At 37.0% G+C, this 72,089-nt stretch overlaps 5 protein-coding genes across 8 annotated transcripts; 3 read left to right on the top strand and 2 right to left on the bottom strand.

The window, feature by feature from the left end:
- Window positions 1-9,866: 9,866 nt before the first annotated feature.
- Window positions 9,867-12,613, top strand: LOC137742565 (protein RICE SALT SENSITIVE 3-like). Of its 2 annotated transcripts, XM_068482470.1 has the most exons (7): window positions 9,867-10,376; window positions 10,493-10,543; window positions 10,712-10,843; window positions 11,100-11,205; window positions 11,354-11,395; window positions 11,522-11,578; window positions 11,673-12,613. In XM_068482470.1, the coding sequence occupies exons 1-7, from the start codon at window positions 10,246-10,248 to the stop codon at window positions 12,402-12,404; spliced, it is 1,251 nt and encodes a 416-aa protein (XP_068338571.1). In that variant the 5' UTR covers window positions 9,867-10,245; the 3' UTR covers window positions 12,405-12,613. The 2 variants fall into 2 exon arrangements, with proteins under 2 accessions (XP_068338571.1, XP_068338572.1); XM_068482471.1 differs by lacking the exon at window positions 9,867-10,376 and having other exon boundaries at window positions 10,527-10,543; window positions 10,712-10,854.
- Window positions 12,614-22,431: 9,818 nt separating this feature from the next.
- On the top strand, window positions 22,432-24,957 carry LOC137741796 (probable protein phosphatase 2C 39). 2 transcript variants are annotated; one of them, XM_068481514.1, is made up of 6 exons: window positions 22,432-22,607; window positions 22,706-22,761; window positions 23,419-23,664; window positions 23,820-24,096; window positions 24,357-24,511; window positions 24,613-24,957. In XM_068481514.1, the coding sequence occupies exons 1-6, from the start codon at window positions 22,463-22,465 to the stop codon at window positions 24,748-24,750; spliced, it is 1,017 nt and encodes a 338-aa protein (XP_068337615.1). In that variant the 5' UTR covers window positions 22,432-22,462; the 3' UTR covers window positions 24,751-24,957. The 2 variants fall into 2 exon arrangements, with proteins under 2 accessions (XP_068337615.1, XP_068337616.1); XM_068481515.1 differs by having other exon boundaries at window positions 22,471-22,617.
- Window positions 24,958-26,438: 1,481 nt separating this feature from the next.
- Window positions 26,439-28,554, bottom strand: LOC137741797 (squamosa promoter-binding protein 1-like). The gene is made up of 2 exons (XM_068481517.1): window positions 28,116-28,554; window positions 26,439-26,955 (listed from the first exon to the last, which is right to left on the bottom strand). Exons 1-2 carry the CDS (start codon window positions 28,472-28,474, stop codon window positions 26,745-26,747), a joined length of 570 nt encoding a protein of 189 aa, XP_068337618.1. The 5' UTR covers window positions 28,475-28,554; the 3' UTR covers window positions 26,439-26,744.
- Window positions 28,555-59,044: 30,490 nt separating this feature from the next.
- On the bottom strand, window positions 59,045-63,335 carry LOC137742389 (phytosulfokine receptor 2). Of its 2 annotated transcripts, none has more exons than XM_068482244.1 (3): window positions 63,005-63,335; window positions 62,773-62,879; window positions 59,045-62,671 (listed from the first exon to the last, which is right to left on the bottom strand). In XM_068482244.1, the coding sequence occupies exon 3, from the start codon at window positions 62,428-62,430 to the stop codon at window positions 59,269-59,271; it is 3,162 nt and encodes a 1,053-aa protein (XP_068338345.1). In that variant the 5' UTR covers window positions 62,431-62,671; window positions 62,773-62,879; window positions 63,005-63,335; the 3' UTR covers window positions 59,045-59,268. The 2 variants fall into 2 exon arrangements, with proteins under 2 accessions (XP_068338345.1, XP_068338344.1); XM_068482243.1 differs by having other exon boundaries at window positions 62,773-62,908.
- A 4,924-nt stretch (window positions 63,336-68,259) lies between these two features.
- Window positions 68,260-71,668, top strand: LOC137742555 (uncharacterized). Its single transcript, XM_068482456.1, has 4 exons — window positions 68,260-68,544; window positions 70,236-70,457; window positions 70,651-70,763; window positions 70,920-71,668. The coding sequence occupies exons 1-4, from the start codon at window positions 68,350-68,352 to the stop codon at window positions 71,287-71,289; spliced, it is 900 nt and encodes a 299-aa protein (XP_068338557.1). The 5' UTR covers window positions 68,260-68,349; the 3' UTR covers window positions 71,290-71,668.
- The last annotated feature ends 421 nt before the right edge of the window (window positions 71,669-72,089 follow it).

Consider the following 72,089-nt stretch of genomic DNA (forward strand, 5'->3'; position numbering starts at 1 on the left):
TTGTCAGATACTGTGTATATTTAATTTTAAATAAAAATATTTAAAATAATTTATGGCCGCACGATGTACGATAAATGAACACGATTTAAGGATCCCAATGATCCTTAGAAAGAGGATCCGGAGAGGATCTTCATTCAACATACACATACAAAAAGAACATTGTCCATAAAAGATAAAATGTTAACGGCAATAATCAAAAGGCTAATTAATTTCAAATTTGAGTGAATTTTGTGGAGGATGATCTTTGATTGATGACCTAAAAATAACGGATCAAATCATGAAATTAAATTATGAAACATTTTAAACGAGTTATTATCATCGTATTAACTTTCTAACTAGTTACCATTTAATTACAACTGCAAGTCTGTAAATTTCAGCATCTTTGTTATATAGTAGAATTAAAATTAAGAGTCAATTGGACCTAAATGTGACAAATACACCAACGACCAACCAGCCATTCATAAGTTTACCCCTTACTTGGAACCAATTGCGTGATATTTTAGTGTGATTAAAACTTGGAACTAATGACCTTAGGAAATGCAGTGTATATGTTCTCCATCAGTCAGTTTCATAGCATTGTTTAAATACAAGGCATGGAAATATTTACAATTTCTGGATTAGGTTAATAGGGAGTAGGGTCCCACAATAGATACGGTCAAATGGGTTTGGAGCGAGGCTTGGGCCGGTCAACGCGGCGCAGAGCGAAGCCCAACGATTCAGATTGACGTATCATTTTGTTGTTTTCGGCAGAGACCAAGACCACGCGCCCAGTCTCCCACGCTCCGTGGTGACCCACCATCCTTCAGTTTGCCAGTGTCCGTGTCTTATAGAGCGCGTGGTTTATGGGAGGAGGTTGTCGCAGGTACAGGAAGCACATCCCGCAATTCGTGTGCTTCTCTTTTTTGTTTTTCCAACCTCCCTTATTTTATTTTTATTTTTTTGTTTTGGGTTTCTCACGGTCTTCCACTGAAATTTAAGTTAGTTTATGTTTTTGTTTTGTTTTTTTTTTTTTGAATAAATGACATTTTACATAAAGAGAGTGGAAGAGGGGTTACATTAAGAGCTGGTTTGGTATTACTGTGTTTTGAAAAAAACTGCTTCTGTTGTACTGCAAAAATAAGCAACTGTAAAATAAAATAGTTAAGTGTTTGGTAAACTTTTTTGTAAAAAAAAAAAATAGTGTTAAAGTGTTTGGTAAATTTTTATGTAAAACCGCTGCGATCGTGTAAAATAACTAAAAAATATATGATGTTGAATATTATATAATAATTTTTTTTATCTTTTCTTTTATTATGACATTTATAAGATTTATATAAATTATTTACAAATAGTTGTGAGCTTCGAAGAATATACTTTTACCTTTTTTTTTTATTAAGATATTTATAATTTTTGTATTCTATTATTTTCTTTAAGAGTCGTTTCTTCTTTGTCCCTATTTTATTTTTGCAGAACCTTTGTATATTCTATCTTCCGCCACTCACTCCCTCTACCCCATTCTCCCTCTGCCTGATCCTAAGGAAGCCTAGGTCATTGGGAAAGGAAGGCTGGGTCGCATCAACCGATTCGCGGAAGATGGATGAACTTCTATTTCAGGACTTATCGTATGTGTTAGCGGCGAAGGCGTCGAGGATTTCCGTTGAGATTTTGGGTGTCAAGCAGAAGGGTGCAAATCTAGCATTCTTTGTGCAACCTAGATTTTGACAAAGCCCAGAAATCCGACGAAGAGGCCCAAAACCCAGAAATCCGACGAACCTCCCACTACTCCTGTCCCAGAAATCCGAAGAAGCTTAGAGTTAGAGAGGACGTAAGAGAGATGTGGCGAGGTCGACAACGAAGTCGACGAGTATAATGTGTAATACCCTGAAAATTTAAATATATGAATATGTGAAGAAAAATAAAAAATAAATCGATTTATGGTTATGAAATTTGAATTGAGAACTTTTAAATTTTTGTTTTCGGAAATTATTATAAATTACATCATAAAATTTATCGTTAAGTGGAAAAACACGAAAATGCCCCTAGCTGGCTTAATGTAATTATACAAGGGTGTATTTTTATCCTCCATATTTCTGGATATATTTGAATAGAGGACGATTCCACAAGCGTGTAGGTGAAAATTATCATATTTCTGTAAATCGAAGTTATAACGAATGAGAAATTAATAAACAAGTTTACAGGTATTTTTGTAAATTTAGTTTAGTCCAAGATACTTTGGATGTTTGGGTTTGCGGGGGCCCACGCCCTTTCTTTTTCTTGTTGCTTTTCTCTCCGAGGAGGGGGGAGAACTCTAGAGAACTCTGGAGAACTCTTTCTTCCCTATCTATCTCATTTTAGGTGGGGGGTTGCAGAGGGGAAGGAGGTCGGCACTTCCCACCATCTCTCCCAAATTCATCTCGCCATTGATCACCATCACATCTTGCTTCCCTCCATTTTTCAACCCCATCTCCCTATGGTATAGATCGACTCTACACCTCAGCTTAAATCCAGTTTTATAAGTGGAGACACAGGACAACTAGAACTGAAGGAGGGAGAGAGGGTGACAGAGAAGGCAAGGATGAGAAAAGGAAGGAGAGGGTCGAAGAAATATATGAATATACTTATATGCTGCAAAAGCTAGTTTTATGTGCCAATACCTAAACCCCAGTTTGATATAATACCTGAAAGTGATGTTTTGTATTACATCAATTATTGGGTGGAGTCAATTACCTGTCATATATTAGCCCTGTTTTTCAAGACTAGTATTATGCAGATGCTTGTTTTTATTTGTTATTGTTGAGAGTTATCCCACATCGGTGAGGGACAAGGTTTGCTATGTGCTTATATGGTCTTGGGCTACTCCCCATATTGCCAATTGGTTTTATGGTGGAACCTCAATTTCATCATGGTATCAGAGCGGGTTGTCCTCGTGTGAAGCCAAACGGCCACACGCGCTCCACGTCGCTCAGTTGTTGTCCACGTGTAGGCTTGAAAATCCGCCACACGTGCGGGGGCGTGTTGAGAGTTGTCCCACATCGGTGAGGGACAAGGTTTGCTATGTGCTTATATGGTCTTGGGCTACTCCCCATATTGCCAATTGATTTTATGGTGAACCTCAATTTCATCAGTTATATATACAAAAACTGAATGGACTGCTTTGGTATAAAGTTGAAAAGACTATTGGTTCAATTTATTTGATACCCATGTATAGTTCCGTCTGGATCAAAGTGATAATCTGTTCATGACATACACTTGATCAAATGGTTTGAGAAAGATGTAGCAGAGGTAGTTTCCTCCGAGATTGAGATGATTGGCTTTAGGGTATGGCACTGTGCTCAAGTATAATTACCCAGAAGCATTCCATTAGAAGTATATATGGCCTCTCTTTCTATATGTAAATATATAACATATGAAACCTTCGGATAAGATTGCACAATGTAGTCAGTGCTCTTTCTAATGGTCCATTTTCCATTATATTTGTACAATCACTTATTAATTTATCTAGCATCTTGGTTTAGTCATTTAGTTTTCAAGATGCGATGTTTAAGAAGCAGCTATGTGGTGGCACATTCGGTGAAGTGTACAAAAGGTGAGTGCTTCATGGGATTTCATGCTAAATTATGATTATTTATAGATTAATTTGATTTTAGTTTTTGAATTTATGCTGTTTGGGGGTTGTTTGGTGATTTGCTGTAGTTTAGAAGGAAATGTAACATATGATGAAGGTATGTGTTTGATGGCTTAATTAATGTTGTTTTTGTTTGTTTTACTCAACATGTTTAAGCGGTGAACTACGAAGGGATTGATCCCGCTCAAGGGTACGTAGACAGTCTAACAGGGGTTAGATGTAGCCCCAAATAATTGAGAATTAATCTTTTGTTGAGAAGTTATTTTACTAGAAGAAATTTGGGGATTAAATTGATAATTTAATCGTATGTTTTGATAATTAAAATATGGATATAATTTTGTGAGGAATTAAGGAATTGAAGTAAAGAATCGTGATTAATGGTAGTAAATTAAAGAGTTTAAATTGGGCCTATCCTATCATCGGAATTATTTCCAGAAAATAAGTATTTCGAGACGGGGCGATACATAATGTATAATTTGTTTAATTGTTAAAGGCCATTTTGGTATTGGAAAATTTCATTAAAAGCCTCAGTGCCTCTTGCAAAATCGGTTTGTGCAGAAGTTGGGCAAGCAAAAAAAGTCGGTTTTGCAGCTTTGTGTTTTTGGCTTTTTTCACCCAAAACTGTGAAAAAAAAATAAATTTGAATGTTTACCAAACATAAAAAAGCTCCAAGCTTTTTTTTATACCCATTTTTTTCAGAAGCACCTTAGTACCAAACGAGGGCTAAGCTAAGAGAGTGGAAGAGTGGGGCAAGTTTCACAACGGGTTAATAATAATATGGTTAAAATTTGTCTTTAGCGAGAATTGAATTTAAGATCTCTCACTTACAAGTGAAGACGAATACCGGTGGACTATAGTATCAAGGTTAATTAGGGTCTTAAATTAGAGATCTTATCATTTGAAAAGAAAAAAAAAGGCAAAATTTAATTTGTGCAATACTACATTACTGGTCATCATTTTATTTTGTGATACAAGAATAAACTGTTTTTTCACTTTCTTTTTGTCAACAAATAGAATTTGTTAATAAATAATTAGAAATATAGAAATAATCGCTCTGAATTTAATTTTAATACAATATTTTAATAATGGTGTGTGTCACATCCCGGCCCGGGGCGGATCACTTCCCGGGCCTGCTCCACCACCGTAGCACGATATTGTCCGCTTTGGGCTTACCATTCCCTCACGGTTTTGTTTTTGGGAACTCACGAGCAACTTCCCAGTGGGTCACCCATCATGGGATTGCTCTAGCCCCCTTCTCGCTTAACTTCGGAGTTCCTACGGAACCCGAAGCTAGTGAGCTCCCAAAAGGCCTCATGCTAGGTAGGGATGAGAATATACATTTAATGATCACTCCCCTGGACGATGTGGGATGTCACAGTGTGAATTTAACATAAGTGAAATTTTATATATTAATTGTAGACTCAGTTAGTTTTTATTATTTTCTTAATTTTAGTTCTTATTTATTCTATAAAAATCACAACATTGCAATCAGATTTTGATCCAATGTAGAAGGTCTAAGCTACACAAAAATTCTTTGTTGCGAAGATAATTTATGTGATTGTTGTGTGGCCTAGGTTATTGTACTTGGTTACTCAGAGCCAAGTTCGATCTCTTCCTCAAATTAGAGAGTTTTGTCAAAAAAAAAAAAAAAAAAAAAACAAAGACATGGTCAAATATTAGTATTTGGGACAAAAGTTGAAAATTGCTGAATGTCAAAACATCGGAATGCAATATAAAAAAATTTAGAACCTCACGATCCATTTTCAGTCATTAATGTCAAAACATTTTCTTATTTGTTACATCTCTAAGCTAAGCTTGTCCTATAATTTGAATTAGAGAAATGATAAGAGAACTTTCTTAAAACTAAAACTCTTTGTCATCTTACGGTTTAATGTCGATTCTAATATTAATAAATAAAATTTTACGCAAAAAACATGAACCAACAGAGTCTGTAAAAAGTTCGATTTTTGAGAAAAGCTCGTTAGTATTTCTCTCTGAGGTAATAACTTGGGAAACAAGGGTATGGTTAGTCGCAGTAGAGAAAAACTTTCCGAGTATAGAAAAATCTTGGAAATATTTTGTTAATTATAAAACTGGGTGCCCTCCTTCCCCGCTATTCGTGCGTTTTGCTTTCTTTATGAGAAACGACGCACCGACTCACTGCCATCGCACGTGCGCACGTGACACCTTAATCTCTCTCTCAAGCTTGTTTAATTATTTTATCATAGTTACGTGTAAGCAGATGAGCACCTTTTTCCTACAAGAGCACCATCCTGTTTGATAAGACAGTATTACCCCCAATGTGCTCTAAGACCTATTCCAACATTTGAAGTAAAACTCAAATCTTAAGTTCTAAATTTACTCCAACAATCCAACTTACTTCAACTATTGAGACAAATATGAGTTAAAACTCAAAACTCATTTCTGGGTCAAATTTAGCTCAGGATTCCCCTTAGGTTAGTTGGGTTAGTCCATCGTATATGTATATATTTTTTTAGTTTTATATTTATAAATTCATTGAATCCAACAGTTAAGATCTAATTTGATGAAATGCAATGGTAAAAAAAAAAAAAAAAAAATCTAACAATACAAATTTAAATCCAACGGCTAAAGTAATTTAAAAAAAGAAAAGAATTCTTTCATGTGTTTCATATTCTTTCATAGTGTTTCACAAGTTTCATGGTGTTGGTTAATGATTTTTCAATATTTGTCGGAATCTAAATATTTTTAAGTTAAAATATTCATAAAAATAAATTTGGATACTCTACATAATTTTTTTCTTTTTAAAAAGTTACTTTAAGAAAAAAATTAGCCTAAATTTATTCTTTAATGATCTAGGGTTAAAATTTTAACCTAGAAGGGTTGGAGTAAAAAAACTGTTTATAGGTTAAAACCTAAATTTTCTAGGCTAAAAATGTTAGGTTTTAACCCAAGGGTTGGAGATGGTATAATATTATTATCTTGGATAAATTATTTTAGAATTTAAGTATTTAAACTTGGATTTTATTTGAGTTTTAGCAAGTAAAACATAATAAATTTAAGGAATTATAAATTAGCACTTCAAACAAATCATCATGTAATATTGAATTTTATAAAAATACAAAGTTAAATTTATAAGAAAACAGTTTAAGCTGACATTTTTAAAGTGTTAGTAACAGTTAATAGTTGTATTCACCATAATTTATTTCTTGTTAATAATGTAATCGTATAAATTTCATAATCTGAATTGTTCAATTATTTAAACCAATTAAGGATCATAACTGTAAAAAGAAACTTTTGAATTAGACATTGTTTGGTTATTTAATTATATTAAATAAATAAACGATTCATCATAAATATGTTACTTGGTCTTTATGCCATCGATTTGTTCCATGTATTTAGATGACTAATCGGATCTCAAATTTAAATGATTATGTAAAAATGATCTTTAAATGAAGATTAGAAAATTGAACAATTGTGATTAAAAATGTTATTTTATTCTCAAAGTAAGATGAATTTGGGGTGAATGCAAGTATTATCCGCTAATAACAAACATCATCTGCCACTTAGTACTACGGTTTAGTAGTATTCATTTTCACTTGTAAGTGTGAGGTCTTTGGTTCGATTCTCGTCAAAGATAAATTTGAATTACATTATTGCCATCCCATTGTAAGGCTAAACCCGTCCCCTTCCTCATAATATTGTTTGCTAAAATAATAATAATAATACCAAACATCCTCTACTTATTGGAGTTTTGTTTTTATAAAATTAAAGGGCAAATTAGAAGTTTTGATCACCTTGGTTATGAAGCAAGGTAAGGCAATAACAAGAGGAAGAGTGCTCAAATGATAAAAGCCAACTTTATACTTCGAACCCTACAATATTATTATGATTAGACTACGTTTATGTCCTTGAAACTGACATAACAACAATATTATATTGTCTTAAAATATTATTCCAAATCTAACGATCAGTATCCACCTTACGCCTTTGACTGGTAAAGATTCTGTGCCATCCCAATTGTTTTACTTATCTTTCATTTTTTGATATTCGAGATTTAGTAAGGTTAAGTAGGTAACATTCCAAAGAAAAAGGATTTTTTTTTTCAAGAAATGCTAAGAAGAGTTTTTTAAAGTGTGACTTTTTATGAATTTTCTATCACTTCCTAATTAAATTAAATTTTCATGCTTACATTATAAAACATTGTGTAAAAAACATGAACCGGTAGATAGTCTTATTTTTTTTAGAGAATTATCTTAGAATTTCTCCTTTTTTATATATATATATTTTATTTTGTATTTATATGAACGTTGTTGCCTTACTCCTTAACGCTTAAGATTTTGGTGTGGAATTGTCTAATATGGTATCACAATGTTAGTTTTAAGAAGATCATAAGTTTAACTCTCCATTTTGTACCACTACTTATTTATTAACATGCACAACAAAACTGAATCCATATTGACTCAACCCTCCTTGTACGCGGGATGAAAGTAGATGATGATATTAACTTGATATACATGTTATCAATACAATCGTGAATGATACACAATGATTTAGGTGATTGTGATACCTATACTAAGAATCAGACACCCTGAATTTAATTCGTATTACATTGTTGTCACAGTGGTGTGAGTTTGATGCAGATGAGTTGTATATATTAAATGTGAGACCCATCGACTTTTTATTTTTCTCTACTTTATGATTGCTACCTACTTTCTTTCTCTTGTTATTTATTGTATAAGTATCACACTCATAAGTTCAATATATTGACCTAAAAAATAAGAAGCACTCTCATAGCACTCAGAATTTCCAGCTTGCCGTAGGATTTTGATTCTTATATTATTAGAATCACACTCTTTTTTCTGGTCTACTTTGGAATGCCTAATGTCTATGCAACTAATTGTGCAATGTATACTTATTCAACAAGCAAGAGATAAGAAGAAAACTTTGGTGACTTGTCCTATTTATGTCCAAATGCATTTGCCAATCGCTAATTGGCAAAGTCCAGCTTTAAAGCACGTTTATATAGGTGCCAAATTTCTGTTACTATTAATCACTATTAGTGACTTGAACATGAAACTTTTCCCAAACACAAAGTTCAATTATACTACTAATCATTCAAATTCACCGATATCTAATGCTTAATCAGTGGCTTAAAGTGAAAAATTGCATCGTACCACAACCAATTTATGATGTTTTTTACTTTTACCACTCAAAAATTAACCTTTTTCTTCCTTCCTTTTTGCCTTTTTCTTTGTTGTCTTAATTTCTACCGCACAATTAATCATATGTCTATAATTTTCATTTAATACAAAAAGTTTGATATGATGCATGCTGAAATATAGTTGGCTAATGCCACGTCATCTAAATAGTAAAAATAGTTGGAAAAATGGGTTTGGTGGGAAAAGCCTAGCTATTTGACTGACTCGTTCTAAAAAGAATCTGTCACGTAACTAGGCCAAATTTAAGAGCTTTTCAATGTAAAATATGTCTATGTGATTTTATTAATTTGTTCAACATTATAATATATAATTTTTTATTAATATATTTTAAAAATAAAAAATATCAATTTTGTCGTACAAAAGCTTCAGTCGTGCAACTTATGAACATGCTCAATGGTGTTAATTGTTCTTTACATGATTGTTACGTGTTAAAAAGTTATCTTTCAATAAATATTTATCATATGACATCAATGGTTACAAAAGAATCTTTAAATTTGTTGATAAAATGTAAAATGATACAAAATGTGATTTGCGTTTCTCATACCTTTATTAATCATCAAACAGAAAGGAATCCAAGTGTAATGATATAAAACGTGATTTGTATTTCCGGTACCCAAATTTGTCGCCAAAATCAAGAGGAATCCAACACCTAAACTAAGACAATCCTACGAAAAGGGTAGAATGGTAATTCGCTATGAAAATCACAGTCACACAACCCTTCTTTTACTTTTCCCACGCGCACTACCCGCTCGCTCTGGATCAGGATCTTCTCCCAAGGAAAGGGTGAGGATCCTTCTGAGTAGGTCTATCGAGCCGTTTAAATTTTATCTAACGATTAAAATTATTATAATTTGTAAAGGAACCTTCTGTTTTTAATAATTAAATAAAATTTGAACGGTCCGATGAATTTACTTAGAAGGATCTTCACTCTTAACTCAGGAGAGGACGCTGATCCCCTCGCTCTCTCTCTCACTTTGCAAGAGAGGAGAGAGGATAAAAGCTGATCGCCGCAGTGGAACGCAGTGTTTTTCCAGTGCCTAAATACTTGCAACTCCCAACCCCCCCCCCCCCCACTTTTTACTCCCTCCCCTGCTTTTTTAACCTAACTCTGTCAGGAAAACCCAAACCCGACTACTTGGGACAAACAAAGCAGGAATAGTAAACAAAGACAAAGTTGCTGAGCGAAATATCGAAAATCAGAGAGAGAGAGAGAGAGAGAGAGAGAGATAGAGATGGACAAAGGGTGTGCGTTTGTGCCTTGTGGTGGGTAAGCAGTATGCAGGTGCCAAAGAAGATAGAAAATTTGAGTTGAGTTTAGCAGAGAAGTAGGCTGAGGTAGCTAGTGGCAGTGTTTTCAGGCTGAAGTGGATAGATATAGAGAGAGAAGGGAGAAGAAAAAGGAAAAGTGGTAGAAGGAGAGAGAGATAGAGAGAGAAGATTATGGTGGGCTCAGGTGCAACAGATAGGAGCAAAGAGGCTGTTGGGATGATGGCCCTTCATGAGGCCCTCAGAACCGTCTGTCTCAACACTGACTGGACTTACTCTGTCTTCTGGACTATCCGTCCCCGCCCGTATGCACCGCTCTCTCTCTATCTACCCTTGATCTGTGTTGAACTTTGGATACTTTGATTTTTAGATGGTATCCTTTTCTGGGTTGAATTCATTTTTTGTTATTATTTTGTTGCAGGAGAGTTAGAGGTGGTAATGGCTGCAAGGTTGGGGATGACAATGGCAGCTTGTAAGTATAATTAGCTCTTTAATTCAATTTTTGCTCTGTTTTCTCTCTGTTTTTACAAATGGGTTTTTGGTAATTTTGGGATTTTGGTGTTGTTTGAATTAGTAAAATTTTCAAGTTGTGAAAAATTTATGTAATTTTTTTGTTGCTTTTTTGTGAAATTTGGTGAAGGATGTTGATGTGGGAAGATGGGTTTTGTCGAGCGAGAGTTTCATCAGATTGTCTGGAAGAAATTGATGGAGAAGATCCTGTCAGAAAGGCCTTCAGCAAAATGTCCATTCAGCTGTATAATTATGGAGAAGGGTGGGTACTTGGTATGTCTTTTTATGTTTTTGTTCTCTCTCTCCTCCCTCTCTCTCTCTCTAAACAATCTTGCAGGACATGAAATTGTAAGGAGTTTCCAGACATGGGTCTAATCCAAGTGGGATAGACCCAACTTCGAATCTCCTTCCCCGAAGATTAGATGAATTTAGTATATTTATTTTTGTAGTTTGTTAAAATATTATGGGAAATAAGTTGTGTGTGTGTGTGCTTCCATTGATTGCACTAATTTAAACAGGTTGATGGGGAAGGTGGCATCTGATAAATGCCACAAATGGGTCTTCAAAGAACCCACAGAGTGTGAACCAAACATCTCCAACTACTGGCAAAGTTCATTTGATGCTGTATGTAATCAAACCCACATGTTTCTTCTTGCTTATTTATCAATAGCGCTTGTAGCTCATGCAGTTAAGAGTATTCAACCCAGTCGCGGGTCGGAATTATTGATGATTGATATAGTAACCTTTCCTTTTTTGGTGCTATTTATTGCAGCTTCCTCCTGAATGGACTGATCAATTTGAGTCAGGCATTCAGGTCAGAACAGAAAAATAGTTACTGTTTTACTATTATTGGTCTCATCATTTTTTGAAGTTACAGTTAAATTTTTCCCTAGTTGTTTGTTGTTCTTAGTTTTTAAACAGTGAATTTAATTTTCACCAGACAATTGCTGTAATTCAAGCTGGTCATGGGCTTCTGCAGTTGGGCTCCTGCAAGATTGTGAGATTATATATTCTTTTCACTTCGATATAATTTTGATTTTTATGTTATTAATTTGTAAATTAATAAAAGGGTATGAACAATGTGTTACCAGATTCCTGAAGACCTGCATTTTGTGCTAAGAATGAGGCATACATTTGAATCTCTAGGCTACCAATCTGGTTTCTACCTCTCCCAACTCTTTTCATCAAACCGAAACAACTCTGGATCATCGGTGCTGCCCTCAAAGCAGTCCCCAATGCCAATCCGCCCTTCTCCACCTCTCTTCAATTGGGCTCAAAGGCCTCTTCCATCTGCAGCAACCATGCAGCTTCCTTCACCCAATTTCCAAAACTCCGCTGCTAGACTTGGGTACAATCCTCAAGCTGGTAAAGACGAGACACACATGTTTTTGCTGCCTCATTCGGCTGAAACACAAATGGGAGGAGACATGATGGGAGGCGGAGGAGGAGGAGGAGGAGAGCATGAAAGTGACATCAAATGGCCTAATGGATTGTCCTTCTTCAATGCACTCACGGGGCGGTCTGATGATGCAAAGCTTTTGTTCAATCCGGAGAGCTTGGTAAACAAAGGCGGGGACGAAAATCACCACCACAACAACCCGAATGCAAATTCAGACCACAATGAGTTTTTGAGCTTGGACTGCCATCCGGATAGTAGCGCAAGGAAGCACATGGAAAACAAATACAGGAGGAGCTTTACTTTGCCTGCAAGGATGGCTTCGTCATCTTCGAATTCGGTTGATCACCATCAGCACCAACCTGTCGGGTATCGAAACGCGGAAGCTGGTATGTACTCTGATGTCATGGAGACATTCTTGGAGTGAAATGGGGAGGGCTGTATTAAAGAAAGGAACGATGGGGAAGAGTTGTATGTCGGCAAAGCTTTCGAGCTCCGTTGCTGCTTATACTTCTGTGCTTTTATTTCATGCTCTTAGCTCTTTATATCGTTTGTTTTTTTTTTTGTTCAATCAGTTAGTGAGACTTAATTAGTGAAAATTTGCATGTAGTTCATCCCATGAAGAGTTTTCCTCAATTTTTTATGTCTTCTAATTTTCACCATGGAATCTTAAATTAAAAGTAAGCCTCAAGAGAATCAACATATGGCACCCTCTCGCGTAACTAAGTTGATTAGAACATTGTGCCTCCGCCTCTACACTGATACTATTTGTCAAGTTCTGGTTCTTAGGTCGGTCGAAAAATAACCTCACACCTGGTGCGTGACCTAAAATTTAAATAATAAATAAATAAAAACTAAAAGGAAAGTAAAACGGGGTGAAAATTAAAATTCTTCTTAAAAAAATAATCAAGAATTTTTTTACAAGGCTAAAAAAATAAAAATAAAAAATAAATAAATTTTCTATCCTCACATCTAATCCTAACATAGGTGTATTATAACTAGTGAACACCATATGCACCTATGTTAGGCCTCGGAATTAAGCCAGTATGATCACAATCTAGTTGGCCTCAGCAATGACCGCTTCTCATATTAAGTTGTAGTCATGCACACCATATGCACACCACATGCACATTATAGAAAAAATTTCACAAATTTATGTAATTGAATACTTGAACCAGAAATTGTTCCATCCCAGTTTTGTAGCACGTCAAAAAGTAAATTTTATTCCATAGCCCATAGGCTCTAACATGAAACACAAACCCTAATTTAACTTCTAAGTATTAATTCATATTACAACAACCCATTTATTCCATAAATCATTGATGTAGAAACTCGGAATTAAACACCCTAGCTTATTATGCTTGCCGAAGCTTCAGTTGCCCGAAAAAAATGGAACTTTTCGGCCAAAACATAAAATATGGTATAAAACCCAGCTCACTCCTCTCATCTCTCTCTTGCATCCTTTTGTTCGAAATCAGAGGTACGTGGTCAACCCAAAACCCAGCTCACTCTTCTCACTCTCTTGGACTTCCATCTCTTTGAAATCTGAGCTTAGAGATCTGGGCTCAACCCAGAAACCCAAAGCTCATAGAGCTCTCTCCACATCCCTCTCTTCCAAATTAGAAAAGTGATGTAATGTGCTGATAATTTTAGTATTTATATGTGGGTATTTTACTAATTTCGGTTTTATGCATGGTGTACTTGGCTAGTGTATGACTGATTTGTCTTATTTCTGTCCCAAGATTAAAAAAATATCATATTTAAGGTATTTCCCTAAATAATTTGGATTTGAGTATACATGTATATCTATATAGTTAGTGCATGCTTTGGTTTATATGGTATCAGTTTGTTCCCTATATAGTACTGAATATCATGCAAAACCCCTTTTCGATTGAAGTGTTGGTCGTTAGTTCAAGTTTTGATCTCTCTTTCCCGTATATTGCTTGTACTAGGAAAAAAACAAAAATCAACATAATCACATCCTTCAACTACTGCAAGGTTGCATCCACATCTAACCACAATGGACTTGGTTTGTACAAGTACATCATATCCAAAATGGGTTTATGGTTGATCCAAAATACAACCACAATACACAACTAGTAGTAAGACTATCTACATTTTTTTATAGGGAACTTTAACGAAAAGCTCCCAGTATTGTTTATTTGAACAAAAAATCATATTTTTATACTAAAAAAGTTAATACTTATAAGTAAAAAAATAATATTATTGGACCATAATACTAAATGATAATAAATCATCTACTTAACTACAAATACGAAAAACAAAGTTTTTATTTGGACCCAATCGCTGACATTGGCCTCAACTCATTTTGGAAACTCCCTCATCGACGCTAATGGCAAGACTATAATGACGACATAGATGGATGTTAGATTATTGTGGTTCGGCAATGTCGGGTGTTTGTTCAATTTTTTTTTTGGGTTAATTACATAAACACCTTCTTTGTGTTTTCACAGAACCCCTCAGGTTCTCAACATATCACAAACACTCCTTGTCGTTTTAAAATCATTTCATCAACCTCCCTCCATGACAAAAAAAATCCCAACAGTCATGACATAAGTTATGAAAATACAAAATACCCTTACAAAAATCATTTCATCAACGTCCCTTCATTTTTCTTCTTCTTCCCAGGTTCCCTCCCTCTGTTCTTCCCCCTCCTTCCCACAAATCCCGAAACCCAATTCCTCTGCCGGCCACCATGAACCACCACCACCACCAGGTTCCATCCAACCACCCAAAACAAGACTCTTCTCTCCCTACATCTTCTTCTGCCAACGAAAAATGGAAGTGATACACCCACAGCTGCTGCTGATATGATTAGAAGAAATCCATAGCCATAACCGAAAGTCATGCCAGCCACCCACATAGAAGGTGACGATGGTAAAAGTACGGTGGAAAATAATGCCACAGAAGCAAAGACTAGAACTGCAAGCACTGGAGGACTGAATGTTCTTGTCTCCCAGTTAAGAATTGGAATAATCTCCTATAAATGATTTCATCAATAGTCAGCATAGTAAAAGACAATATGACAAAGATAGCTGAAACAGGAAGAATACAAAGCAATCATAAACAAGACCGCTGGATTATAACACCTAATAACCATGATGTAGTCTTAATCTCCTATGTTTATTCACCAATGCAGCAATTTTTTTAGGCAGACACCATGCAATGAATTAACGGCAAGATGCAATTATTTACTGTCTAGTCTAAAATATTCGAAATCCAATTAAAAGAGAAACAGAACATTGATTTTTGGGATTTGTGGGAGAAGAGGGAGGGAGATCCTGCGATAGCCAGAAGAAGATGCAGGGGGAGAAGAATCTTGTTTTGGGCGGTTGGATGGAACCTGGTGGTGGTTGTGGTTCATGGTGGCCGGCGGAGGAATTGGGTTTTGGGATTTGTGGGAAGGAGGGGGAAGAACAGAGGGAGGGGAACCCGGGAAGAAGAAGAAAAATGAAGGGAGGTTGATGAAATGATTTTCGTAAGGGTATTTTTGTATTTTCATAACTTATGTCATGACTGCTAGGTTTTTTTTGTCATGGAGGGTGGCTGATGAAATGTTTAAAACGTCAAGGGGTATTTGTGATATGTTGAGAAGCTGAGGGGGTTTTGTGAAAACATAAAAAACTTTAGGGGGTGTTTGTTTAATTAATCCATTTTATTTTTTATTTTTTATACATCAATGTATTTACTCTAAAGGGTGAGAGATTAGGTTAAGGCGCATAATTAACCAACCATAATTTGGTATTAAATTTTTCATTCGAACTTAAGACATTCCATTTATAAGTTGAGAGAAATACCACTAGACGGTGGTACTAAGTGGATCGATGATCGTTTATTTTCAGTTTTCTAGTTTTCAAAATACTTTTAAGGGATAAAATGGATGTTTCCATGTTTTGTTGAGTGAACTGAGCATGTCCGCTGGGTCCGAACAAAAACTCCTTCCACAAAACTATGTAGACCATGTTCAACTTGATTTGGTCAAGTCAAAACCCAACTCGACTTTTGAATCATATGAGTGGGGCTTGGATTAAAACATTTTCAATCGCATAAACAGTTTTGGGTTGTGCCCCTGCCCTCTTGAACAATTGACCTTTAATGCAAACTGATACATAATTTAGGTTTTTTATAGATAAAATGATCTTTGAAATTGGCATAAGTCTCCACGATCTGTAACAATAAAAATTGATAGACGTGGTCCTCGAGTTTGTTCACCGTAAATTATTTTGGTCATTACGTGAAAAATCTGTTACTATCCTCGTTAAGTGGAGGGGTTTGTTTGACAAAAAACACACTTAAAATGGTGGTCACGTGGTCATTCACATGACAATTTAACGAGGATAATGATAGATTTTTTATGAAATGACCAAAAGACTTACGGTAGACAAACTCAGGGACCACTTCTATTGATTTTCAATGTCAGAGACCAAAGTAAGGAGTTATACCAATCTTATGGACTATTTTAGCAACAAATCCCATAATTTAAACTTTAGAAGGATTTCGAACAAGTGATGAGAGAAGAGTAACGAGTTATGATTAGAATAGTCCATAATTCAATTCCTCCTATATAAAAAGTTATAATAATTATTTGATTTAACTTGTATGTTCAATCAAATTTAATTCATTTGATAAGCTAACTACAATCATGTGTTAGAAATTTCTGATAAATTTGTAGCCAATGATCTAACGTAACAACTAAAATTCAAGTTAGCAAAGCCAGTTGAAGCTTATTCATCATCAATCCTAAAAAAAAAAGTCAGATGTAGTAGAAAATGCTAGGGAAAATATATTTTTAAACGTAGATTACGTGATTTGACGTTTGATTTGGATACATTCAATACTAGGCTATAATTAACTTTGCTAACTTAAAATTTTAGTCGTGTCTTTATAATTGAACAAATACTAATTCAAGTCGGAAATAAAGAAAAAACAACACAATCACAAGACCAAGAGTTAACAAGTTTACCCAAATTGCGTTACATTTCAGACAATGACAACGACTATCTACAATGTCAAAAGAAATAAGATTATGACCTCTTACAACTATGGAATGAAAGAGCTCAAACTTGAGTTGTTGAAGCCTTTGCTTTTAGATATATCTGATTAGGATAACGACTTCAACTTAAGATTAACGTTTGCTCTGCAATGTTATTAAACGCATATTGTGAAGAATCATTATGAACAAGCGCCAAGTTTTCTTTTTCTAGTTTACGTTCCCAGCATATATAATTACCTTTTGCTTTTCTTCAAAGTTCAAAGCAATCAAAAGCCAAAGCTAAAGCTAAAGCCAATTCTATTCTTTCAAAACCTGACATATATATATATATATATATATATATATATATATATATATATATATGTAAACAAACTTCAAAATCCTGACCTCACATTGATCTTAAAAAAATTACAAAACTCAGTAAATTAACATATAAAAATCATCAATTAATGTAACTTCACAATTCACTTTAGCTAATTTCCAGATTAATTACATTATCATTAGTACTTTTCTTGGATGGCTCCATTGCGTGACACTTTTTGCAAGTCGAAACAAGCCACCGGAAAAACCTCCGGCCAAATAAGAATCTCCGCCGGGACACCACCGTCTTCACCTGCCTTTTTTTCTTCGCTTTAACGGATTTCTCTTTCCTTTCAAGCTGATCCACTTTGATCACTTTCTTCCGAGAATTATCACGGCTTAACGAAGCTGGCACGGGCACGGCCGTTATGAATTGCCACCTCTGAGAATTCCCATAAACTTGATGACTTGAAATATTGTTATTAGGTTTGTTGCCTTTGTGTCTATCGGATGATAATTTGGAGTGATACAACTTTCTCTCAGAGTTATCACTTGAGCTTGTCCTAGCACTGCTGCTACAACTGCTACTCCTACTGTTGGTGCTATTGCTTCTCGACGACATGAGAGAGTCCTTGCTGCTAATGCTGCTTGTCCGGCTTGTTCTGCGAGAACTATTATCGACAACCATAAAGCCGTTGCTAATAGGTTGAAATGGGAAGGCATGTGGCAAGAGCCTCCCATTGAGGAACAAATGGTCTGCGGGGGAGTCTTTGCAGGGATCGGTGCAGGAGGCTGAGTCCGGGGTGATGCACCCAAACTCGAAGTCGGAGTCTTGGTCATGGACCGGAGTGCTAGGGAAGGAGAATGTGTCGCCGGAGGAGCTATTTTTTATTCGATTTTCCATGGATGGTTGGTTTTTTTGAGGGGGAGGCTGGTGTATTTGCATGGGGTATAGGTATGTATATTTATAAGAGGGGTTTTAATGGAGGGGTAGGGAAACAAGTGAGGGAATTTGGGATTTCTTTTGATATGGGTGAGACACATGGAGTGATCTTAACCCTCTATTGAGTGGGATGGATAGACTTGTGGTGATGTGAATCATGAAATCCTACTTGCCAACTCAAAATGTTAAATTCAATACTAGGGTGGGGTTGCCATAACACTCACTCTCATAGTGTGGGATACTCCAAAGGAAATCATAAATGTTGTGAGGCTTAACACTTTTCAGTCAAACAAAACTCACATTGTAGAATGCCCCACATTTAGTCCAAGTGACCAAAACATTGGTAGTCTAACTATGATAAATTGCAATCCAAGCATAAATCAATTCATAAATGGCTATCATGTCCTTGTATATGAGCATGGTAACCTAAATTACTACATTGACATGATGTATCGAATACACATAAATGTTTTTGCACTTATATCTTCTTTTTAACAGTTGGACTGAATAAATCAAAAGAGAATCGAGAGATAAAAATAACAAGAAGAGTGCAGAAAGAGAAAATAGGTTTACAAAAATGATTTTTCATATTATATTCATTCACTAGCAAGTGGAATTCATATGGTTTTCATTATCTATAATTTGTGATAAGCAAATGTGATACATGTAACACTATTATTTACATACAAATTAAGATTTAAACAAGTTAAAACGTAATGACAAATGGAAAGCTGAGAAGTAACTTGTTTATATATTTAATCAAGAGGTGTGTGGATTGAAATCCTTTGATGATCTTGTATTTTGGCATAAGATCATATAAAATCTTTGAAATACAGAAATAAATACTCTCAAACCCTTGTTTGTTTATTCATAATCCAGTGGATCCCTTTAATCTTTTGTCCACTAGCTTTTGTTTTTGTTTTTGTAAAAATTTGGTGCAGCCCCCCAAAAATACTCCTTCCACATCTGAAAGCAGAAAGTGAGAGTTGTGATCAGGAGACATAATAACAAGCATATTGGGTTGTCTGAGCTGTTACAAAACCAAGCAATGATGGAATCAGCAACACAATGGCTTGAAGCTTCCTTTCTGTTGTGGAAGCAAAGTACCCTTCCTCTCACAAAGGGAGCGCAAGTTTTTATAATATTTGATCAAACACTTTGATTACTCGCAAAACATGGAGACAAGTGGTTCTTGGAAAATTCTGTGGTCTCCTATTAGGGTTTCCTGTGGAGACCCCATGGGTCCATTTCAGCTGATCATGCTATTGGGGACCGCAGGTCAGCCAGATTTAGTCAGTCCTCTTTCCACCCACCACACTCACACAACACACAAACACAAAACAATGTCGATTAAGTTATACACTTCCTTGGATGATACTCTAATTATGTTGTGTGGTAGGTCCGTGGTCTTCCTTGCTGAGTAATTTTGCCTTTGTTGACACAAGGTTGATTGAGTTAGCCGAAGTAACGAGAAAGCATGAAAAAATGAGTTAGGATTATGATAAATCGAAGGTTTGGTTTGTTTCAAAGTGATAAAATACTTGTTCTTGTGTATGTCTATACATGCAAGCATAGTTGCACACAAACATAAACATGTATACAAGTATAGTTATGATAGGTAGAGCGAAATCAAGAATTTTAAAAGAGGTTGGCTAATATACTTCTTCTATGGTATCAGAGTAAGTTGTTCGGTTTGTGAAGCTCAATGGCCATATGTGCTCCACGTTCCAATTTGTGTCATTCACGCACTAAGCTTAAAAGTTTCACTACACGTGAGGGGACGTGTTAATAGTATCAATCCCACATCGGAGAAAGGAGGGACCTCGTATGTACTTATAAGTAATTGAGTTGCTTTCCATACTACCAATTGATTTTATGGTGGAACCTCAACTTCCTTCAAAGAGTAGGGATGAAAGAAACTACACATCTAAAATTAGTTGAGCTGGATTATAAGCTAGTGGTATTTATTTAATAACCCAATGAGTTGATTTGCCACCTCTATATACAAGATTAAATAAGAATGTTTAGGCAGACGAAAAGTTTGTGTATCATTTAACAATCCAATGAATTGATTTGCCACCTCTATATACAAGTATATATATGTTTGTGTGAAAAAAAAAAATGTTCTCTTAGTAGACAATTTACCACGAAACAGATAGAGGAGTGCAAGCTAAAGCATATATATATATATATGTATGTATATATATGCTTGATGACCTAACTAATTGGAGCCATAGTATGGACTTTGGACGCGATGTTTTTAAGCAAAATTCAATGGCTTGGACTTTATTTGATGGATGTTTATGCAGGGGTGCCTAGGGGAGGTTCTGTGTCAATACATTGGACTATAGTGTGGCCCATGTACAATGCTAGGGCCTGTTGGGGATATGAATTGAATTCAAAGTCTAAAGGTTCAAAGGTTCAAAGGTTCATGGCTGACTCTCACTCCCAAGTCCCAACCATTCATATGCTTAATGTGGCGGTAGGTTCGAAAAACTGAAAAAATGAAAAACTGAATAAAAAAAACGAATGTTTTACTTATGTACGAGTGAGCTACTATATTTACCAAAATCTATATAATTCAAGTTTCAAGTAACATAAATCTTAATATCTATAAGATTTTTAACCGACGTTAAAAATTTCAGAATACAGAATACTAAAAAAAGCCATAGAATTTTCGCAAGACTATAAAACTGAGTTTGGACTGAATAAATCCTACTTGAAGTTCGGGATTTGATTGTGGATGAGAACCCTATCTTATTGGGCCTATTGAGACCTTGAACATGGGCCAAGGGGGACTTGGACTCAAGTCCAAGATGTTGAGCCCAAACTAGAATTCGGACCTCAAGCCTTGGGCCTCATTTTCATCCCTGAGATTAAAATAATATTTGGTATGCGTTTGTTCTTCATATGTGTGATTAAAGGAAGTCAATAGTGTACAATTAAATCCAATGCTGGCCTCTCAGTATTACGGAAGTAGGAGATCTTAGGTTCGAAATTCGTGGATGACGAATTCGATACCAAATTAGGTTGTTCGTTATGTGATTTAACCGAATTCCATCTCCTCTTAATGTAAAAATATTGATGTAATTAAAAAAAAATAAAATTCAATGCTGACTAACAATTATAAAACTCAAAACTCAATATTGACCCTATTAAAATATGTGAAATACCATTTAACCCTAACGTGCGCGTGTCATCCATGCACGCGACCCACTTACGCGTCCTTGTTGCTTGTTTCGCCTGCTCCCACCTACGTTCTTATTTCTATTTTTTTATTATTTGTAAAAGTGAGGGGAAAAGATTCTACACCATTGCAATAATTTAAAAGAAGAAAGTTTTGAATGTGCGATATTTGGTTAAAAATCTAACACTTTATCTATTAAGACATTTGATGGCATGCAATAAAATTTTGATACAACCCCGCTAACCATTTGTTTAGACTGCTTTACAATAGTTGTCGTAATCTAAAATTTTCATTTTAGGTCATAATTCGTAGATTTAGTGAAAATTCACTCAAATCAGAAGTTGTTAGCTCTTTAGTCATATTATGAACTTTTCATTATTTACGGACAACACTATATATGTTCTTTGATTTATAACGTCAGCATTAGAGGGCTAAATGTCATTCCGTTCAAATGACTTTTTGCTACATCAATCTTTCATGATAACTTAAAAAGTGATCGACTCAAATTATGAAGGATATTGTGGAAGTGAACTTAGATAAAAAGGTTAATTGTATTAAGTTACTAGTTAACGCCTAAGCGCTCCTGATGTTACCCTTATTACATATTTTTTTTTGACCATTATACTACGCAATTGCATGCAATGTATCCAATTGACATACACCTTGAGATAAACTTAGCATTAAATAAGATTAAAATCTCCTTTTTTTTTTTTTTTGTCAAATACAAAAATATATTCGGTTAGAGAATAAATTGGTATTGAATTTCATCTACGAGATTTAAATTTAAAATCTTTCATTTACAAGTAAAGAGAAATACTATTAAACTGTAAAATTAAGTGACATGCAGATTTTAATAAATTGAATCACTAATTGATCTGACGATGGTTAATTTTTTTTTTTTTAACGTACTGAGTTTCGAGTTCAAACGCTCTTTCTTTCCGTTTTGTTTGGACTTTGGAGTAGAAATATCCTTGTTTTGAAAGTTAAAAAGAATTACAATTACAAAAAAGACAAGTCGCGGCGCGAACGCGTCTTTGATTAATGCAAGGAACGCGGCATAGAATTGGAAGAGAAAGGCTGGAAAACAGAGACCAGAGGGCGTGTCAACGCATCCCTCATCCTCATCCTCAACTCTTCTCACTTCCCTCTCTCTGTCTCTCTCCCCGCTCTCTCTCTCATCGTCTCGGTGACTCTGGGTTTTGTCTCTCTTCCTCTTTTTCTTGGCCACTGTGTTTCCAATTCCAAATTTTCATTTTTCAAATTTTTTTTTTTTTTTTTAAACAGATAAACTTCACATCAGGACAGCCATGACCGGCAGAGAAATCCTTCTTAAGATGAAGGTATGTTTTTGCTACATATAACAGTATCTCTACTCCTCCATGTATCTGCTTTAATGTGTTTCAATCCGTTTTTCAATTGCCTCACTCCTCTGTTCATCAGTTGACTTTTCTGGCTTGTTCTTAATATCTTCCTGATCTGCAAATTTAATTTCCATCCACACCATATAGAGAAATTGTTGCAGATCCTTGTGTTATGTGTGTTATTAACAAAAACCCATGTCTCTAAATTGTAGTTGTTTGTGTTATTTATTCAGAATTGCAATTTTAGATCTGTAACTCTACTGTTCCTCCTTGATATCCCTCAGGGTTTATGGATGGTGGCAGAGGAAAACCCTTTTCTTTTTTTTCTTTTTTATTAAACCATTCTTCCTTTTTTCCTTTTACTAGTTGGGGTTTATGGGTGGGAAGATTAAAATGCAGCAGAAGCTTTTAGTGAAATAAAAAATCGATGAAGAAATAGGAGAATTTTCTCTCCCTGTTGGACTAGTCAAAGCTAATTTAGATAATCTTTTGATGCTTTATGGGTAAGATGATTATTTAAGGAGATTTCTTGTCAGCATAGTGTTGCTGGTTGCATGTTAGAAATGAATTCCCTGATATCGTTTGTCTAATTTTCCGGTGGAGAATCTAAATGGGAGTTTTCTTGTTTTGTTGCAGGAGAAAGTTTTAGGTTCATCAGATCCTGACTCTGGAAAAGGAAAGAGCAAGATGTCGCATCATATAACACATGGATTCCATTTGGTAAAGGGAAAAGCGCATCATCCTATGGAAGACTATGTTGTTGCGCAATTTAAGAACATCGATGACCACGAGCTTGGACTATTTGCAATATTTGATGGCCATTTGAGCCATGAAATTCCTGAGTACTTGCAATCTAATCTCTTTAAGAATATTTTGAAAGAGGTAATGTATTACGTACTTGTTTGGTATTATGTTAGGTTTTTTATGTGCTTTGATTTTGTTGTTGTTGTTTGATAGAAGCTCTTGCACTCAAACGTTGTTACATATCAAATTTCAACGTCCTTATACTTTTGGTCCTTGTTTTCTCCTCTCCTCAGCCTGATTTCTGGACAGAACCCCAGAAGGCGGTCGAAAGAGCCTATCGTGTAACAGATGCTAACATTCTGGAGAAGGCAGTTGATTTGGGCAAGGGAGGTTCAACAGCAGTTACGGCCATTTTAATTGACTGCCAGAAGCTGGTGGTAGCCAATGTTGGGGATTCTCGAGCTATTGTCTGCAAGAATGGTGTAGCTAAACAATTATCCGTTGATCACGAGCCTAGCACAGAAAGAGAAGATATCGAGAACAGAGGTGGTTTCGTATCAAACTTTCCAGGTGAGAAGTTTCTGATAATACAAACTAATGTGTTTAGAAACGACACGAAAAATATATTCTGTTTTTGAGTACCATTTAAATTGTTTGAGTTTGACGGGATTTGTTGTTCACTCATTCAGTATACTAGCTTTGCTTTGTGATTTATGAGCAGCGATTGATCGTAAAGCCTTATCAATTTATAGTTCTCCAGTTCTCGTCATTCTCATCGCATCAATCTTTTTTTTATCGTAGTATTAAATTTATGATTCTGATGAATTCAGGGGACGTCCCACGGGTTGATGGGCAGTTGGCGGTAGCAAGAGCATTTGGTGACAAGAGCTTGAAGAAACATCTCAGTTCTGAACCTTATGTGATGGTGGATTTAGTAGATGATACCACAGAGTTCGTTGTCTTGGCAAGCGACGGACTATGGAAGGTTGGCTTATGTTGAAATTATGCAACTATATCTACTTACTGCCATTGTAATTAAATGGCAAAGAATTGGACTTGAAATTTGTTTATGCAATTTGATGTCAGGTGATGACGAACCAAGAAGTTGTGGATTCTATCATACAAATAAAGGATGCGCGGGCAGCAGCAAAGCACCTTACTGAAGAGGCCGTCAAGAGGAGGAGCTCCGATGATATTTCCTGTATAGTCGTAAGATTTCGGTGAATGCATATTTCTCGTTGTCATGTAATTTACCTTTTTCTCTTAAAAGATTTATTAGGTATGTTGTATTGATAAACACCTACGGCATTCAAGTGTGCTTCAATTTCTTGTACCCCTTCCATGTTGATACTCTTTGAACATTGTTGTCGTTGAGGATTTCATATAATGCTAGAACAAGGGTCTTGGCAAACGTGGTCGACACTTTCTGAATTTGACTGTTTGCAGACAGAATCTTTTACAAATCTTCAATCAAAATGCAACTTTTTCACTTATGGGGCAATGAACAGGAAATAAAACATGTTTTTAGTGTCCATTAATTAGTGCCTTTCATTGTCTCTACTTTTTTCTTTGTTTTGCAGCGAGATATTTACAAGAAAGGTTGGAGGTCACATAATAGACAGTCAAAATAAATTAGTATCGAACTTGTTACACGTGAAAATCGGATTAAAGATCTCTAATTTATAAGTGGACGTGCTTATCAATAGATGGTTTGCATTCTATTATGATTTATCTACTATTAGATTGAATTACTAGAGGTGAATCAATGGACAAAATTAAAGAGCGGTGTGCATAAGGTGAAAAGAAGAGTGCGATAGTTACACTCTGCTTTGTTAAAGGGTAGTGCTATCTACATTCATATTTTTATCTCTTACACACCCTTTCTCAATCTCCGGTCGTCGGATAGAATGAATTAAAGAAGATCAATTGACAAAAATTATCAAAGGGGTGTGGGAGATAAAAATAGGTGTGAAAAACACTACCCTTGTGAAAATGTCATATTTTGGCAGCTTTTCCTACTTTCAATTTGAAGATTGAAGACTTATCACTCCGTCGAAGTTTTCAAAAATATCATGAAGAAAATATTTGACATGGTGACAAAGATAATATGGATGGCTATCACAAACAAAAGAAAAGCTAAAGGCTTATATTTGCAGACAAAAAGACAGCTAAGGAAGATGACCCTTAACAAGATGGGAAAATATATGAACGTCAGAAAGCTAGGTTGCCGATTGGTATGGAAAATATCTGAGATAAGGCGTCATAATTAGTCCTAGTAATATATGACCAGCAAAAGCATATTGCAGTTGGTCGTATTATCCATAATATGCAGTCGTTTTCAGCATCTTATTGTCAAAACCTTCATTCATGGTGAAAGCCATGTTGTCCATTTTAATTCATTATTTTTTGTTCAATCATGTTCAACAGAAAACTAGGGGTGAATAATTGCCTTAATTGGTCTAACTTTTGATTTGTCAACTTGTTGGACACTGTTTACATGCCTAAAAATCGTTTTTGGAGGCGTTTGACAAAAATAACTAGATGCACTAATAACATTTTTGAGGCGCTGCTTGAAAAATTATTTTTTCAAAAATACTTTTTCATAAAGCACTTGGCCATTCAGTGAAGGTTTTGTTGTGCTTATAATAAAGTGGTTCAAGGATATGCACTTATGAGCACATGCGCTTAATTATGTATTGTGACTTTGTAGGCATAAGTGCTTCCTATAAAAACATTCCATCACACATAGTCTAGTACCTGTTTGATATTCATCGAACAAATTATACTTGTCCTATTAAATTTTTTTGAGGTGTTTGTCAATAGTGCTTCTCAAGTGCTTTTCCAAAAAACACTTGATCTTTCAGTAGAGATTTTGTTGTGCTTATAATAAGTAGTTATGAGCACATGCGTTTTTGTATTGTCAATATCATAGGTGCTTCCTACATAAACATTCCCAATTGTCTTATTGAAACATCCAGAATAGTGTTAAGCATTAGTTTAACACAAGTCGAAACTACATAACCATACACCATAGCTTTAGAAGCTTACATATGTAATGGCAAAGCGCACCAACATAAGGTTGTAGGTAGCTAGGTAGACAAATAAATAGCTTAACTAGAACAATCATACTTAGAGGTTCTATAAAGCCATGGATGACAGAAGAGAGGGAGCATGTAGAGAGCAGATCACAAGATGCATGGCCTTATCGATGCATGGCCTTATCTGATCTGGCAACGCTTGGAGGAAGAGTTTCCTGGGGGCGTGATCTGATATCTAGTCTGACTTTCGTTGTATTGGTGACCAACCCCTCTCCGGCTCGAGCTTTCTCCATAAGGTTCGCCTGAGCTCTTGCGGCGTCGCTCATTGTGTCCTGCCAGACGCCGGCGACAGCTTCTCTTTGCTTCATCAAATTCGATTAGCTCATGGAACCTGTGCAGTGCAGCCCCATAATAATGAAAAGTTCTAAAACATGGTGGTATGTAAGAGTACTACGTTATGGAGGATTATATTAAGTATTGGTTTGATATTGAGGTGTTTTTATAAAAAGTGGGTATCAAAAAAAGCTGAGCTAAAAAATGTGTTTGGTAAATACTTAAAAACAGATTATTTTCACAGTTTTGGATGAAAAAAATCTGAAAACGTGAAACAGCAAAAATGAGTTTATTCTCACAGCACAACATAAACAGTTTTTTTTTTTCAAAGCACAGCAATACCAAACCAACCGAGAAATGATTTTAGCACACCGACTTTTTTTCTTTGGCACATTGCCTCTTGATTCTCCTTTAATTTATTCAATCTAAAGGTTAGAATGCAAGAAGAGAAAAGAGGTATCTAGAAATCACTTACGTAGATTAATTAAGGGTCTCCAAAAATTCTGCAATTGAAGTTCAGAGGTAATAGCATTGGCCCTAGCAAGTTCAGCTAGTGTGGGTTGATTAACTAATGGACAAGCAAAGGAATGAAAATGTTCAGTGACTGGCTCACACGTTATGCTAATTAAGCAGATATTCATTAATATTCTGCACCTTAATAATTTACCTCATCTCCAAATTTAAGAAATTAAGAAAAGCTTGTACCAGTTATATACCTAGCATGATTCGGCATGAACCGTTGCTGCATTTGACTAAATTAATTAACGTGTTGACACACTTAACAATACCAGTCAAGTAAAAGTTATTTAATATTCCAGCTTACATGGTTAAGTCTGATCTATTTGACTCCATGGAAAGATGCTTTCAGGAATAAACAAAAATCAAGGAATAATCTGCTTCAAAAATTTGTTACATAGCTGTAAACCCCATGTTTCTAAGGGTCCTCATGATCTGAAGTGGAATATAAATCCTTAATTATATGTGTTAGTGTTAAAGGAATATATTTTTTCGAGTTTAATTCCCCAGAGTTAGTCAAAACCCTAATTATATGGATGGAGTTTTTGCTTTCTGAGGGTATAAAACCGAAATTTTATTCCATAAAAATTAAGCAGAGATCACCATTCTGCTAACAAGTCCTAAATCATACAGAAGCAGAAAAATGCAAGGAAGCAAGTGAAAGAAAGGAAAAAGAACAGGAAAAATGGGATGCAATTAGACCTGCTGCATTGCTGACAAAACCGCTGTCGAGTCCCGGAAACAATCACAACAGCTGCCTTCGAATGAAACTCACAAACCTTATGCCGGCGATGGTACCTCTTTGCATCAACCAAATCAGCCCCGCACCTTTCCGCTTGACAAGATGGCTGTGAAACCCCACCTCCACCTCCACCACCAGATCCTCTTCTTCCAGCTGCAGCAGCTTTCTTCTGCCTCTCATTTTCTTCAAATCTCAGCATCAACCCTCCACCACCGCCACTGGTGTCTTCTTCGTCCGAGTAGTCATCCTCTACTTCCTCAACATCTTTCTTCGATTTCTCTTTCCATGTTTGCCTTCCTTCAAAGTTTTTGCCCTCCATTGTTAAGGAAGTCTACGTATCAGAATTTACAATGAGGTTTTGGTGGAAATGGAGAATGGTTGAGCATTATTAAGAAGGGGGGAAACTGGGTGGAGTTATCAAGGTGGATAAAGTGTAAGGAATTAATAGGTGAAAAAGTGGAAGAGGACCACAAACACAAGCTCCGTTCTTTTGTGTTCTGCACGTGTCGATACCGTATAAGGTGGCAGAATTTTGAATGAACCAGTGAATATATAACAAAAGAGCACTTAAAAATTAGGATTTGAAAGCTTCTGAGCTTAATTTGTATCAGTGTGTGAAATATAAGAACAGTTAATGTTGATCAGAACGAGAGACTATCTCTTGCAACCTATTCGTAGTCTCAATGGTCTCATCCGGCAAATCAATGTTTGTCATGTATCTCAAAAATGATCATCCGTTCAAAAGGAGCTTACTACATAGTGAATTGGTGACAAAAGAGTATGATCGATCATAATGTATATAATTGAGTTTTGCTTTCTGAGATGATTAATTAACAATAACATGCAGAGATGAGTGAAAGAGCATAAGAGCCTGTAGGGGTCGTTGCATTGCTGAAGTTAAGTGTCATTGATTGAGAGGGGACAGTTCATTTACAAGTGAGTACGTAAGAAGAAGGGCAGTAGCTCATGCTTTAATTAAATTCACGTAGTACGGTACGCAGGATGAGTAAATTTGCATGCAGTACGAGAACTTTGAATTACAATGATCTTTAATCTAAAGTGAATGCTTTGTCTGCCACTCTCTACTTTACCCTATGCTTTATTGGATGCAGAATTTACAGTATATATATATACAGCTTCCAGGGTAAAGTCGATTTCATTTTTATCCACTGTTTTCTCAAGAGATAATTATATGTATTATGTCCCTAGATTATAATGTGAATACATACGTATAGTTACTTCAAAACATGGTTTAGAAGGTTAAAATCAAATTCAAATGGAAAAGGAGATGATTCAGTGATACCGAAGGGGTGTAATCTAAGACTTATTTGGAGTTGAATGGTTGCCAAACTATTTCATAAAGGGATACCAAAACCTTTATAAATAAAGGACGAATTTTAATTAGAATCGTCATTGACTTCATTCACTCATATTTCTAAGCATCCTATACAAATGATGTAGAGAAAGCTTTTCCAATTCTCTCCACCATTTTATTGAAAATCAAATCAACAAATATAAAAGTTCATGTAGATTTTATTCTTGAATATTTGAGTGTTCGTATCGAGTATTTGGTATTTGTTTCAAGAATGCAAAACTTTGACAAACAATAGTTGCAAGGTTAGACTTCATTGTATCCACCAGTGTAATTTGCATCCCTTTTGCACACAAGTTGTGTGGGCAATTAAGTTTGAAAAATAACGTAATTAATAATGTATGTGCTCTGAAAAAATCTCATCCCTCATCATAACCATAACCACGTTATAGAAAATTTTCCAACATACACTAATGGTTGGGGCCGCTTGTTATTAGGTTTAATGATCTTATTCATCTAGTTTAGATTTTCCTTTGAGAAACATCTATGCAAAACTTTAGCAAAATAGGACGTATAAGTGTGACCATTCGCTTTTCATTGTCAAAATTTCTGCGTTTTATCGAGAATGTTGCATTAGTTATATTTTTTTTGTTATAGTTCGGTGACTTAATAGTTCCCCATTTTGTTGATGTTTTGTATTAGTAAATAGCTCATGGCATGTGGATGGTACAAGCTCACGGGACCTTGGATGTGTTATGGAGGAACACAGGTACATACATATGCAGATATTAGCAAGAAAAATCGACATGACCCCTGCATTCACATGGTCATAGTACGAAAGTACCCAATGGTTGATGCAAGCGTTCAATAAGTCATGGGATCCGTACCTTTGTGGACCTAAACATTCATTCTAGCTAGTTTGATCTTTCAAAACACATGCAAAAGTGAAGAAAGCAGGCGAATAACAATTCTACTTCCAACTGGTATGCAATAATGCTTTGGGTTCCTTTGCAATTTGTCCATGCCATCATATATGTCGTTATAGGAAGATGTTATTTCCAATATAAAAACCTCATTTTGCACTCTTTTTAATCATGAGTAAGTCAATGAATGCTCTTGAAGTGTAAATAGCAGTTTCTTAATCATATTACTGATCGATAATATATCCCGGTAGGTTTAGTGGATCCACCTTGAAGTTTAGGTTCTTTGTGTGAGAGATATGATCAACAATGTCATTAGTGATACATATGTAGCATTGCCAATCTATTCTGCAGATTTCAAATTAGGGATATAATACTTCCCTCAGTTAATAAGGAGGAAAGTCCTCTCTCTAACGTGACATCATTTGATTGTACAAACATTATAATTGAAACCGGCAATTCTCTTTACCATCATCTATAAATCATCTCTAAAATAAATCATTTTCAATTTAAAGACCATTTAATCACTTAACATGACCTAAGACTTAAGGTGACTGTGGTCCATTTATAGTCGCTTGCCATACATGATTAAAGCATTATGCCACGTACACTGGTCCAAGCTAGCTTCATCAAACATTCACCTCTCTGACTTCCGCGTCGCCTCTCCCGTTCTCTAGCCAGTAAGAATCCATGTGTCACACCAAGTAATTTTCGCCACAATATTGTGCCAATCACTCCCAACTTTGAGTTGGGTCTTGGTCCCGGTGCTCTTTAGTTCCTGGATTCTCTCTTTATCATGAACATGAAAGCATAAGGCCTTTATCAGATCATTCTTCATTGAGGAGTTAAACTAACAAATTCAAAATAAGACTAAAAGATCTATTGCTAGCATACAAGACAAGAGTACCGCGTGACTCAGCTATGTGATGAAAGAGATATACACAAAGTTATATAAAATCGGTAATTTGACATACTTTCTTTTTATATTAAACCCGAGGAATGAGATTCAGATTTCGATCTTGAACCCTAAACGTTACTTCTAACCCAACCAAGCCTCATTTCTAACTCCCCAATAAATATATCACCGCAAAATTAAGTGTTTGCTTTACGCATCTTACTCATCTAGTGGACTAAACGTACTGGCTCTCAGTTTAAAAACATTACTAGTTTGGACACAAACACTATACCGTTCTCAGAGGAAACCTATGGAATATGAGGATAGATTTCAAGTTTGAATCCCTCTCTCCCTCCAATTGGCAAAAAACTTGCAGTAACTAGCATGAACAAAACATAAAAATTGAGTTTGCGAAAAGTTTGAATGTTATCGTGCTGGAAAGGAGCCTTTCCAACCTGTGAAGAAAATGAAGGTTGATGAAAAGGGAGGTCAACCAATCTTGATTCGGCTGGTCCCAAGGTTTTGGCTTGACATGTAAATCATATCGTGTTCATATGTGCATATATAATTCTTCAGAGCATGATAAATTTGGTGATGCATATTCAGTCCCTTTCCCGCACGCACTAAAATTGAAGGATTGGATCTTTCACCCAAAATGCTTTTCTATCTCCTCTTTTTCATCATCTTTCCTCGATCCTTAATGGCCAAGAAATAGACTAAGCATCGGATTCCCACACCTCTCACATCTCAACCATAGAATGCAAGTGAGATGGATGAAGTGGAAAAGTGTATTGGGTGTGTTGTGCGTATGTCATGTGTCATTGAAGCTCAAGGAAAATTTAATAGGATGGCAATAAGGTCAACAATGCTTTATGCCATGGAATATTGGGAGGTCAAGCATAAACATGTGCAAAAAATGATTTTAGCGGAGATGAGAATGCTTCGTTGGATGTGTGGGCACACGAAAAAGGATATGATTAAGAACGAGGATATCCGAGGTAAAGTAGGTGTGAAACCCCGTCCCAAATTATGTATATGTGCATTTTAACGGAATTATGAAATGACTATTTTACCCCTTTATCCCCTCACTCTACCCGTATCTCCCCCCTCCCAAAATTGAGAAATGGCGATGATGACACCACCATGCCCCCCCCCGGTGTCGAGTCTCTCTTTCTCTCTCTCTCTCTCTCTCTCTCTCTCTCTCTCTCTCTCTATGAAGCCTAGGAAACCCTGAAAACTCCTTCGGCGAGCCCTATGGCTTTCGAGCCAAACTCCGGCCAACTCTAGTCATCACACGACATTATATAGGTATGAATCTTTTCCTTTCCTCCTAATCTTCATTTTGATGGCTAGATCACACCCTAGGTTTGAGAATAGGTGTTGAACGGAGCTCAGGAATCTTCGACTTTCCCTTCCGTCGAAACCGGGTCGAAACGATCTAAACCCAAAAACCCAGGCCCTTTGGCCCAAACCTTTAGGTCGTGCTTTCAAGCCCAAACCCATGTTGAAACCCAATCCAATAACCCTTAAGCCCAAACCCATTTGGGTGGCCCACTGAACCCAGACCAGGCATTTGGGCCATGGAACCCAGCCTAATTGGCCAAGCCCAGACCCATTGAACCTAGGCCCTTAAGCCTTACAAACTAGGGCCTTCGGCCTGTTAAACCCAAGCCCAAACTCAATAAGCCTAAGCCTAGGAACCAAGCCTAGGCCCAGACCCAGATCCGGCCCCTCCTAGTCGGATCCCAGGAACCCAGGCTGCTTGTAGGCTTGCGCGTGGGTGCGTGTGAAGGGCTGCTAGTGCCGGCTCATGGAGCACATGCGCTGCTGTCCACGATGGCGTATACGACTTTTCCAGCTACCCATCTCGGTGCGTGCGGCAGCACGTGGGGGTACCCAAGGTTCCCTTTTATGTTTTTCGACGTCCTGAATCCATTTATGACATATGTTTTCCGAAATTCAATCGTTATGGTAGAGTTTTGTTAATTGGAACTTTTATGTGCTTAGGTGTGATTATTAGAAGCGATTTTGTTCTTCCTATTTCGCACGGCTCTTCGACGACAAAGTATCTATGAGTGGACTCCTTCTAAAATGCATGATTTTAATATTAGAAATGCATACATAAAAAACATGATTTAATGGTTACGTTTTATGAAACGGTTATGAGAAAATTAGATTTACACTTTATGAAATGTCATGCTTTACTGAGAATATTTTGGAATACCATACGTTATCGATTTTTACGTCTTTTGTAGTATATATGATGGATGACTATATATTATGAAGATGTTTTAAGATATGATGTTTGAGCTACTGAGCTCCGTTGAGATATATATACCTATGTTGGAAAGATTATATACAATGTTTTTGTGCTTATCTAGTGGTCGCTATGTATGCCTTCGGGTACGTGCTGCAGGAGCCTACGGGCGATTGATACATATATATTCCTTCGGGTGGGTGTTGTAGGAGCCTACGGGCGATTAATACATTAATACTTATATGCCTTCGGGTGGGTGCTGTAGGAGCCTACGGGCGAATGAAAGCCTGCAAGTGAATGAAGTGTTCTATATGCCTTCGGGCAAATGAAGAGTTCTCTATGCCTTCGGGCGATATTGATACTACTATTTAGCACACTATATATGATATACGTTTTACGAAGATTTTATAGCATGCTAGTGTCACATCCCGACCCGAGGTGGATCACTTCCCAGGCCCGCTCCACCACCGTAGCACGATATTGTCCGCTTTGGGCTTACCATTCCCTCACGGTTTTGTTTTTGGGAACTCACGAGCAACTTCCCAGTGGGTTACCCATTATGGGATTGCTCTAGCCCCCTTCTCGCTTAACTTTGGAGTTCCTACGGAATCCGAAGCCAGTGAGCTCCCAAAAAGCCTCGTGCTAGGTAAGGATGGGAATATACATATAAGGATCACTCATCTGGGTGATGTGGGATATTACACTAGGGTTTGCAGAAAAACCTATTACATATTATACTATTGAGTTTTCATAAAATTTTGGGGGTTAGTACGTTGTTGAATAACTATTTCAGTATTATATATATATATATATCAACTTGGTCTACTCATATTTGTTTTGCGCCCTCTTAGAACATAGGAATAAGGCATATGATCCGAGTTACGAGGCATTCCCTTACCAGTGATGTCGTGTCATCCTCTTTGCTTTTGACATCACTTGTAATAGCACTTTTTGTTACACCTTCTGCTTGTATTCTGAATTAGATGTATGCTCTGAACATGTCATGCATTTTCACTATCATTTTATTGACGGATGAATATTATTATATTATTTTGGTAAAGTTTACATTTTAATAGTATATTATGTAGTTCGAACAAAATTTATATGCATGTTTTCGGCATATGCATTCATTAAATGGCTTGCGTCACCTTCAGGTGTTGGCCAGCACATGGCCATCCCGCTGTCTTACAGACATCGGGATCAGGGCGTGTCAGATTGGTATCAGAGCATACTTAGGACTTCATTCTTCCATTTGGTAATCATAAGATTTCTTGTGGCCATAATCTTTCATCCTTCTAAATCTTGTTTGCCTTTTATTAGAATCACAGATCCTACTAGTGGGAATGTACCTCGACGACCTCGTTCTGGTCTAATGGGAGGAATTCAGCAATTGACCTCCGCTATGCAAAATGCTTTTCCTGGGAGTAACATGCCAAGTCGTACTTATATGGAGATTGCTCATAGCTGTGGTGTTACGGAGCTTAATGTAGTTGGAGCCTATGAAGAGGCTAAGGATTGGCTTGAAAAGATGAAAGACACCTTAAAGAGCATGAGATGCCCATCGTCTGAATGGGCGAATACCGCTGGTTACTTCTTTTAGGGGAACGTGAGGTATTGGTGGAAGTCAATGACGGGCTCTCGCCCATGTAACTCTTTGATGACTTGGGCTACGTTCAGGAGACTATTCAAAGCACATTTTTTGAGCCCCGGTTATCAGTTAAGGAAGAGGCAGGAGTTCCTAGAGTTTCACCAGGGCAATTTGAGTATTACAGAGTTTGATAACACTTTTCGGCCCCTGTCAAGATACCATGAGGGAACTCATGGAAACCAGCGGGAGATGATGATTCAGCTACAGATTGCTATGAACCAGGACTTTTGCGAGCTTCTAGCACCACAGAGGCATACCTCCTACGAGGAGATGATTGAGACGACTTTGAGAATCGAACAGACGAGGTGGAACAGACTTAACCAGAACCAGCACCAAAACCAAAATCAGCCTCGGAGCCAGAACCAGCCTCGGAACCAGAGTTAGCAGGGTCATATCCCTTTACTCTACCCGGATCTCCCATTTCATTTTTGGGATATTTTCTCTATCTTTGTCTGCCACGTGGCACCACCCCATCTCCTATCTCCGTATCTCTTATTCTCTCTTTTACCCCGAGTCACTCTCTATCTCTTTTAGCTCACTCTCTCTCCCTATCCCCGATCTACACAAACACCCTCACACCCCAAAATCGAGAAAACGGTGACGAAAACACCACCACACCCCCTTCCCATGTTGAGTCTTTCTTTCCCTCCACCTCTTTGAAGCCCAGGAAACCCAACAAACTCCTCTGACGAGCCCCGTGGCTTTCGAGCCAAACTTCGGCCACCACACAACGTGATATAGGTATGAATCTCTTCCTTTCATCCTAAGCTTCATTTTGATAGCTAGATAGCACCCTAGGTTTGAGAATTGGCGTTGAATAGAGCTCGGGAAGCTCCGACATTCCATTCCGTCAAAACCGGGTCAAAACGACCCAAACCCTGGAAACCCAAGCCCTTTGGCCCAAACCCTTGGGTTGGGCTTTCAAGCCCAAACCCATGTTGAAACCTAACCTAATAACCCTTAAACCCAAACCCATTTGGGCGACCCACTGAACCCAGACTAGGCCTTTGGGTTATGGAACCCGGCCCAATTGGCCAAGCCCAGACCCGTTAAACCTAGGCCTTTGGGTCGTATAAATTAGGGCCTTTGGCTTGTTGAACGCAAGACCAAACCTAATAGGCCTAAGCCCAGGAACCAAGCCCATGCCTATACTCGGATCCAACCCAACCCAGTCGGATCTTAGGAACCTAGGCCGCACATGGGAGCATGTGAAAGGTTGCCGGTGACGACGCGTGGAGCACACGCGCCACCATCCACAGCGGCCCTGATAAATTTTTTGGCTAACTTTTCAACGACCCATCTCGGCACGTAGGGGTATCTGAGGTTCCCCTTTATGTTTTTCGGCATCCTGAATCCGTTTATAATGTCTGTTTTCTGAAATTCAATCGTTATGGTAGAGTTTTATTAATTGGAACCTTTATGTGCTTAGGTACAATTATTAGAGGTGATTCCATTCTTCTTATTTCACATGGCTCTTCGACGATGAAGTATCTGTAAGTGGACCCCTTCTAAAATGCATGATTTTACTGTTAGAAATGCATACATGAAAATGATGATTTAATGGTTACATTTTATGAAACAATTATAAGTAAATTAGATTTACACTTTATGAATATCATGCTTTACTGAGAATATTTTGGAATACTATACTTTATCGATTTTTACGTTCTTTGCAGTATATATGATGGATGACTATATACTATGAAGATGTTTTGAGATATGATGTTTGAGCTACTAAACTCCGTTGAGATATATGTACTTACGTTGGAAAGATTATATACAATGTTTTTGTGCTTATCTAGTGGTCACTATATATGCCTTCAGGTGGATGTTGTAGGCTTATGGGCGATTTATACATATATATGCCTTCAAGTTGATACATATATATGCCTTCGAGTGGGTGTTGTAGGAGTTTATGGGCAATTGATACTTATATGCCTTCGGGTAGGTATTGTAAGAGCCTACGAGCGAATGAACTGTTCTATATGCCTTGGGGCAAATGAAGAATTCTCTATGCCTTCGGGCGATACTGATACCATTATTTAGCACACTATATATGATATAAGTTTTACGAAGGTTTTATGGCATGCTAGGGTTTTCGGAAAAACCTATTAAATATTATACTATTGAGTTTTCATAAAACTTTGGGGGTTAATAAGTTGTTGAATAACTGTTTTAGTATTATATGTATACATATATAAATCAACTTGGTCCACTCATGTTTGTTTTGCGCCCCCTCAGGACGTATGAACGAGGCATATGATCTGAGCTACGAGGCATTCCCCTAGCAGTGGTATCGTGCCATCCTCTATGCTTTTGACATCACTTGTAATAGCACTTTTTGTTACACCTTCTGCTTGTATTCTGAATTAGATGTATGCTCTGAACATGTCATGCATTATCACTATCATTGTATTGACGGCTGAATATTATTATATTATTTTGGTAAATTTTGCATTTGAATTTTTAAACCCTACCCCCAAATTATTGTAAATTTCATAATTTCTCTAAAATTTTATTGAAATTTACATTTTGGTCCCTTATCCCTTAACCAATTGGTTTGCTTTTGGGGATTTCCTTATATTTTCTTTCCACTCATTGCCTACTACGTGGCAGCCTACTAACTTACTCCTATTTCTCTCTCTTCCTTCCCCTGTGTCCCTCATCTCACATTCTCTCAGCTCTCTATCTCTCTCACCCTTAAATCTATCTCCCTCTCCTCGATTACACTCCACCACTCACCTTCGAACCCACCGCCTCAACTACCTCACCACCACTACTATCACCCTTGTGAGAACCTCATCTCTCTCTTTCTCCATCATCTCCGTGAAGCTCTGGGACACCCAGAGGGCACCCAAAACATGGTCCGACGAACCCTCGAGACCTTCGAGCGAAATCTCGATCGTTCCCGACCACTTTACGGTGCGTCACAGGTATAAATCATCTTCCTCTCTATTGTACCTTCCTTTTTATGGCTAGATCGTAGGTTGGGTTGACTAAACGGAGTCGACCGGAGCTCGAGAGGCTCCAACCTTCTTCCCAGGCGAAAGACAGACCTTTAAGCCCAACCCAAAGAGACCAGACCCTTAGGGCCGTACCAAATCGAGCCCTTGGCCCGTTAGAACCCTAAGCCTAAACCTTTTTAAACCCAACCCCAAACCCTTGTTGCAACCCTAAGCCTAAACCTTTTTAAACCCAACCCCAAACCCTTGTTGCATAGGCCTTTGGGCCGTATAGGACTCGCGCCTTAGGCCCGTTAACCCCAAGACCCAAACCTCATTTAATCTGAAACCCAAAACCTTTTTCTTTGGGCCAGGCTTTCAAGGCCAGACCCTTTGACCCAAAACCCTTTAACCCTTTTGGACCCAGGTCTTCGGGCCGTGCATAACTTGGGCATCTGGCCCAAAGAACCTAAGCCCATAACCCTAGCCTAAGCCTAAGATCTAGTCCCAGGCCGAAACCCGGTCTAAACCTTAAGCTCAGCAGCGCATGGCCTGCGTGTGGGGTACATGCGCCATCGTCCACGATGGTGCTGACGAGCCGACAACTTTTCTGGAGACCCATAACAACGTATGGCGGCGAGTGGCCGTTGGAGTTGTTACCTTGCTGCGGCGCGTGACCGTACCCAATGTCCATTTTTATGTTTTTCGACATTCTGAACTCGTTTTTTATGTTTGTTTTTCGAAATTCAATCGTTTGAGTATAGTTTTGTTAATTTTACCCTTTATGTGCTTAGGTGATTATTAGCAACGATTCCGTCATTCCTATTTTGTACGACTTTTCGACTACGGAGTATTTGTGAGTGGACCCCTTCTAAAATGCATGTTTTAATAGTAGAAATGCATACATGAAAAGCATGATGTAATGGTTACATTTTATGAGTAATTGAAATTTACTTCATATGATTATCATACTTTACTGAGAATATTTTAGAATACCATATTTTACCGAACTTATGTTCTTTGTAGTATATATAATAGATGACTATATATTATTTATGAACATGTTTTTACACACTTCTTTATAGTATATATGATGAATGACTATATGTTATGAAGATGTTTTTGACATATATGTACCTATGTTTGGAAAAAAGTATATTCAATGTTTTGTGCTCATATAGTGGTCACTGTTCTGCCTACGAGAGATATGGTTGTTGGTTGCAGGCCGGGAGAAATAATCTCTAGCTTCCGACCAAGAGACATGGTTGTTGGCTTCGGCCCGGGAGATATAGTTATTGGCTACCACGGATGACTAGGATACCACTATTTAGCACACTATACGATATATGTTTTATGAAAGGTTTTATGGCATGCTAGGATTTTCGAAGAAACCTATCACATATTATACTATTGAGTTTTCATAAAAATTTGGGGTTATTATGTTGATAACTGTTTCAGTATTATATATATATCAACTTGGTCCACTCATATTTGTTTTGCGCCCCCTCAGGCCATAGGAACGAGGCGTACGATCCGAACTACGAGGCATTCCTCTACCAGTGATATCATATCATCCTCTCTGCATTGACATCCATTGTAATAGCACTTCTCTATCTTACCTTCCGTTTGTACTCTGGATTAGTTGTATGCTCTGAACATGTCATGCATTATCATTATATTCATTGTTAGTAGTTGAATATTATTATAGTATTTTGTAAGACTCATATTTGAATATTACTTTGTGTAGTCACGCATGAAATTTATACGCATGTTTTACAAGTTCTCAACATATGCATTCATTAAATGGCTTTCGTCACCCTATAGTGTCAGCCAGCACGCGAAGACATCAGGAACGAGGCGTGTCATGAATATTATATTATGTAGTTCGAACGAAATTTATATGCATGTTTCACATGTTCTCAGCATATACATTCATTAAATGGCTTGCGTCACCCTCGAGTGTCGGTCATCACGTGGCCATCCCAATGTCCTCCGGATATTGGGATCGGGGTGTGTCAATAGGAGTGGCTGCAATTGAGGATAAAATGAGACAAAATTGGTTAAGGTGGTTGGACATGTGAACTGAAGACCTACATATGCTCTGGTTAGAAAATGCGGTTACGAGGCAAATGCTCAAGGAAAAAGAAATAAAGGAAGTCCTAGAAAGACTTGGAAATAGACTTTAAGGAAAGACAAAAGACTTGACATGAAAACGAATGCAATGGCATTCTAGGATTTATACATCCAACCCCACTTAATGAGATAAAGTTTTGTTGTATTAAAATTTAGGGTTATTGTAATAAGCCGAAAGTCGAACCATCAAAATATTCAGGAAAGGAAAACTAACATCCTTTTTTATTTTTTTTTTATTTTTAATGAATACTATTATCTATATTAAGGGGTGGGGGAGTGAGCTAAGCCTCACAATGGGCTAGTAATAATGTTTCAAATTCGCCTTTGGCGAAAATCAAACCTAAGACCTCTCATTTACAAGTAAAGAGAAATACCACTAGATTGTGGTGACAGAAAAACTAATTACCTTAATTTGGACATATTAATAGCAGCCACAAAATATGAACATGAATTATATATATATATATATATATATATATATATATATATATATATATATCAAAAGATTAGCATATCAAAATTGCTAAACATGATCCAACAAAAAGTAATTGCGAGAAATGCATCTTAATTCACTTGGCGTCTATGAAAATAACACCAGTTTTGTTGTTGGAATAACACCATTGTTGAACCTCATTGTAATTCACATCTCTATATATACCATGCGTCACATGAAATTTGAAAAGTAAATAACAAAATTATTTTGCCACTACAAGGAAAGAGGGCTTTAGTGACCTGGTTGGTCATTGAAAGTAAGTAAATTGGTCGATAATTTCACTCTGACCGATAAGGAGTGGTCACTAAAAGCTCTTCACAAATTCTCTTTGGTAACCCGCTAAAAGATTAGGTCACAAATACGCCAAACTATTAGTAACCTATTTTGCATGGTCACTATGTCGAGAATCTTCAATTACAACAATTTTGATCACTTATTTCGTCACAAAAATAATATAATGACCACTATAATATTACTACACTGAAAGTCACATTCACCATGTAGTGACCTTAAGAGAGGTCACTAAAAGTTGATCACTAATCTAAAACCATCACCTCTTTCATCTTTGTTTGCAATTTTAGGGTCACATGATGCAAGAAACATAAATCAAATCTTCAAAGACAATTCACATTGTATTACATAAAACTACATAGTTATCATCCACCATAACATCCACCATAACATCTACCAATTAACTACAAAATACACTCAAAAACACCACAAAGGGCCGGCCACCTTCTCCCTCCATGCCCTATGTATACTACCCCATTTTCTCTAAAAACCTAGGTCTACACTCTTGCTAAATACTCAAAATTCTCCGAACACTTTTTCTCTCTAAATTCTAACTTTGACATCAGAGGTTCTTCGGCCAAAGGTGCCCCCCCCCCCCCCCCCCCCCCCCAATTCATTGTGGGCGCGTGAGATTCTTGGCCTTGACCTAAGGTGTTATTTGTTTTGTAGGTGCAATTTTGTCTAAAAACAAGAGGAAGAAATTTGCATCCACAAATTGGTGCTTTTATTGAGAGTTGAGTCCCACACTCGTAAAGACTCTCACATCCAAGGTTTTTCTATTTTTCTCGTCCATTTGTAGATTTTTTGTACGTTTTTATTATTAGAATTTTTTATTTGCAAAAATTCTATGATAAAACGTAAAAGAGAAGTACAATGGGCTAGAAATTTAGAAAATTCAACAAATGAAAATTTCAACTTTCAAGAGATGGGACCACGGCGATCCACGAGGCTAAATGTGACAATAGGTGGTATGGCACCACCATCACGAGTTTCCACCACGGGAACCACTGTGATGGCTACCGCAATAGCCATCTACGGTGAGGTCCATGGTGTCACCACCACGGCCCAAGCTGTGCCATCCAAGGCGTCTCACTGTACTAAGGCCATGGCCTAAGCCATGTCACTCCACGCCCAACACGTTGCCAAGCCGAGCCCAAGCCTTGCACTCGCGTGCATTATATGCCGAGCAGCCCACTCTCGTGGCTCAGCCTGCTCTCGTAGCCCAGCCCACTTCTGTGGCCTAGCCTGCTCTCGAGGCCCAGCCCACTTCTGTGGCCTAGCCTGCTTCCACGACATTCCAAGCAGCCCAAATTGGCCCAAGACTATCTCAACCATCTGGACCAACCATTGAGCTAGCGGCATTTTCACCACGTTTCTCCGTGGATTTGACATTTCCCAATTCAAATCTCGTGCCCGGAGCCTACCACACTTCCACTGCTCAAGGAGGCATATTCCTTCCAAGCTTTTCCAATCCAAATGGCGAACAACACTTGTCTCAACAAGTCATAGAGTTGACGAGCGCCCTTGCATAACAGACAACCTTGGTGAATCAACTCTTGTAACGCACCGAGATCCAACGTGCCCTGGACAAGGTGTCTCGAAGAAGGACAAGGGTAGACGAACCTCTTCACCAGAGTCCTGGCAAGCAGCCACTTGACTAGTCATGAACTAAGCGTTCTAACATAGTACACTCCCGACTGGACCCCCCAGATAGTGTATTCTCTCGTCTTAGTGCGTAGAGGAGCACGCACTCTCAATTAGGCCCATGGACAAACATACACTCACGGTTGAGGCCATACTTTGATAATCAACATGAGCAACCTTCCAAGCAAAATGTTCATTCGCGGCAAGGCCCGCAAGAAACATCATTCACCTCACATCGGAGTAGGTAGTACAGCGGATAGAGATAAGCAGTCACTCAATCTAGCTCAAGTTCAACCAGAAGCCTGCGAGTTACCCGCTCGCCTGCTAGGAACATACCACACTTACCATAATTGCCGCATAGACGAGTCGAACACATGGAAGAGCAGCCTAGACTAGCAGGTTAGGACTGGGGGCAGCCGATAACTTTGCCACCCAAACAAAGGAAAATTCATGAAGAAGTAGAAAGGCTTCTGACAGAGTGATTGCGCAATTTCTCGCGCAACGAAGCTATTGACAAAGCGCTCCGATGAGACATAACCAACATAAGCGAGTCATCTTTCAATGAAAAAATCGAGTAGACGGGACTACCCCCACATAGATTGCTGGATATAAAGACTACTTCTGTTCCGACAAATGTAGCAACTCAGCCTAATGGCACGCCGGGGGCAGACGAGTACCAGAATGACACACCAGTCCAATTACCAAAAACCGGGGGCATGCCTTGTTCTCAAAACTCCAGACATTTCCTCATACTGCGTACAATCTAGCCTAAGCCAGCCCCAACTCTGCTTTCATATTCGTGCATGCCTGCTTCATGACTCCCCGCATCCATTGATTTATCACTATGGCTCATAACTGTGCCAATCTTGCACCATGGTTCCCAGCCATACCGATATTGCCCTATGACTTGTGTCAACTAAGCCTCAAAAGGGCACACGATGAAACACCTAATTATGGCATAATAATTCTAGGAGTAGCTCATTGCGCTTACATCTTTACGCGGGGTCCACAAGTAGTTCGAAGTCTTAAGCAGATCACTAAACAGGACTGTATAGTGCAAGAGGATAAACTAATTGCTCTTCAGCGCGAAAGGGTAAACCAATTCCCCGACACCCATATGGGTCTGCACTCTAATGCGAGAGGATAAACTAATTGCTCTCTAACGCGAGAGGGTAAACCAATTCCCCGACACCCATATGGGTTTGCTCTCTAGTGCAAAAGGATAAACTAATTGCTCTCCAGTGCGAGAGGGTAAACTAATTCCCCGACACCCATCTGGGTAAGCTCTCCAGTGCGAGAAGGCCACATAGCTCAAAAGATCGAATGCTTGAAGATCAATTAGGCAGCAAATGGGCAGGGGGTAACAACCACTTTTGCATTTAACAGTTCGCTCATCCGACACTTCATATTCAACAGTTCTGATCTTGGCAGCTTCATCATTAATTGCTTCATCTACAGCAGTTGAGAAATCAAACTCAAGCAGTTTCCTTATTTTTGGTAAGCAGCCCAAACCGTTGCCCATGCCACGCCACTTCTTTGACCCATGCCGAACCAATCCTAGGCTTCAATCAAACCGAGCAACACAAGCAATGGCCTCTGCCACATCACCTCCTTGGCCCATGCTAAACCGACTCTTGGCCCCTGCCAGCCAACGTGCCACACTACCCCGACAGCTGCCCTATGGCAGCACCTCCCAAGAAGAAGACAAGGAGAATTAAGTTTTTCTTACATCGGTGCAGCGTGAAGAAGACAAAGAAATCAACGGAAGACGGTTATTTGCACGGGCAAACAAAGAAGAGTGCTAGGGGAGGGAGAACAAATATCCTCTAGCTTTCTCTCTTTCTTGTAGGGATAAATAATTGCCCTACGAAGTTGATTTAATCCTCTACTTAAGGTAGGCTTAAATAGGTTTTGAAGGTGATTTATTTCCCTTTCCTAGAATAATCTAATTCCAAATCTAAGAGAGAATATGCATCAAAGTTTGAGATCTCTACACCTACTACCATTTCCTGCGAGCAGCCTAATAGGTGTAAGGGCATTTGTGGAGCCAAAAATAATCAAGAGACGACACGTGGATTTTTGGGCAGAAATGACAAAATTACCCCTTGAGGAACACCAGAATTCCCACGCGCGAGCAGTGGACAATCATCCCACAATCAAGTCAAAAGTGCCCAAAATAGATATTTATTCAAAAACCTACTTCATCCATCTTCTCCACAAGGTAACCCCCAAAAAATTCCTTTTAAATTATGTTAATTAGCTAATTAATAGAGTTATTACCTAATTAATTTATTAATGGCTAATGAAACTACAAAATACACTAAAAAAACACCACAAAAGGCCATCCATCTTCTTCCCCATGCCCTATATATACTACACTCTTGCTAAATACTCAAAATTCTCCATACACTTTTTCTTTCTAAATTCTAACTTTGGCATCGGAGGTTCTTCGGCCAAAGCCCCCCATTTTCATTGTGGGCACGTGAGGCTCTTGGCATTGACCTAAGTTATTATTTGTTTTGTAGGTGGAATTTTGTCCATGAATGAGGTCGATTCGAATCTTCGCCTCCCTTGTACGAAGTGAAGTGAGGCATAATGAACCCGCGAGGTGGATTTGTCCACTCGATCTCATTCGTGAATGGTGACATGCTTATGTTGTTCATGTCACATCGAAGCGCATCGTCATCAGCCTTGTTAAGTTGGAAATTGCGCAATTGTTCAGTTATGAGCCTCTCAACTTCTTCTTCACTTTACCTTTGCTGGGGCAGTGGAACTTTCAGCTACCCTCGATCGTGACCTATGGGTTTAGGCCGCTCTTCCTTATGTTCGACTCGTCTATGTTGCGGCTACAGTGCATGTGGCATGCTTCTGGCAGGCGAACGGGCTGCTCGCAGGCTGCTGGTTGAATTTGAGTTGGATTAAGTGACTGCTTCTCTCCGTATGTCATGCTGCCTATTCCGATGTGAGGTGGAGAATACACCTTGTGAGCCTAGTTGTGAATGAACACTTTGCCTGGAAGGTTTCCATGTTGATAATCGGAGTGTGACCTCAACCGTGAACGTATGCTCATTCGTGGGCTTGATCGGGAATGCATGCTCCTCCGCGTGCTAAGACGAGAGTATACGCTATCCCAAGGACCCAGGCGGGAGCGTAAACAGCCAGAACGCTCGGATAGTGGCTGGTTGATGGGCTGCTTGCCGGGACGTTAGTAGAGAGGTTCGTCTGCCCTTGTCCTACTTCGGGACATCTCGTTCGGGGCACGTTAGATCTCGATGCATTGCAAGAGTTGATTCACCAAGGTTGTTTGTTGTGCAAGGGTGCTCGTCAACTATATGACTTGTCGAGACAAGTGTTGTTCGTTATTTGGATTGAAAGAGCTTGGAAGGAATGTGCCTCCTTGAGCAGTGGAAGTGTAGTAGGCTTCGGGCATGAGATTTGAATTGGGAAATGTCAAATTCGCGGAGAAATGTGGTGAAAATGCCCCCAGTTCAATTGTAGGCCCAGAAATTTGAAACCAGGACGGTCGAACTAATCTTGGACCAATTTGGGCTGCTTGGAATGCCACGGGAGCAGGATGGGCCACGGAAGCAGGTTGGGCCATGAGAGTAGGTTGCTTGGCAGGAGCAGGCTAGGCCACGAGAGTGGGTTGCTCGGAGGGAGCAGGCTGGACCACAAGAGTAGGTTGGGCCACGAGAATGGGCTGCTCGGTGGGAGTAGGCTAGGCCACGGAAGTGGGCTACTCAGCGTGTGGTGCACGCGGGTGTGAGGCTTGGGCTCGGCTCCTAAACCCACAATAAGAAGGCAATACCAACAAGAGTTTATTAATGCAGTTTCAAAACTGATAAAATAACCAAAGAAAGGATTCTGTTGATACTCATCTGTCCATGCAATGAAATCATCTAATGCATACATTCTCATCATTTCTGTCGGTTAGTGCGAAATTTCAATGAAAGAATGAGAAAAACGACAGATAATTTAATGGAAAAACAGATATAAAAGTCATATCAAATCGTCTGGTGCATTACCATGGTGCCACGAAGAACAGAGCAAAGAAATTTCCTGTCAAAACGAACGAAGAAGAAAAAACCACAACTTACAAGAAACAGATCATACACATGCCTAATTATGAATTTGATACAAAAATCCCAATCGAGAAAAAAAACAGAAACAAAAAAGAAAATTCCAAAACTCATCAAATTGTACTCTTAGGGTTCAAAGATGAGCAAGTTCACCCCGCCACACTGCTCATTTCGACTTGATTTCCGTTCAGCTTTGAGTTATCTCAACTCCTTCTCATATGTTGCTATAAAACAAATAAATGAAAAACAAAATCATTTAAGATATATAGTTTGACGAAGTAAACACCACACAACACTAATATCATACAAAATTAGAAGTTACACGAAATATTTCTGAGACCTTATACAAGTTCTTCCACAAAAAAGTTTGATCTTTCCTGTTGGAAACACCACTCCATGCGCATTTCGTTAGTGTTTGACTGAGAACAATGTGAAGTAGATATGGCTTCTTTCTGGATCCGAATAAAGAGTATGTGATGTAAAATTAGTATCACATTCAAAAATCAATGTATCACTTTAAGCAATCAAGTATATATGGTTCTCACATTTTCATACATATTTGCATCAGATGCTTGATGGCCTGTGCGAATAGAATTACGTATATAATAAATACCGAAAAGAAGCATACCTGCGAAATAAGAGTTTCTAAGGATGAGTCTACCATTCTTGAGAAGGATAAAACAAGCATATGCGCGGTGTGAACCTTACTGAACGTGGGAGAAGAAAACATAGAAATTAGCAACAATGGCAAAGTGAGAGGGGAGACAAGCTATGATTATATGGTAGGCATGCCTTTAATATGATAAGCAAGACATAATTTCATTAAAGTTGAGTGCAATGAATCGTATTGACAAAAAAAGAGAGTAATGAATCGTACGGAACAGCAATGACTAATAGTTCAAGAGTATCCGTCTTTGTATTTGATGTTTTGTGGTTGAATCTCTCTTTTAAGTAAAACCTATTCAATAGATTATCATATCATTTGTCAAAAAAAAAAAAAAAAAAAAAGAAAAAAGAATTGTATGAAAAATAAAGTCTTACTTATAATAGCCCAACAGTGAAGAAAGTTGGGATTCAACTGTAAAACCAAGTGACAATATAAGAAGTAGCTCAATCTCTTATAAACCCATGCAAGGTCCCTCCTCTCATCAATGTGAGACTCATTCTCAACATGCCCCTCACGTGTGGTGAAATTTCAAGCCTAACACATGGACAACACACCGAGGTGATGTGGAGCGCCACATGTAGGACTACTAGCTCTAATACCATGAAAAAATTGAAGCTCTACCATAAAACCACCTACATGCTTCCACGTAAATTAAACTTGAATTACATCACACGTGAGAGCGCCTCTTAGAAAAACCTTGCCCAATAACCCTAATAACTTAAATAACCCCAATTGTTTACATGATCGCATTTTAATGAGGAAATACATAGCTTGCTTACATTTCTACAATTGAAGTTGTATTCTTCATGTGTCCAAATTGTGTAAGTAGAATAATCTACCTGAAATTGATATTGATTTTGATTTTGATTTTGAGTTAGGTTGGTTGTCATAATTACTGATTCAAACTGTAAATGGGTCGAGTATATTTCCTAAGTCGCAAGTGGATGTTAAACATACATCTAACATATACCTACATACATACATATATATATATATATGTACACTTGCACCCAAAATTACAATTTATATCTACATCTTCTCTTTATACCTTTTCTATACTAATAAATAAGAAAAGATAAGATTCAACACACGATTTCCCCTCGATTTGTGAGTAAGTTGCACAGAGTCAACAGAGTTTGGGAATAATTAAAGGCCCTATTTATCAAGTCTCATGTTACATTCTCATGCCTGATCAAATGTGATCCTTCTGATGGTGGTCGTTCTGATCTGCGAACGTACTCAGATCTTCAATAGTTCTATACTCAGCTGTATCAACGACGTTCTCATTAGCCTCAGCAACCAAAGTGTCAGTGACCTTCCGGGTAGTGTTCTTGGCAGAACCCCATGCAACATTATTTGTCTCCCTTGCCAAGTTAACCAGGTCCTCCGCGACATCAGTCGTTTTTGCCGCGCCTTATCTTGCTGTGTCTGCTACAAATCCTGTAACGCTCAACTCATCAGTCCTGGTATCACTCTATCTTCCTTCGGTCGCTGCTCCATGCCTGCCTGCCTCTGTCGGTGGCCTATTTCTTGGGTCCTATTTCATGGGAGAAAAAATAAAAAATAAGCACAGCTATAAGGATAATTTTTAAAGAAAACTAATGAAAAGGGTTTCAAATCTTTGCATTTTAATGAAAAATCATACACTAACTTTATTTAATGATAAGGACAAAAATAAATAAATAAATAAATAAAACATAAAAAGTAAAAATCGAGATCAGTGATGTCTGTAAAGAAGCTGCTGTCATTCATTGCTTCCCCGGCTGGACCAAGGAGGCACTCCAGTCCTCTTAGGTATGATTCTAGCTCCATTAAAGGCACTCCAGTGGCAGCAGGTAGCTAGTAATCAATCTAGTGAGAGAGAGAGAGTGTGTGTGCATGTAAAATAAAAGCAGCATGTAACTAAGGTAGATTTTGTTGAGTTGAAGAAGATTGAATAAAAGATTGGCCAGGCTTTGTTAGAGGGTGGAGGAGGAAGCGAAGAGACAAGAAAAATTGATCGGTTTGTGATTTATGTCCATTTTAGTTGTCGCCATAACTAATATCAACTTCTGTTTTCTTCTTCTTCTCAATATCCTTTGTGTAGCGTCCCCTACCCACCCACCCAAAACTCCATCAGACCCAGATTTCAAACCCAGATTTGATCCAAGATGCTAGAAGACATTACTAGCAATAGATTACGACAAAACCAAGCTAATTTTACCTCCTCTTTTCAAAGGTTGTAGCTCGATTCCATTAGAGAAACTCTCACCAAGAACCCCTGCTTGGATTATCCTACTTCCCATTACAGAATTTAATATGCATTGGTACCATAGGGATCCCCAGCTTGCGCAGGTCTTGTATTTGGTTGTTTGAGGTCTCAATTAAATTGGAATTTGTGGTGATGGTGCTTGGAGTTCTTTTTGGCTATGGTGGTTTAGAGAGAAGGCAGAGAGTTCGAAAAGAGAGAGAGTTCTGGAGTGTTCATTGGGGAAAAGGAAAAGAAGAAAGAAAAGGGGAAGAAAAGAGAGTGGGCCGGGTTACAAACACAGCACAGTAGTGTAATATTGTTAAGTTTCATAAACAGTGTATTAAATTTCATAAACAGTGTCGTAAGTTTTCATAAACAGTGCAGTAAGTTTCATAAACAGTGTCGTAAGTTTCATAAACAATGTAGAAGTTTCATAAATAGTGTGAGGATAAATTTTTTTTTAATTTTTTTAATATTAAAATTATGTCATTTTCATTAAAATTTAAGTTCTTTTGTCATTTTTATTAAAATTTAAGGGTTTTTCATTAAAATTTAAGTCTTTTTAATTAAATAAAGTTATAGCAGGGTTTTTATTAAAATAAACTTAGTCTAAGCTCTTTTCATGAAAGTTCCCTAATTTTTATTCTCTACATGTTTCGCATAATAATACTACTCTAATTACAATAGAACTGGAGGCATACATAAATTTTCTCGAGCGCGAATCCTAAAAAGTAGGTGCCTTAATATATTTTTTCCTTTTCTAGCACACTTACATCCAAAAGGAGAGGCGAATTAAGATACAAAAGGTTGTTCCTCTTATAACTTGTTCGCTAGCTAGCATGTTCTTAGTCCAATATTCACTGGGTTGTCTAGGGTTCGACTAACATCGAATCATTGATAGATTAACCTAAGATGCCAAAAAGATCTTAAAAAAAACCTAATAAAATGGGAAAATAAATATTTACTTGGACACGTTCATAAGAAGTGCAGAAGCAAGCCCTGGATAAGCAGGATTAAATACAAGGGGGATGCTCTTTAGACAAAGATTGTGAGATGTTGGCAAGGGCTCTCTTTCTCAATGTTACCGCCATGATTCGCGCTGTGAAATTTGATTCTCCCAGAAAAGAAAATAAAAAATAAAAAAATTATCTATTTGCAGAATTCTTCATCTATAAGTGCCCAATATCTGGTGAGATCATATATATATATATATGTATGTCAAACAGTAGCCACATGACAGAGTGGCACATCCCCTGAGCAACACGTGCACAACGTTTGGACGCGTTTGTTGAGTGTCTTGGGCATGTTTACATCATGTCTCATTGCGGCGTTGCAGATGTTCGACGTTTGTTATCTTTTTTGTTATATACGATTGGTACAAGTTACAATAGATTTTATCCACCGCTTCGGGTTATAGCCAAGATTTGGGCAAACATCTGCCCTGCTATGTGATTGTTTAAGCAGTTGAAGCTACTAGAAAGGCCAAACTACATGCATAAATCATGACATTCCTACGCAGAGCCGGCTTTGAGGGGGTTGCAAGTGGTGTCGCTGCACAGGCCTCCAACAATTTTGCATGCATATATGTATATATAGCAGTATGTGTAGAATATTACAAACTTGAGTCTTAGCGCAAGTAGTATTATTGCTTCTTTACATTAGCCTAGGGGATGGGTTTGAAACTCGTCTCCATTATTTTTTTAAGTTTATTTTTATTAAATGCATAAGCTTCCACAAAATAATATAAAAATTCCACATAATAACATGAAAATTCAAACCCAAGCCCTCTAAATAATTAAGGAAAAACAATACATCACATTTCCACCTGTTGATTTGGTATATTTGTTTGTGCTATTAAAATTTATAAAATTTAGTTTTCTAATATAAGAATCAGAGTTTTTCTCCATTTTTTTGTATTCCAGTTCTCCTTTGTAACATTTATCAATTTTATAGTTCCACCGTCTGGTTTCTTTGATCAAACATATTTACACAAGGCTTCTACAGGTGGTGATTATGTGGAGGAGGAGGAGGGCGGTCGAGGGAGAAAAGTGATGCATGAGCATTGATCAATTACGAAGCACTTCATCCTAACGAAACATAGAGAGCCGGAAGTCCCCAAGCATCTTGGAGATCTAAATGAAAAACACCACATAGATACTGAAGCTTCATTCATCACTGATTTATTTACTTCTTTTAGATTTTAACTTTTCAGTCTGCCACTTTGTTGTTGGAAAAAATTCCCACGCCATCGGTTGGGCAATTTCAGAATCACGTTTGAAGCATATTGTGCTCAACTCCAGAATTGGTTTCACAGTTAATTTAGCGCGTGTGATTAAAATCAACTTACTCGCAATTGAAAAACAGGTCTCGCGTACAAAAAGACTAATATGTATTGGATATCTTCACAATAATTTAGAGAGAAAAAAAAAATTTTGAATCCATGACACATGAGTAAAAATCAATACGTTACCCCTTCTTAACTTTCGTGTGATGTAAGATTCTTAAAAGAAAACTATATGAATAAAAAATTTATAACTACGAAGATATATCAAATAAATAAATAAAAATTATCCCAAGTATGTTATTTTGATACTCAGTTTATTTATTTTTTAGCATTTAAAGGAAGAATTTTTTGAAAAGTCAAATAAATGAAACCTAAAAAATTAAACCATCCCCGTAGGGATGGGATTGAAAATGAAAATTAATATAGTGAAGATACATTGTTTACAAAAGAAAAAATTTGTAAACCCCGAATCAAGTATATATTATCCTTTGTTCTTATTTAGAAGAATGTAAGAGAATTAGTCAACTAAAATAAACAACTTGTCCACTACTTATTAGAATGGACAACAACTATAAATCCAAACATATTATAGATTTACAAGCTCTATCTAGAGGATGAGATTGCTCATTGTTTTAAAAAAAAAAAAAAGGGAAAAAAAAAAAGCCTAAAAAAAAAATTGAGATTGCAGTACAGTACTGTAAGTGCACCACCTTATGTACACTACCTACCATAACAGATATACGTATACATAGAGAGAGCAACCCTTAAACTACCTTAAATTTTCACACTTCATACCTGTAACCTACACCATGGCTTCTCAGATCATCAATTGGCCCTTGGACGGGCCGGATCACGATGACGATCTTTGCCTAATGCCCGCTCGGTCTTTGATTTGTTCGGCAGTCTCCTTACTTGCCTTCCACGCACCATCCATGGTGAGCTTGGCTGTGTCTCCCACAGTTTCTGCCATCTCAGTAGCTTTCACAGGTCCATCTTTTGCAGGGTCACTCGTCATGGCTAGACCTTGATGCCTCGCTTGATATAACCCTTCCTTCACCGTCTCCTTTGCCGAGAAGGGCAAGCCCGATGTCCCACTAACTTCACCCCCACTTTCTCTTGCATCTGCCACACACTGCATTGGCACCCTGAAAATTGAGACCCATAAACACATGACAAAATTCTTGAACCAAAATAATAATAAGGGAGACTTTGGATGTGGTCCTTAGTTATGAATATTCTTTGATTAAAACTTTGTTGGTTTTTAATTTTTGATCAAGGTCCCTGAAATTAATATGATAATTTATTTCTATATACATTACTATATTTTTTAAATTAAAAATTAGAAATTTTAGTTGTTTATATAAATGAGATTTTAAATTTAAAAAAAAACCATAATTTGTGGGATTAAAAATATTAAAATATAAATATACTAGTGTGTGTGTGTGTGTATATAAACATGGGTACATTCATCAAAATTAACCAAAAAATTAATTGTATCAAAACATGGGTACATTCTTCAAAATCACAAAAAAAATAAAAAAAATAAAAGATATTAGGCTTAATAACATTAGTAAATTTCTTCGATTAAACTTGACATAGATACATTTTAAAATCAAAGAAAAAAGAATGTACCCATATAAGTTTAAAAATGGATTGGAAAAAAATTGAATAGATTTTATATAAAAAATTGTACATTTTACATATAACAAATCAGTATATTTAAGAATGAGTACATTTTAAGATTAAAAAGTTTTACATGAATGGGTACATATAATTAGCATGGGTACATTTCTCAAAATAAAAAGTACAAATAAAAAAATATATATGGGTACAAATACAAACAAACTTTAAAAAATATGGGCACAAAAGAAATTAATAGTACAAATTAAAACTGAAAAGAAAATTGGTACAAATTAAAAATGGGTACAAACTAAAACTAAAAATATATGATAAAAAAAATTTAGTTATAAATATAAATATACTAATTGTAACATTTTTAACATTAAATGAATATATTTAGAAATAAAAAAAAATTTATTATTGAAATAATTAATGATGTTATTAATACCCAAGGACCTTGATCAAAAATTGACAATGAATAGGATTTTAATCAATGGAGTAGCAAAAGGAAGAATAAGAACCTAATTTCTCCTAATAATAACAACAAGATTGAAAAACCATATTATTTTTGTTACATATTTTCCGTCCGACTATCAATATGAAGCGCTAATAACATATACTAATCTCCAAAGTTTCTATGACACGAATAGATGTATAAATGTTTCTCTACATAACGGAAGACCACATAACACCACAATATTAATGTCCCATTGTCACATAAATTGCTGTTATTGGTTTGATATTTTGATTAGGTTGATGTGTAGTGTCAATATCATAACTTGAGAAAATAAAGCTCGGTAGTTTACTTATTCTTATCTACCTAAGTATCTGAGTACGAGAATCTCGTAAATGAAAATTGTTGGAATAAAAAAAACACAGAGGGCAAATCTAAGCATCATATAGAGCTGAGAACTATCTAAAATTGTACCTCAGCACGTTCAAAGGCAGTTGAGAACCAAATCTTCGAGTATCTGCCGGATGGTTGAACCAAAGGATTCCTCTTCTGGTGATTTGGCAGTTCAATGTGGCATGCATATCTTGCAAATATGTCAAATATTTCACATTTCCGCTTAATGCTAAGTAATAAACCGAAATTTAGATTTGATCTTTGTCACTGCTAAGCTGTAACCTTTTGCATGCAACTTTTCTTTGGAATCAAAGTCAAGTTGACCTGTCAGTTTTCTTTGTCTCCTCCAACTTGATCTAGATATTCTCTCATATGGTGATATACTTCCACCAACTGTTGGTTTGCAAATTGCAAACAAGCATCTCGTTTTTGGATAATAAATCTAAAGAGTATCTCCTTGCAACTAGGGTTGGGGTCAGTTTGGTACGGTTCATTATAGGAGTACCGAAACTGAAACTTAGAAAAATTTTGATACGGTTCGGTTCGATACGAGAGTTTATACCGAATTGATACCAAACGTAATGGGTTCGGTTTGGAATGAAAACAGCCCAATTTGGTTTTGGGCTTCAGTCACAAATATTTTCATGAAAATAGGTCCAATCCAAATTTCTGTAGTAATGGAAAATAAAATCTTTTTTTTTCTTTTTTTTTTTTCAATCAAGAAAATGTTCATGCTAGTGTCATACTATGAAATTAATCTTCAATCCAACAACATCAAATAAAATGCGTTATGATAATAGTACAACCCAAATGAATAATCAAAGTTCAAGTAAATATCTTATGGCATTAGTACAACCCAAATGAAAAGCAAAGGTCAAGTAAATGCCTTATAGCATTAGTACTACAACCCAAATGAAAAGGCAAAGTTCAATTTCAAGTAAACTTACTATTAAAGTTCATTTTTTGAAGCTTGAGGTGGCCGGGTAGGAAGAGTATACATGAGGAGGCCGGCTAGGAACTTGTGTAGGTGATGCTTGTTGTGGTTGTGGATTAATAGAGATAAAAAGAGATGTAGACAAATACACAACTTATAAACTTACAAAATGACAAAATTCAAAAGATTATAACAAATAAGAAGAGAAATAAGAAACTTAGCCGATTGAATGCTTTCGTAGAACTCTAGGTGGTCCAATGAAGGTGCATCATCCTCTAAAGAAATTATATCATCACCCTTCGACTAATTTTGCATGCAAATTAATGCCTTCACCAGTTTAGGAGCTAAAGAACTCCTAAAATCCGAAATTACTCTTCTCGCGATGCTAAAAGTACTCTCTGATGCCACGGTAAAAACTTGAATAACAAATATATCTTTTGCAATGCCCACCATTATATGGTACTTACTACCACCTTGAGTGAATTTTAAAAGTGTGCCCTTGGTTTCTTTGGTTAACTTCTCCAAAGAATACTCAACTTGTGGTTCCATATGGCCATGATATATCTACGTACATAAACAACTAGTTAATGAAATATTAAAATTTTGGTCTCCAAGTTTAATTATGGTGTGATTGATCCCATGATTATTTCTCGATCTATCATGATTGATAAATAAAACATACTCAATTAAAAAAAATATGCTCCACTATATTTGGAGATTTAATGATAATATGGTTCTTAAGTTGGGGATCAAGTTAATTAGTTCATAGTTCTCTTCTTTGCCATAGGGCGACCTTTATATAAAGGTTTTTTTATTTTTTATTTTTTATTTTGTTGAGATATAAAGAGGTTAGATACGCTATTGGACACAATTCTCCGGTGTGTGCCAAAATCTACCAACAGAAACGAAGCAATGAAGAAGTTAATGTGTGATGGATAAGTGGTCTAAACTCATTGTAAATGTGAAATGTATTTCTAACAGAAATGAAAGAATTTAGCATGATGAGTTTAATTACAATGTCTTGCGAATCACCGTTGTTGATGGACAGGTCTCTTCAAATGCTTGGGTGAAAATTTGCAGTCGCCCGAGCAATTTCCGGCTCAGAATTTTGTGTTTGATCTGCCGGACCGGCTTGAATAGAAGATGATATAGGTTGTATTCGTTTTTCCATCTCTAAAGACAGTATGGACAAGAGTGGTTAATTATGGGGTTGGTTGCTCAAACCTCATGGCCTGCACCTCCCTCTCATATTGATTAGCATAAAACACTTGCCTCAAGTTTACAAGACACTTAAAAAGTTTTTAACACTTGCCTAATATAGTTTGTCAAATCGAAGAGGAGCCACAAACAATACGCCAAACTTTTCGTCACTACCACTCACACTATCATGTCCATTTTGTCATTGTATACAGCTACGACTATTCTGGTCCCTTGATTCATTTTTAACAAACTTTTAACATAAATCATGGAATATTTTAGTGCCAACACAAATTATTGTCCTATATTTCACCATTAGTCACCAACATGAACGAGAGAGCCAGGTCTAACCGATGAACTCCGGCCAACTTCAGGAATCGGGACCTATGATGAGGTGACCCAGCGGCGGCATAAGAACACAGTTCGTTCAAATATATAACAGCCAGCCAGAAGAAGTTCAGGATCATCAATTTAAACTCACTTTTATCTCATTTGACTCTTCTTTTGTATGAACTTCATAGTTTTTCTCATTTCATGGCACAAGCATTATGCACCAACACTTCAACAGGGTAAACTGAACTTACATATACCACATATAAATCTTGAAGCATTCTACGATGGTGAAAATGAAAAGGAAAAAAATAAAGGAAAATTCTGAAACTTCTATGTAATAGTTGTATACATCTATGTGTCTATCTCTCGAGAAAAACTCACATGAACCCGTGTAAATGTGATTGGATTCCATTTGTGTGAGATGTGGACCAATAGATTTTTCTCTACTGATATGAACTTGGTCAAAAGAGAAAGGATTCCTTAATATCTTAGTGCTTAAGATAAACACCCACCCTAACCCTGGTCCACAGCAAGAGATAGATACAGCCATGCCATCTCCTTTCATTAGTTTCCATCAATTCACAAGTCAAAAGACTTGGATTTACATCATCAAACTTTACATAAAGGAAATTGGAAGCTCAAAGCCAAATATGTTTTATTCTCCTTGTCACAAATTATCTATAAAGATAAATGTTACATATATACATACAGGCCCTTTAAGGGAAGGGATCCCCATTTTTCAAACAAAATGGGGATACCCCTCTTGACTTTAATGAAATTATGTGGTTGAGATTGAATCACAGGCTACAGAATCTCAATCACAGGATTTCATTAAAGTCAAATCTAAAGGTTAGGAGGATGTCCCCATTTTTTTTTTGAAAAATGGGAAACTCTTCCCTTAAAGGCTTCCTATATACATATATGCATATACATATATATACATATATATATATATATATATATAGAGAGAGAGAGAGAGAGAGAGAGAGAGAGAGAGAGAGGTTTTCTTGCCAGACTGAAGATGAACACTTTTGACATGTTATGAAAACGGACAATTGATCATGCCGATTCTTGGTTGAACGTACAATCAAAATTCAGAGTCTGACGGTACAAGAATATTTCTAGCAACAGATATGCGTATAAAATACGCAAAGAAATATCGTTATATAACTAATTCATCTGAATGTGGACATCGTAAGGCAGAAAATTCATGCACAGAATGTGCTCAGTCCATTTTGGTTGTTAAAGGCAGATGAGTGTAGCATCTGCTTTTGGAATCACACCATCCTTTTGAATAACCGTGTCCAATAAGAACATATCTGTTCAAACAGTTTCGATAAATGCTACAAGGCTATTGTTGTCAACTTTTCTACTGGAGGATGGTGGCTCCCCAACTTTTACAAGAGATCCCTCTCAGATTAAGCAAGGGCCACAAAGCTAGTTTATCAGTACTGAGGGTTCTGCTCATAAGAAAAATTAATAAATATGGCAGAAACATTTGAAAGAGAGAGCCATTAATTAGTTCAAGAGTTACTTGTGGATCTTGAATTATGATGAACAAGCCAGCTTTCAGTTGACAGAGAGCTATGTTCTGATAACTGCAGCAAATTAAGATAAAACTGGTAGAGCGTAGACAAAAAGTAGAGGCCAAGAAAATTCAATTAATTCGAAAAAACAATTGGTATACATAAGCAGAAATTTACCGTGAATTGTGAATGCAGATGACCAAAGCTGAACACATCCTTGAAAACATGAGTAAAGGCAGGAGAATATCCGGGAGCAAGTAATCACAATTACGGAAACTATTTATAGTCAGGGGATTAAGAGAAACTCAGACTTCAGGTATAAAAAAACATGAAAGTATATGTGTAGTTATAAGGCATAGATTCACATAACTCCTAAAGTGAATCTGTACAACCAATCAACATAACATCATGTAACTGAAGCTCTCGGTCGCTCCAGACAATGTAGAAATTAGAAAGGGATCTTGAAATGCAAAATGTGAGAGAAATCAATATCATACTTTTCCTACGACATAGAAGCATACTTGATGCTCATAGAAAGGTGCTTCTGTTGTCACCTTGTTATACTGAGTTCGTCATGTATGTACAACGAAATGAAATCAATTAAAAATCTAAGAAAACAAAATTAACGCATTTCAGGAAAGAGAAAAGAGGACGGAATTTTGCTTATTTCAGGTAGAAGCGGCCAACATGGCCGTTGTATACATATTACATCAGTATAACATAATACCAAATGAGTTCTTTTTATAAGAAACCAAAGACCCCAACTATAGACTTGCAATAGTGTTGCTTTTCAGGTATACCTTTCCATATTGGGATCCTAATGGAACCTCAGCTGATGGGATGGAAATGCAACAAGGATGGTCATTGTTTCCCGCTCTCAAATCCTATACCGTCAAGGCATGACACAACTTCTTCAATAAAGGGCCTCTGCCTCGGATTGGGATCCAGGCATTTACAGGCAACACCAAGAACATCTAAAAGTTGCTTCTCATGATTCTTATTCCAAATTGACGAATCTATAATCTCTTCATCTCTCTTCTCAAATCTCATCTGAAACATCCATGATACCAAATCTCTGCAGTTTTTTCCTCTGCATACTTCTACAGGCCTCCTACCAGTAAGAAGCTCAAGAAGAACAACACCAAAACTGTAAACATCGCCCCTGCAGGTTGCTGTTAATGTCTGACAGTACTCTGGAGGAATATAACCCAAAGTACCAACCAGATCTGTTGTAACATGGGTATCGTAAGGACGAAGTAACCTTGAAAGACCAAAATCAGCCAAGTGAGCTTCAAATTTTTCATCTAGAAGAATGTTGCTTGTTTTTATATCTCGATGCACTATATTTGGCTGACAACCCTTGTGCAAGTAGGCTAACCCACGAGCTGCACCTTGAGCTATCTTAAGTCTTACATCCCATTTTAGAAGCGAAACACCATCAACACTTTCATGCAGCCAATAATCCAAGCTTCCGTTCTCCATGTAGGAGTAGATTAACAGTCTGTCATTACCATGCCGGCAGTAACCTTGAAGGGAGACAAGGTTCTTGTGCTGAGCTCTTGAGAGGGCTTCCACTTCAGCTTGAAATTCACGTTCCATCTGTCCACAATCCCCAGAAAGTCTCTTGATTGCAGCTTTTGCTCCATTCGGTAGGTTGGCTTTGTAAACCAGTCCATAACCGCCACAACCAATTATGTTGGCTTGGTTGAAATTGTTTGTAGACTTTAACAAGTCTGACACTGTATAATCCTTACAGTCTGAATTTTGAAAAAGCACCAGTTTTGACGATGCAAGGGCTCCGGATATCCTGTGCGGCCTGCTGTCCTCATCAAAATCATCAATTTGATCCCTTGCTCCCCTCCTTGACATTTTAAGCAAACCAACTGCAAGAAGCAATGCAACCCCAACTCCTATGCTGATTACTACACAAAGGATGCTGTTTCGACCAAATCTACTGTTTGAACTGGATGGCGTTACAGGCTTGAGACTTGTACTGCTGATATCACCACATGGAGTGTACATTGCCCCACAAAGCCCCGAGTTACCGTCAAAACTTGAGCTGGGAAAGCTTAAGAACTGTTCTCCATTGGGAATCACTCCATGGAGGTGATTATTTGCCACGCTAAACTTTGACAAGAATGTGAGCTTGCTAAGTGATGGAGGGATCGAACCATAGAGATCATTGAATGATAAATCCATTGCTTCCAAGTTCTCCATCTCTGAGATGGAGCTTGGGATGCTCCCACTAATGTTGTTCCTGCTCCAATCCAAAACATGGAGCTGCTTCAATCGTCCGATTTCAGACCATATTGTTCCATTTATTCTGTTATTGCTCAAGAGTATTGACGGAGGAAAATTTGAGACCTGGTTGTACTGCAGGCCAGTAGCACTCCTATTCCGTTTTACAAATAACGGGATGCCAGCAGAAGCACTAAGGTTTGCATGAGTGCAATTCATAGATATGAGGCTTTTCAGCTCCGTCATACTTTTTGGGATTTCTCCCGAGAGTGAATTATTTGAAAAGTCCAAATAAAACAAGTTTTCCATCTGACCTATCCACAAAGGGATGGGGCCATCCAAGCGATTCCAAGATAAATCAAGGACTTGCAACTTCCTGCAACTCAATATCCAAACTGGAATTTGGCCTTTGAGAGCACAATTCCCAAGTGCTAAAACCATTAAGCTTTCAAACCCACTTGCATTTTTCGGAATCTCCTCACCAAGGAAATTTTTTGAAAGAATTAGAGTTGTGAGATTTTTGCATTGCTGTAGCACAGATAGTGTCTCAGATAAGTTCACAAAACTGTTATTCGACAATGAGAGGAAGAATAGGGATGTGAGTTTGGCAAAGTCTTCCGGAATTGAACCCCTTAATTTATTCCTAGCAAGGCTTAACGTTTTCAACTCACGACAATTAGAAAGTGAATTTGGAAGGAAACCAGAAAAATGATTAGTGGCAAGATCAAGAGTGCAGAGTTTTGGAAGTCCAGTGAAATTTAGATCAATGGAACCGGATAGGGAATTGTTTCGAAGGTCAAGCACTCGAAGATTTGAACAGAGTGCCAAGGTTGAAGCTAATGGGCCAGACAACATATTTGAATGTGCAACTAACTGTTCTAGTCGTCTAAGGTTCCCAAACACATTTGGAAGTTCACCCAAAAATTGGTTTGAAGAAATGACTAAGGTCTTGAGGCTAGAAAGCTTACTCAGTTCCTTGCTTATCTGGCCGGAAAGAGAGTTCCCAGAGACTGAAAGCTGCTCCAAGGCCGAATACGTATACAAAGATTCAGGTAGATAGCCTGCAAAGGAATTGAAGTCCAGGTGCAATTGTTGGAGAGACCTGCTGCAATTGTCTAAGCCTTCAAGACTTCCCACCAAACGGTTCCAAGACATATCTAGAATGTGGGTTTCATTGGAAGAGCTACAAATCCGAGGGTTGAACTGACCAGTGAATGAATTATTGCTTATGTTGAACACAACAAGATGTGAGAATCCTCCTCCAAGCTCAGACAAATCATCATGGATTGAATTGCTTGAAATATTCAGAACTCTGATCGAATTCAAACCGGAAAGCGCACCTGAAACTGGTCCGGACAGCATGTTATTGCTCAAGTCAAGAACCTCCAGGTGCTTCAAGTCTGAGAGCTCTGCAGGCACTCCACCTTCAAGATGATTCAGAGAAAGATTAAGCAACTTCAGCTGATCCAATCGACCCAAAAAGCGTGAAATCGTTCCCCTGAGACTCATGCTAGGAAGAATCAACTGTGTGACTCTACTAGCAACAACTGTCCCATTGCTCACATTCTCACAGACAACACCATCCCATTGGCAGCAAGTTGATGTGTTGTGCCATGCTGTGATCATAGACCCATTTGTGAGGTTTCCTGCAAACTCTCTCAGTGCAAGAAAATCATTTGGATCACAGGACTGGATTGGGGAATTAAGACCGAAAACCAAACCAATACAGCAGGCCAAGAGAACCCATTTGAGGAATGCCATTGGAGTAAACCCCAATACCTCCATTGATGAAACCAAAGAAAATCCCCCCAACTCAATTCAACACCAACACTCCCATAAGAAATCCAAATGAAGGAACTTTCAGCACCCAAATCCCAAAAGACCTTCACTTCAACAACCCAGCTTTGCAACTTCAAGTGAAGCAAAACTTCCAAGTAATTCAGTAAAACAAGTGCAATCACCAATGCCCACTTGGGAATTGAGATCCCAAGACCACAAATATGGAAGTGCAGAAAGTTGCTTCAATCTGAATACACACAAACAGAAAAAGAAAGAAGTTGATAAATACTCACATCCCAAAGCAGCTCATAAAACTAACAACTTGCAAGTGAAGCAATGAAAACTTACCTCTTAAAAAATCAGCAAAGAGTCAAAGACCCACTGACCAGAAATCAGCAAACCCAAGAGCAAAAACCCCTTATTTTGCTGCAGAAGCAAGCATCCTCCTCCTTCTCCTTCACACCAAAAGAGAAATACCCAATTGCTGAAATTTCAAACCCACAACCCAAAACCATCAAAAAACACAAAAACAAATAGTAAAGAAAAGGAATCATAAAAGGAGGAAGCTTTTATGGCCTACCTGAAACCATGAACTCTGAATTCTCAAAGCCTACAGTGAAATGTGAAGAAAAAAAAGGTGCAGAATTTCACAAGCAATGGAGCAATGGCATGCCTTTATGTAACCTAACATCTAACAGTGCGTGAGTGGCCACTTTCTCCACAAATGGGACTCCTCCAATTTCAAAAACTCTCCCCCAAATTTTTGATAAAAAAACAAAAAAAACAAAAATACAAAAGAGAGAGAATAAAAAATGGAAAGAAAAAAGCAGGGAGATAATTCAAATCCAATAAACAGTAGTGCAGAACAGAAAAGGAAACTTCTTTCTCTTTCCTGAGAATCTTTATTTTATTGGACAAACACAAAAAACGCTTTGGGGGGTTTTGATTAGGGAAAGAGAAATGTCAAGTGGATTTTCTCAAATGGAAGGATTTACATTTCTGTATTACATTTGTGCACCGTTTAATGTATAAAGTAATATATGTATGTCATATTAATTAACGAGTTTATTTTATTAAAAATGAATTATATATATCACTTATTACATAAAATAGTATATCAATATTATATACCTAATTATGGATAAGACTTAGGTACTCAATAATGAATATTCACTTTTTAATTTTGTTCGATGATATTGTAACACATGCTTTTATGATTTAAAAAAAATAAACATGTAATTAGATTTTCTTGAACTTAACAAAATAAAGAACACGTGACATTTTTTGTTTGAGCCAAATCAAAAAATGAGTACCAAAAATATTCACTAGTGATGCCTAAGTATTGTCTCTACTATATTATTTCATATATCATAATAAAAGTGTACAACATGGATAATTTCTTCTTAAATTTTTATATGTACTGAAAATAAGTAACTCTACGTGACTGTATCAAGATATCCTAAAAAATCGCATATTTTAGATTTGAAACGGGGGACTCATTGGACTCATTTCTCAAGGAGCTGACTTTTTTTTTTTTCTCATGGCCAAATTTTTCTTGGATGTTTTCGAAGTTTGCTAAAATCGCACTCTTTGTCAATACCCCAATACCAACATCTGTCTCTTTCCTTCCCTCTTTGTTTGGTGGTGGGGCCCGGTTTGGTGAGGTTGGGCAATGTTTGGGTGCAGGCTAAGGGGATCCCTACTCTCAGTTTCACGCTCGCCTGACTTGCGTTGGAAGCACTTTCGTTAGTTTTGTCTGCGACAAGGTGTGGGAGGATTGTGTTGCGTGGTATACACGCGTTGTAGTTGAGGGTGGTGGATGAGAGCGGTGAGAGTGGAGAGTCAAGGTGATTAGATCGGAGGAGAGTAGATGGGAGGGGTGGATGGAGCGGCGGTAGGCGGACGTCACGGGTTTAGGTTTAACGGATTAGCCGCGATCCGGAAATATGTCAAGTTTTTGCCTGGGCCACCGGATTTTCGGGTCAACTACTCAACCTTCCCCGCACGTGAAATTACCCAACACATGTTTTATTTTTCTACTTCCTATTTTTACAAATTTATTTTTAAAGAAATTAAAACCCAAATTCTTTGTTTGGGTTTTGTTTGGTTTTGCCATCTGATTTTTTATTTAGTTTTGAGGAGTTTAAATTTTCGATTCATGTCAATATGTTCACGTACTAATCAAAATATTTCTTTTGATTCATTACATGCACTACATATGAGTAAATTGAAGAGCATATACGTCAACTAAATGTTACGTTCACAAGATAATTTAGTACTTGAATTCTGATAGTTTATTTATGAAAAACGGTAAGAGGGATAAAAAAAGACAGTAAGACGGAGGAAAAGAAATAAAAACTATCATTCATCCACAACCCTTTTTGTGTCATTCTCCTTCTACATCTCTCCCACTATCTATCCTCCACCCTTGTATAAAATTAGGGAAAAATTTTGAAAAATGTCATAGGTTATATACCTGTTTTAATTTGTTATATAAACTAAAATTTTAAGTTATTTGTCATACTAACTTTTCGAAATAAATAATTTGTCGTCTAACCCTAACTTTTTAAAATCTTCCATCCAAAATAAGTTGCACATGACTTATTTTCAAGGTTATTTTGATCATTTCAACACTCACTTCCTTTTTAATAAGTTTTCTTCGACAAATAATTAAAGGGCTTCTAAAAAAATACAAAAGAATGGTTGATCTGGTATACGATGATCTGAAAGTTCTCCGTTTGAAAAAGGGGAACGACTTGTACTCATTTATCTATGTTTCGAAGTGAAGATGACTCAAAATATTGTCACCAATGACCCTCTAATTTATGGTAAGGTTGGATGATATTCTTTATGATGAAATGTTAGAAATAACCCTGAATACTAGTTATGTGCAAGACACATTACTTATTTTGAATAGAAAACTTAACAGAGTTAAGATGAGATGATAAATTAATAATTTTGAAAAGCTAGTATAACAAATTGTTTAAAATTTGAATTCATATAACAAATTAAATAAATATATAAGTTCATATAATATTCAACAATTTCTTAGTTTAAACTTAAAAAAAAAATTATTACTCAACCTCAAATAAACAAGAAAATATCTAAATAGTGTGATTTGATAAATAAATTTTCGTTTTGTGGTCCTATCATGAATTAGTAAGCGAGGTACGTGTAATATCAATCACATCAAGTCACAAGTAATTCAACAAATACATCAAAAGGTGTGCGTTTAGTTGAAAAGAACTTGATCCAAAAACTAAAACCAATACAATTATATATGACACCTTGATGCTTGTTTTCTTTGTTAGGTATGTAATAACAACTTATGTCAAAACATGTTTCTTCTTGTAAAACAATCATGGGGTTGAAGTATGCAATTCAAATTTTACCTAATACAAACGTAGGGTCATGTTTAAAGTAGTTCAAGTTTTGATTGCAATATATAACATATAACTAAAGAAATGTAAAATATCATACAAGATACTACAGAGAATATCTAATCACTAATGAATAGCTCGTTTAGAAATGCTTGCTTGAAAGTAATTTTAAAATAAATAAAAGAGTTCTTGGTGAAAATATTTTTAGAACCAATTCTTAGTAAAAAAAAACAAGTAAATTCTGGAAAAACACTTGAAATGCTTCTTGAAAGAAGTGCATACTCGGTACTTCTTCTAGAAAGAAAGCACTTCAAGTGCTTTTGAGACCCAAAAACATTTTTTTCAAAACAATTTTCAGTCATTTCTAAAGTATTTTCAAACAAACCTGAATTTGAATGCTGAATTAAAGAAAGAAAAAAAACTCTGCTAAAAATTGACAAAAAATCTTTCAACTACTAAAATTTGACTTAACGTTCAACCCAAGTTGATTACAAATCACTAGTCCGTTCTTTATCCGAACATGTCGATGAAAGTCATAGATTTTTTCAATATTTTTGGGGCACGGTTGGTAAAAGCTATAGCTAGTAAAGTTGTAAGTTGACATGGGTGAAAGATTCATTATGTTATTTTGGCAATTTACAATTTTTTTTTCTCCTTGTGTTGATGTGTTCATAACTTTTGGTAAGTCTTGATGATTAAGCCTCGCAACTCACAAGTAAAAGCTTACACAATTCAAGGATTCATCCTTAAATTGATGACATTTTCCCACGATAGAAAACATCATGATAGCTTATTGATGTGATTTGCCCTTCAAGTAGTGCGATGGAAAAGGTTAACACACTTTCAATCTGCATGCATGTCTGCTTTTATCTGTTATCCATATATTAATTTTTATTTTTTATACACTCTTTAATTTTTAACATTTAAATCGAATGAAATGAAAATAATTAAAGGACAAAAATTAACAATGTAAAAAATAAAAAAATATATATATATGAATAACAATACCTTTTTGTTAATATTTATTTTTGCCTGCCATTTGGCCAGTGGGTTGAGTAATTGAGTTGAGTGCCCACTTGCTTTTGAAGTTGAGCGTTGTGCTTTGTCATTATCGTTTATAATATTTGAATTCAGAATTTCTTCAAAGTTTAGGGTTTTCAAAAAAAGTCTTCTTCTTAGTAACATCCCCTCACCGAGTAATTGATATTCTCGTTCGCACTCTTCTTCTTTGTTGCTATTTGATTGTCAGTATCTATATGAAGAAATTAGGTTTTCGAATATGCATGGTATACCCTTCAAAGCTGGTAATGAGGTAATGAAAATGGATGAAATGTGTTGGAAGTTTGGAACCCATTTGCTTTGACTGAAATGTTCCTCAAAAGTTTCGTCATTAGTCATTCGTGTCACAATTTTGTTCTCATTAAACACATGAAAAATTAGATTTTTAATTATATATATATATATATATATATAAATCATACTGGGGAGGAGAAATAGAATATAGGATCTCAAGGGCATAAATAAGTACTCTTAGACCATATCCAATTGAAAGGTCTAAATATAATCTCGTCTAGGATTATAGCCTTGCAAAAAAATATTTTTATTAGTTTTAAGTTTATACTTTAAATTTAAGGAAAACTAATGAAAAGAGCTTAAAAACTTTGAATTTTAACAATAAGGATAAAATAAAGGGTAAAGTGAATAGTACCATGATTGACTTTTTAATGTAAAAATGTGGTTTTTCGTTAAAGTGAACAGTATCAGGAGATTTTCATTAAAATTCCCTTAAATTTATTGGTTAACTTAATTAAACTACTATAGGATGTTTTCAAATCTAACCGTTGAATTTGAATTATTTATTATAACTGAGAAGCTAACCCCCAAAAAAGGTCTAAGAGAAGGGCTAGATTTGGTCAACTTGATGCCCTTTGGCCAAATAATAATCTATTGGGCTCCATAGAATTATAGCCCAGTCATCGGGTTGGAAATGAATTTTTCAATAAATCAAGTATTTTTTTTTGGCTTTGCACTTTTAACCCTCTCTATTGGAGATGACCTTAAGGCTTTTACTACAAGTCCTTTACAAAAAAAATAAAAAAATACCGGTTGGAAAAACATAAAGTTGTGTGTCTGCATCCAAGTTTAGCTAAAACAATGTGTTTCACTATATGCACTCAAGTTTAGCTAAAACAGTGTGTTTCACTATCTTTACCCAAGTTTGAATTTCTTTTTTTTTTCGTAATTTAGATAAATTAATATAATTATCCTAAAGTTTCTTAAAAAATAATTTTTGTCAGTCAAAATTTGAAAAGTAAACACAAAAAATAAGACTAGGTGTGAAGGCCCAAGGCCCAGATATTAGGGCTTTGTTCCGTCTGGACAACCCGTTTTACAATCGAGAGTTTGACTATGAGACCCATAAGAAAGATACTACTAGCACGCACTTATCCAGCGCGTGAGGGACACCGCAAGGCCTATCCACTCGTCCCCTGTCGAAACCATTTGTACGGCATAGTGACATTGCAGAGAGTTCAGCGTTGAGTTCATGGCGGAGATCAAGAAATTTAAGACAATCGGAGTGGTGGGCAGCGGCCAAATGGGCTCAGGAATAGCCCAACTAGCCGCCACGTATGGCTTCGACGTTTGGCTCCTTGACACCGACCCGGACGCTCTCTCAAGAGCCACCAAGTCCATCTCTAGCTCCATCCAGCGCCTAGTTTCCAAAGGGCAGCTCAGCCAGGTTGCTCTCTCTGTCTCTCTGTCTCTCTGTCTCTCTCTCTCTCTCTCCACTTTCCAATTTGGTTACCAATAAATATGATAAGAGGGAAGAAAATGGAACAAAAGGATTGAATTTTTTGGTTCTTTATGTTGATGTGGATATTTGTACTTTGTTGAAAACTGGATAATCATATGCATTAAACTAACTGTAGTTGCAAGCTAATTGAGTGATTAAATTTAATAGTTGGTGGGGTTTGAGGTTCCTTTAGGTATCGAATTTGTTAATCTCGGTGAAAGAATTGGAAATGGAGTTGGTGGAGGTTGTTGGGATGCACCCTAATGAGTTCTTTTGATGCCCGCCGTGGTCGTTTGTGTGGTGGCTCGATGTAGACTTTACTGTGCTTACTATGGCTTGTTGTACTATTGTTCTGATTAATGTGTGGTGAGAGTTGTAGTTCTGGTTAATGAGGGTGCAACACAACTTAAGATTTTCAGTCTTGCGCCGCATGAGTAGAGTTTGTTTGAGTTAAAATGGTAATTTGGTATTATATTCACCACCGCTTCTGGTTGTTTGAGCCTTTTCCAATTATGAATTAACCTTGAATTTAAAGTTTGTAACATGCTATACTTGGTGATTTCTTCTCATTGATCATTAATTTCATCTCGTTTACCGGTTGATGGAGCTGCCTTCTTCAAGTCAATCAATCTTTGTTGTATGTAACTTTGTAGAAACCCTACCTGCCTTTCTCAGGGCTTTAACAAAGTAGATTATGGGTTGGTTTGGTATTGTTGTGCTTTGAAAAAAAGCTGCTTCTGCTGTGCTGTGAGAATAAGCGGCTTTGGTAAATTTTTTTGTAAAAGTGCTTTTGAAAAAAAAAAGCAGTATTATAATGTTTGGTAAACTTTTATGTAAAACAGATGTGAAAAAAAGCTAGTTTTTCAAAGCTAGGTTTTGCAACTTCTTGTTTTTGGCTTTTTTTTCACCCAAAACTGTGAAAAAAAACTGAAGCTGCATGTTTACCAAACACAAAAACAGCTCCCAGCTTTTTTCAGAATCACCTCAGTACCAAACCAGGTCTATATATGCTTGGAACTGCTTCTTAGTAGTATAATTCAAGCTGCTCTTAAGCTTTAGTTTTATGACAGACTTATGGAGTTATTGGTGAAGAAAAACTATAGTTACATTCAATATTTTGCTCACAATACATGTACAGAATTAAAGGAAATCATACACATGTTAACACGGATACACTCGCAATGGAGGGCCATAAAACGAGAATGGTTTTTCTTTTGAGATACCTTTATATTTTAATGGTACACTACATCCTACATAGCCACTTGGAAAGGATATCTTAGTATTTATCTTTGAGGTAAAACTAAGATGGCGATGACGGCAAATTTATGCAGTTGAGCTTGGAAAGCTCTTGGCACACTACTAATTCAAAGTAAAAACCACTAATTGGAACCATTTTGGGGGAAAAATTCAAAGTTTCCATTATATAAATTAGAGTTTATTTCCCTAATCGGAGTTGGAGGGTTTACACCCATCTCCTTCCAAACTCAGAATTGATAAAATGTGAGAACATAAATGTTCTTCTTGTTTAAGGTTTCGTTGGTTTCCGTACACTGTTTTCTCCTGGTTTGTGGATTCATGCAAGTTATGCCTGTTCAATTATTGATGTTTTGACAAAGCATTCGTTTTCCTTTTAACAGGATGTAAGAAAAGATGCTTCAGAGCGTCTACAATGTACCTCAAATGTTGAAAATCTTTGTTCGGCAGATATTATTATTGAAGCTATTGTGGAATCTGAAGATGTGAAGAAAAAGTTATTTCTTCAACTAGATAAGATTGCAAAACGTTCGGCCATACTGGCTTCTAATACAAGTTCCATCTCCATTACTCGTCTTGCATCAGCAACTAGCAGACCACACCAGGTTATGCTTCTTCTTCTTATTCTGAGATTATGCTTATTATATGTTCAGAGAATGATGTTTGAAATGAGAACAAGTTGTGAAAGTTTTGTTCTTTTTAGTTATTTGTTTTCTAATTTCTCGTGTTGATTAACTATCAACCAAAATACGTGACGTTAGGAATCTGATCGTGTCAAATTAACACTGTGATCTGCAGGTGATTGGCATGCATTTTATGAATCCTCCTCCTATAATGAAACTTGTTGAGATTGTGCGAGGAGCGGACACATCAGATGAGACATTTGATGTCACAAAAGCCTTGGCAGAGAGGTTAATGGCTTGGATACGTTGAATTGCTTAATGAATGAAATCTTCCTTTTGTTTCCCGGCGTATTCCTTTCACAATTATACAAAGTTACATTTCCCACTCATATGCCCAAATAAATCCTCTGCCATTTCTTTAACTGTTGACTGTTGATTTTGCAGGTTTGGCAAGACCGTAATATGCTCTCGAGATTATGCTGGGTTTGTTGTGAACAGGATCCTAATGCCGATGATAAATGAAGCATTTTATGCACTTTACACAGGTGTGGCGACAAAAGAAGACATTGATGCAGGAATGAAGCTGGGAACAAACCATCCAATGGGTCCTCTTGAGCTTGCAGATTTTATTGGATTGGATATCTGCTTATCTATTCTGAGAGTTCTTCATGCTGGCCTCGGGGACAATAAATACGCTCCGTGCCCCATTCTTGTACAGTACGTTGATGCAGGTCGCCTTGGAAGAAAACGAGGTATTGGGGTATACGATTACCGTCAAACACCTGAATCAGTAAAACCTTCATCTAAACTTTGAACCTGTGGCGTTTCGAGGATAGCTTACTACAGAAAAAGATCATCTCCGGATCTCTTCCACCAAAGTCACCAGATCAAGTGATCTGGGCCTTTCAAATTTCATTTAACGGCCCACTTGTTTTGACTCCTTAAAAGCTGTGATAATATTTGGCTGTTGGATGAAATTTTGAAGGTCCAAATCACTTGATCCGATGACCTTAGTGGAAAAGATCCAGATCTCTCCGCTTACTGCCATCATCTATACAGTAGTTGTGGATTGTTTACATTTTTCTAATAATGATTGAAAAGTAGTACCTTATTTTTTCAATCAAAACATAAACCGCATGTAATTCCCTGGATTACTGCATTTTGCTTCTCGTTTGTTTTAATTGTTTTGAACTTTTTATGAAGTGTAAAAGTAACAATGATAGGTAATATGCACTCTATTTTAACTAGACAATGTACTGCAAAACAAGGTAAAATCCGTCAGTACATTGTTGTTGCAAATCGCACGAAACTTGTAATTGAAATGGTTAACCGCATTTACTCATGCACCCGCAGTTCAGCTTTGGATTCATTATGCTCTAACACCAATGGAGAATAGTTCTTTCCCCAAGTAGGTTGGAACTCACATGAATCCCTCACCTTTTACCCGGAAGCGGTGGAGCCAAATGGGGGATATTGTCGAACAAAATATGATAACGCTATGGCTATAGGCTAGCTTGCATTATTTGTTTGTCAAACATCATTAGTTGTTGATTAACATTAGCAAATAATTAGTGATGTAAAACATGTTTGCATTTAGTGCTTGCCAGCTCACTG

The sequence above is a fragment of the Pyrus communis genome, chromosome 8 (assembly GCF_963583255.1).
Source record: "Pyrus communis chromosome 8, drPyrComm1.1, whole genome shotgun sequence".
Taxonomy (NCBI): Eukaryota; Viridiplantae; Streptophyta; class Magnoliopsida; order Rosales; family Rosaceae; genus Pyrus; species Pyrus communis.

Coding starts and splice junctions, on each gene's coding strand:
- LOC137741796 (XM_068481514.1), top strand. CDS start 22,463: ATGCAAGGAACGCGGCATAGAATTGGAAGAGAAAGGCTGGAAAACAGA. Junction 24,097..24,356: donor TTTCGTATCAAACTTTCCAG/GTGAGAAGTTTC, acceptor TGATGAATTCAG/GGGACGTCCCACGGGTTGAT. Junction 24,512..24,612: donor CAAGCGACGGACTATGGAAG/GTTGGCTTATGT, acceptor ATTTGATGTCAG/GTGATGACGAACCAAGAAGT.
- LOC137741797 (XM_068481517.1), bottom strand. CDS start 28,474: ATGGAGGGCAAAAACTTTGAAGGAAGGCAAACATGGAAAGAGAAATCG. Junction 26,956..28,115: donor TTTTGTCAGCAATGCAGCAG/GTCTAATTGCAT, acceptor TGCACTGCACAG/GTTCCATGAGCTAATCGAAT.
- LOC137742565 (XM_068482470.1), top strand. CDS start 10,246: ATGGTGGGCTCAGGTGCAACAGATAGGAGCAAAGAGGCTGTTGGGATG. Junction 11,206..11,353: donor GGCAAAGTTCATTTGATGCT/GTATGTAATCAA, acceptor TATTTATTGCAG/CTTCCTCCTGAATGGACTGA. Junction 11,579..11,672: donor AGTTGGGCTCCTGCAAGATT/GTGAGATTATAT, acceptor ATGTGTTACCAG/ATTCCTGAAGACCTGCATTT.
- LOC137742555 (XM_068482456.1), top strand. CDS start 68,350: ATGGCGGAGATCAAGAAATTTAAGACAATCGGAGTGGTGGGCAGCGGC. Junction 68,545..70,235: donor CCAAAGGGCAGCTCAGCCAG/GTTGCTCTCTCT, acceptor TCCTTTTAACAG/GATGTAAGAAAAGATGCTTC. Junction 70,764..70,919: donor ACAAAAGCCTTGGCAGAGAG/GTTAATGGCTTG, acceptor TTGATTTTGCAG/GTTTGGCAAGACCGTAATAT.
- LOC137742389 (XM_068482244.1), bottom strand. CDS start 62,430: ATGGAGGTATTGGGGTTTACTCCAATGGCATTCCTCAAATGGGTTCTC.